We start from the raw sequence: 72,089 nt of genomic DNA on the forward strand, positions 1-72,089 counted from the left end.
ATTTCTGAGCCCGAGTATGCTGCTCATGGATTTGCATTATTCAAAAATCAGATATATAAATTAATTCATGTGAGTATATTGCAAACAATGCTCTATTGTGCAAAATGCAAAATCTAAAACCATAATGTGAAATACAATTGTACACATAAATGTACTAATCTCGAAGGGCATAAGTGAGTAAATGAGTAAATGAGTAAAGTTTTATTTTTGTTACGGTACTCTTACGAGGACCACAAATAAAATATACATTTATACATTCCGTATTAATACATTTTCAATGAGATTTTCAAAAACTTAAAAATTCTGTAACAAACGAATTCATTAGGGGGGCTTTTACATAGTGATAAAAAGTCTTGTGAGCTAGTGATCCTGCAGGACCGGTAGATGGGCATAAGACATGTTGACCTTGCATTTACAATTTCTGCATTAGGGCATATAAAAAATAAGTGTTCCAAATTTTGGTTGCCTCCTTGACAAAGGGTACAAAGGGCAGAGCTGTCAGGCCTCCAAGAGGAAGTGAAGGTTTGTACAGGAAGTGTTCCAAGGCGCAACATCATGATTGCACGCCTTGCGCCATGTTGAAGAGTATACTCTAGGTAAGGCTGACGTTGTTTGTATTCCTGCGAGGCTACATAAAATTTATATGACGATAGACTATTACAATGAAAGTGATCAATCTCGCAGCTCAATTTGGGAGTGAAGTTTTTTAGAAAAAGTTTGAGTTGAGCTGGTGACCACGTAGACAAAATTTCCACATTGACTTTTGCAAGCTGTAGAGCCTCTCGCATATTTTTAATAAAGGTAGTATGAGTAGAGCTACTCTCGAATGTTTCTACTTTTAGCAATCTTCTTAAAGTACCTTCTTTTGAAAGAAGAAGATTATGGGCCCACCTTATGATGCTCGCTATAGCAGTAGCATATGCGCTCGTGATGGTGCATTCCAGTCTCAATGCCTGTACTGGGGTAGATGTTGAAATCTTCAGTAGTTTTTTCAATATTCTTCCTTCTGTTAAATCCATATATGACCATTGATTTAGAGGAATATATTCCGATGCATAGGACAGGACCGGTGTGATTTTAGCTCGATAGACTTGAATCAGTGCAGAGAAATGTCTATGTCCAGTGGCCGAATATAAGCGTGACAAGGCCCCAGCATGCAGATCACTTTTTCTTTTCAGGTGGTTGATTTGATTGATGTTACTCATGTTTTGTGAGAAAATTCTACCCAGATATGTATACTCCTTTACTTGTTCTAGTTTCTCACCTCCCAGCTTCCATTCGTACCGTACCCTTTTCTTCTGCTTTGAAAAGGCAACCACTTTTGTTTTGTTCGTATTTGGAATTAAGTAATTTTTCCTTGAGTACTTATATAAAATATCTAAAAGATTTTGTAATCCGAAAGGTGTTAGGTCAAACATGACTATGTCGTCTGCATACAGCAGGGAATGGATATATTCAGTGGCTATCTTAGGAGGAGTACATATCCCTTGCTGCAGTTGGGAAGGTAGGTCACTTAAATACAGTGAGAATAAAATTGGAGCCAAGAGGCACCCTTGTTTCAGGCCATTTAATGTTCGTATTACCTTCGATAGGCCCTTGTCACTTCCCATTTGGACGCGGCACCAGGTGTCACTGTGTAGATTCACTATCAGGTGTAATAGCTGCTCCGGGATCCCCATTATTCTCAATTTTAACCACAGGGTCGGTCTATCCACTCGATCGAAGGCTGTCGAGTAATCAATGAACGCTGCGTAAATAGTTTGTTTTTTCCCTGTTGCGTACTTATCTAAAATAGTTTGGAAGATTGCTACATTGTCAGTAACAGAATGGTGTGGGCGAAATCCGGACTGAAATTTAGGAATTAGACCTAATGAAAAAGCCCAATTTTTCAGCCTATCCAGGATTTCTGCTGCAAAAATCTTCCCAGCAGCGTCCATGAGGGCAATTTGCCTATAATTTCCCGGTGTGTTTCTTTTTCCTTTTTTGAAGATCGGGATTATGATACTTCCTTTCCAGGAATTTGGCATTTGACCACTGTCAAATACATAGTTAAATAGCGGCGAGAGCACCGTTCCCCACTCTTTATGGTCAATTTGGTAGACCTTGACAGGTATCTGATCGGGGCCAGATGCACCTGTGCTCCTTGCCTTCCTAATATTCATAGAGACTGACACTGCCGACGTTTTATTGATCTTAATATCTTTAGTTTCCATGTTTTCTCCTCCCACTTCTTCATTTTTAATATATTGATTCTGTTTGTATAGCTCGTGTAGGTATATGTCCCAGTTTTCTTCTGATACAGGTGTAGCCTCCAGCTTTTTTTTGGATCCTGTCATTGTTGCGATCAGTGACCAATATTTACGCTGGTTATTATGTTTAACTGCTAGCTGAATTTCAGTCCAATTAAAGTCCTGCTTCAGTTTTTTTTCTTTAGTTTTTTCTCGTCGTATTTGATTCTTTAATCTATTGATTTCCTTTTTGTTTACTGACGAGAATTCCAGATACTGGGCACGTATCAGTCTATTGATTTGTTTTACGACTGGTTGATTCCAGTTTTTATTCTTGTTTTTCCATTTTCTTTTTGCTGGTCTGTGGTATTCTAGCTTACTTTGCAGAGCTTGTTTGAGATTATTCGTTAGATGTTCAAAGTTCTTTACAGGGTCATCTGAATATATGTTGGTCAATATATTGGTTTCAGTAATTAGTTGGCGCAGATATTCCAGATTTTCTGTCCCCCAGTAAATGCGACGCCTAGTTGTGTTTACTTCCGTTTTTTCTGTAAGAAATAATGGCAGGTTATAAAAAGAGGACGGTGCAATCCAGTGGGTTGAAAGGTTTAAAAAAGCGTGATCACTTTCTGCAGTGAATATTATCGAAAGTTGACTCATTTGTTCTTTTCCTTCTGTTCCGCATATAAAGTAATCAATAGTTGAAGGAGATCCATTTCCTTGCCGTGTGTATGTTGCTGGTATATCACCATTGATGTTACCATTTAATATAATCCCATTAATGCCAGAGAGAAAAGCTAGTAGTGCGCGTCCCCTCTTATCAGATTTAGTTCCTTTTGGGAATTCAGGGAGTGATGGTTCCAGAGATTCCTCTTTGAGGAGACGAGCCCATTTCTTTATCTCGCAGTTAGAAATTTTAGCATTCAAGTCCCCCATTATGAGGTATGGCAAGTGAGATTGATCATCAATTATATGGGTGATAATTTCCATTAGGCGGTCAAACAGCAAATCATTATTATTACTGCTGGGAGGTGCGTAAATATTGAAGAGTAATATTTTTTCTAGTTTGGCTGAAGCATGGGTTCTAAGGGATACTTTTAAACATTGTAGATTGTCTGTGTTTGTGTTAATTATTTCCTGTGACCAAGAGTGATCTTCTTTTAATAATATTGCCAGACCACCCTTGGCGTGTCCCCTTCTTGATCTTTTTGCCAATGTTTCGTATACATAGTATCCTCTTTGAGTAAAGGTATTGATTAACCATGTTTCCTGGAGGGCGATGATATCAGGGGAATTTTTTATTGCATGTTTCATTTTTATATCAGTTTTCCCTGCCAGGTTCCAGGTCAATAGCGTCAGACCTTTGCTAAACTTCGCGTTGTTGTGAATTTACCATTTTTTTGCTGTTTAAGGTTTCTGATAACCATGCCCATGATTTTATTGAGTTCTCATTGTTACTAAAGGTGGAATTCCGAGACCAGACTGACCTCTCTCCTTGAATTACTTGTATTTTAAGTAGATCTTTCCTCATAGTACTTGATGCTAGGTCTCCCCGATTAAAACTGTTGTTTTCTTTTCTTCTGTGGGTTTGTCCTAATATACCATTATTTGAGTTGTTGGTTTTAAAATCTTCCACCGAGATTACATCATAGCCATTTTTGTGAAGAATTTCCTTCTCTCTGATTATTATTCCAGGCAAAACCGGTGAATAAAAGGATACCTGTACTAGTTTGTTATTTTCTTTTATTGGAAACAGAACTAAGTCAATTTCATTGCTGGTCAGAGATTTCAAGGATGGAATTTCATGTAATAGATTAATGATTTTACCGCGATTAAACGGCTCCTTATCTGAAGGAAATAGCTCTTCAATAGTTATGTGTTTGGATGGATTTATTTCCCATGATTGGAAATTATTGTCATATGATTCTTTTATGACCATGTTATTTTGCGATGTAGGTCTATTTTCTATCGGAGGACAAAATTCATCTGCTTCAGGATTTAAGGGTTTTTCTACTGATGTTTTTTGAATTACTGGAGTGTTCACCAGATTTACAGGATTAAATTTTTGGAATTTGAGCCTATTCCCTTTTTTCCTCTGTATTCTCCTCATAGGTTGTCTCTTCTTCTTCCCCCTTACTTTTTCCCTAGTATTACTTTTTTCAGACTGTTCTCTTTGGTTGAAATCCTGTTCAGCAGTAACTCCTGTTAGCTCAGTTTTATTTTTTCCGATAATCTGATCGCGATTGTTATCGGATACTTTATTCGAAAAAATCGGATAGTGTTTGGTATTGTTCTCAGCTTTGATTTCCAGTTCTTCTTTGAACAGTTTTTTAAGTGAATATGTGATAGGTGATTTTTCTTTGTTTTTTGATCCGTTAGTTTTATTGTTGATTATTAGTACGTCGTTCGTTTGTGTGCTTGCTTCCTGTTGTTTTGGGGCGGCACTTCCATTTTTATGAAATTCATCTGTTTGTTGTGATTCGACTTCTCCAGTTTGTTTTGATGAGACTTTAGTTAGATCTTTTTTCTTTTTTTCTTCAACCAGGAATTTAAGTATTCCTATTTGTACGTCTAAAGTATCATCTGAGTTAGCTAAAATGTGTCCAAGATGTGTTAGTACTGAATCCAGAATTTCTTGCAATGAGAAGAGTGCTTTTGATATGGGAGAGACAGTATTTCCAGAGTTTAGGTTTATAAAATTTGGGTTTATAAAATTTGGGTCTGATAGATTGGTCAGATTAGAAAAAAGGTTAGGTGATTTTTCTGGCGAACTGGTTTGGGGATGTCTTTGACTTAGTAATATTTCTTTATTTTCTTCTTCAGTCTTTGAGTTATGATTTGCGGATACGTCGAAAAATAAGTCATTGTCCTGATTTTTTATAGGTGTTATAGTTGTTATTTGAGACACAACCAGACGAGATTTTTGACATTCTTCCGAAGGAGAGTAATTTGCCAAATTACTCTCTATTGTTATTTGACCTTGTTTGTTGGATTTCTGGTCAGAAAAATGTAACGAATCAGGTTCAACCAACTTATTTTGATCATCATTAGAATTTGGGGAAAAAAACTTTTTCTTGGAGAGGGTAGAGAAGTATTCACTTATAGCAGGAGTGCTTGATATTTGTCCTGGTTTTAGTGACTTGTCTACAGAATTTCTTACAGCTGCGTCCGTCCCCATTCGCCTCATGTAGATTGTCCGTGAGCGTAGTTTTTTTAGCGCCCTCATACTTGGGGACAGAAATCTATTTTATAGATGTAATGTATAGTATTAATTATATGCTGTGGCTTGTCTTAATCACACTATCTCAGTTGATCAGTTAAGGAATGAGGGTTTTTTACACGTATGAATCAAAAGTTTAGTTGAAGAGTTTCCTCTTATAGTGAGCGTTAGTGGGGTGGCCCGTCCCGTCCTCGGTCGTCCCCGGACGGCCACAGACGGCCCGCCCTTTTGCCCGGGCTTATCCCCGCGCTTAGTCCCGCGCGCGTCCCGCGTCGCGGGATGCGAGATGTTATCTATATACGTTTCGTTGGGGGCGTGTCCGTGGGCGGTTCGCCTGGGGGAAGAGGAACCAGGTGGTCTCCGCTAAGGATTCTGGTCCTCGCAGTCCCCCAGGCTAGGTGCTCTCGCTGTTTGCACCCTGGCCTCAACCCCTCTGACTCCAGCTGGGAGCGACAGGCAGAGCGTGCCGAGTGCAGCTCACGCTCACACCAGCGAGTCAGGGGGAGGCAGCGCCACGACACAGTGAGGAATCAGCGTCAGCTTCAGACAGCCAGCACAGGCTGCAGACGGTAGAACGAGTTCTCTTGCTCAGCTGAAGTAGAAACAGTAGATCAGCAACAGTGTTTAGCTCCTGCGAGTGGCTCCCGCGAAGCGGGTGTCACGAATCTTTAACCAGGTCGTTGGGGGCGTGTCCGTGGGCGGTTCGCCTGGGGGAAGAGGAACCAGGTGGTCTCCGCTAAGGATTCTGGTCCTCGCAGTCCCCCAGGCTAGGTGCTCTCGCTGTTTGCACCCTGGCCTCAACCCCTCTGACTCCAGCTGGGAGCGACAGGCAGAGCGTGCCGAGTGCAGCTCACGCTCACACCAGCGAGTCAGGGGGAGGCAGCGCCACGACACAGTGAGGAATCAGCGTCAGCTTCAGACAGCCAGCACAGGCTGCAGACGGTAGAACGAGTTCTCTTGCTCAGCTGAAGTAGAAACAGTAGATCAGCAACAGTGTTTAGCTCCTGTGAGTGGGCAATAGCAGTATTCCAAAGTTCAAAGTGTTTCATCTCACTCCCATCACTGTATGAAAATGTATCATGTATTAATTTATCACGTATTCATTTATATATTCACATTATATAATTTATTCATTTATTTATAGAGTTTTATATAGCACGAACATGACCCAATAGGGTATCAGAACCCTAAACATACGGTCAAGGAGGAAGAAAACAGGTAACAAACAACAACAATCACGAGAGCAGTACATGATGTGGCAGTTCCCAAGGAGGGGGTTGAAGAATCATCTCAGGACTAAAAAACAGATCAGCAAAACAAGGCCATAATGTCAAGAGATTAAAGCAGGTGTATTCACGGCGCCTTATCGAGGCCCGAAGAGTAGAGATCTTGAGAGCTAGAGCAGAAATGTGTTCATCAATAGCACTTTCACTTCTTTTTTGAATAATGCAGTTGAAGGGTTCACTTGGATTTCATGAGGAGGGAATTCCAAATTCTGTGGACAATACCAGAGAAGACTTGATTGTAAGTTTTTTTTTCAATCACATTTCTGTGGTTTCAACAGTAAGGATGTGGTGCTTCTTGAGCTTCTGCTACCAACAGACAGCTCCTGTTTTTGAGAAATGAACCTCGAGGAGTTGGAGGGTGTGTCTTTGTGGGTCATGCAAGCAACTTTTATTTGAATCCTTGTCTCATACGGAAGCCAGTTCAGAAATTTCAGATCAGGTATGATGTGGTTATTTCATTTAGATCCTGTGATGAGCCTTGCAGCAGAATTAAGGGAAGCCCTTGGAGGAGTCAACTTTGATATAGGAAGGCCACAAAGGGTTACACTTCCATAGTCCAACCTGGTAATCAACGGGGCTTGAACAGCTGACTTAAAGTCATCGAGGGGGAGGAATGGTTTCATTTTCCTCAGGTGCTCATTTGGAAGTTTGCTCATTTGGTAGCTCCTGCATGTTCAGGTTCTTGTCTAGGGTTATTCCCAGCGATCTTGTGGAATCTGTTAAATGTTTCACCCATCAGCGATATCTGGTGAATGTTTGGATGGGAGAATTAGAAGGAATTCCATTTTGATGGCATTTAGTTTGAGGTGGTTGCAGGTCAGCCAGTTTTGGTTTGTTTGTAGTGTAATGTTGAGAGACCTAATATCTTCAGGGTAGGAGAGTTTCAGGTACACTTGCGTGTCATTGGCATACGTGTGATAAGTGATGTTAGATGATTTCAGAATTTTGGTTAAAGGCTCCATGAAAAGGTTGAAGAGAGTGGGTGCGAGTGTGGAACCTTGTGGTACCCCTACTATGACAAGTGTGGAATTGGACAGGGACTGATTAACCTTGATCCTTTGGGTTCTGTTGTGGAGGAAGGAAGCAAAAAAGTCTAGGACGGAACCTAAATGCTCCATCCTGCATTACACTAAGTCTAGGAGGCTATCACATTTGACCGTATTGAATGCTGGCGAGAGGTCAAGGAGGACTATTAGGCAGGATTCATTTGGATCTAGGATTTTTAGTGCGTCATCAACTATGTGTGTTATGGAGGATTCAGTGCTAATGGAAGCCAGATTGCTATTGGTCTAAAAGTTGGGATTGTTCAATGTGATTGTATAATTGGGCATGGACACATTTCTAAAGGACCTTCGATAGAGTCGGAATGTTGGCGATAGAGTGTAAGATATTCTGGTCTGTATGGTCCACCATGGGCTTTTTTTTAAATTAGGGTTACCTGCCCGGACTCAAGGCAGTCTGATATCATGCCTTGAAATAATGAAGAATGCACTATCTTGATCCAGAGTGGAAGTATAGAGGTTTTAATCTAACTGAAGAGATTCAGGTAGCTGAAGTGGTTTGAGGGTTTTAGTGCTTGCTGTTAGAATTTTTAAAATGGTGATTTCATCAAAGGTTTTGAATGAGTTCAGCAATCACGAGTTGGGGGGCTGATGTGTAATATAACCGGAAGGTGCTCCAATGCTGTCCGTAAGTCATATTCAATCTTTTCCGTCTTTCTCAGGAAGAAGGCAGCAAGTGTTTTGCATTTAGGCTGTGGACTAGACTCAAGTAGAGGGTTGGGTTACATATTGGATTGAAGTTTGACAAGTCCAAACAGTTTTTTAGGCCTATTTCTGGCTTAATCAACTTGGTTTACAAAGCATTTTGCTTTAGAGCTACATATGTGTTTTTTTTAAATAAATGTTCCTCAGAGATATCAGGTGCTTGAGGTGTTCGAGGGATGGAGAGAATCTCCATGATCGTTCATCTCTTCTAAGATTGTGTCTTTCTGCATTTGGGCTATTATTGTACCAAGGTTTGGCGTCTTTGATGGACAATCTTTTTAGTTGAAACAGCGCCACTGAGTCGAGAATATTCGCCATGGAATTGTTGTAGTGATCAGTAAGGTCGTGGACATCTGACATGTACTCAGGAGTCAGGAGGGGGCGGGATGTAATTGCTAAGAGATGTCAGTGCATTTAGGTTTATGTTTCGTATGCTCCTTTCCCAGTGTCTGTGTTTTTTTTAAAAATATGAGCCTTTTTTTAGGTCACTGATTCTGGGATGAGGAAGGTGATGCAGTGGTGGTCTGTCCAGTCGCAATGGACAATAGATTCAAGTTGAACAGAATTCACTGTAGCAATTATTAGAGTGGAGGTTACAATCACCAAGGAAGATCTGGACGCAGTGTTGTCCTGAGTTGGTTGTGATTATTTCCATAATTTGTTTGATGAATGGGAGGTTATCTCCTGGAGGATGGTAGAATGCGTGCAAATTTCATAGAGGCCTGTCTTTACTCACAATATCAATACATAGGTATTTGCAGGAGGATAGAGTGACGTTTTGTGCCTGTTTCAATGAGAGACAGTTGTGGTGTATGTAGGTGATACCTCCACCTGGTCTATTAGATTAATCTAATCTAAGGATGTCATAGCTAGGTGATGCTAGTATGTCAAGGATTGGTGCGGAGGACTAATTTAGCCATGTTTCAGTCGGGGCTAAGAGGTCAAGTTCATGTGCAAGGATGAGGTTGGCAATGTCCATTGCATGTTTAGATGCCGATCTGCAATTGAGTAGGATACATTTCAAGTACGGTATGGTGGCAACTGAGATAGCCTGTGTGATGGTAATTTGCTTAAGTTTGGAATTGTGTACTGCTCTGGAATTGATCCTTGGTTCTCAGTGTGAGTTCGCAGGACTTGTTTGGAATTTACCCAAGTTGTCTGGGATAGCGTAGTTTATAGTATTATATGAAAGGAGGAGGGAGTGAATGTCCATGTCAGGTAGTGGATCTTTCAGCCTCATGGGCCAGGTGGAGGCGTTGGGGTAGGGCATGGTTCTCAATTCAATAGAGGATATGCCAGGGTTGCTGATATCCCATTGGATGGGGGGAGGGAGGGGGGGTGATGCCCGCCTAATGTGGTAGTAATTGAATTGGGAGTGTCTATTCTTCCCCGGACTTCTGATGGACCACCAATACTTCGTTAACTCGAGGTGATGGTTATTAACTTTGTAGGTCTGCCTTGAGTTGTTGTAGGTCAATAGTAATCTCACTAAGATTGGATTCTAGTGGGATGTGGAAACAGGTGGTTGTGGTTTGGATCAGGGGGCCATGAGGTGAGCGGGTACTCTGGCCTGTGGTGTTAGATTGCTGCTGAGCTGGGAAAACCGGGGAGGAGGGTGGATTGGAGATGGAGTTGGTTTGAGGGAAGGAGGAGCAAAGCTAGTAAACTGTCTGATAAGGAGTGCTGGGAATGCATAAGCCATGTTGCTAGTCATTTTTGGAAGTTTAGACTTTGCAAGTATCTTGGTTTGGTCCATGAGGAGTGTCAAAGGAGCACTAGTAGTGTTAACGGGGTGTGTTCGGAGGTTGAGGGTAGAATTTGGGTGAAGGAGTTAATTTCAAAGCTATATGTCTCAGTAATTGCTACTCTAGAATTTTAGAGTGGGCTCAGTCTATTACGGCAACCCAAGTATCGGGACTTAGGCTCCCCGGGTAGTGGGGGAGAGTTGATGTTGTGTAAGCTGAGGATGGGGAAGGGGAAAAAAAGGTGGAGCACTTAATGTGGTGGGGAAAGGGAGGACACAACTTGAGGTTCCTGTGGGCTGAAGAACTAGGATGAGCTTGGAGCGGGGAGGATTCCTTACTAGTCTCAAAGTTTTTGATGAGAGAGAAACTTTCATTCAGTATTTCTAGGTTATGGTCAGATATTTGGATGAGGATAATCCCATTGTTATATAGGGAGATGTTTGCCTCTGCAAGCGAGGTGTTCATGTAGGGTTTTCATGGATGTAGTGAACCGGAGCAGTTGTGTTTTTAATTTCTACAGGCATTGTGACAGTGCAAATGGCTGCGATGGAGGAACTCGAGGAATTCAAAAGAGCTAAGATACCTTATTTTATTTGCCCAATGGTGCGGAAATGTATGTTCTTTAACTTGCCAATAATGCCTTTGTCTTGATTTGAATATAGAACAGTGGCACAAAGTTGTTATTTTTGGCACAAGTTGTATGCCCACTGGGGCAGTCAATAATGGTGTCTGGTTGCATGCCATCAGTATGCAATAAATGGAGCATATATATATATATAAACATATATATATATAAATATATATATATACATATAGATAGATAGATAGATAGATAGATAGATAGATAGATAGATAGATAGATAGATAGATAGATAGATAGATAGATAGATAGATAGATAGATAGATAGATAGATAGATAGATAGATAGATAGATAGATAGATAGATAGATAGATATGTGTGTGTGTGTGTACAGATATATAAATTTGCGGCACCCGCCATCAGAGTTCGGCGAAACCTGTACATGATGGGATTGGAGCCTGGATTACATGCAGGAGTCAGAACCGTCTCTGCATGATGAAGCTGTCGACCGGAGGTTGTGAACAATTCAATTCAAGGTTTGCAGTAATTCTGTTGCCGCCTGCAGACTCATCGTGAGTTAAACCAGAGGCTTGGCGAGGGGACTGAGTTGCACGATGATATTGTGGTGGTTGCCTATGCTTGTGGGAAATACCAAACCCACCCATTTCTGAAAAGTAGACACCCAGGGGCTTTCAAGGAGGTATGGCTTATGTGGATTCCCCAACGTTCCATTACCAAGATCCCTTGCAAACCTCAATTTTAGCTGAAAAAAGCAGTTTTTTCACACATTTTTGTGTGGGAAAGTGTGGCATCACCGGGCTCACACAAATTTCCTACCACCAAACGTTCCCCCAGGTCTCCCGATAAAAATGGTGCCTCACTTGTGTTGGAGGTCCAAGTACCTGCGACAGGCAAGTGCCCAAAACGTAGTGGGGTGACGTCAAAATTGCCTATGTCAAAACCACCTGCTTTGGCAAGGGAGTCCCCTGGGTTTTTGAACCCGTGCTCAATGGCCATCTAGGGAAACCTAGTAAACCCAACTCATTTCTGAAAAGTAGACACCCGGGGGCTTCCAAGGAGGAATGGCTTACATGGAGCCCCCAACTTTCCCTTACCCAGAATCCCTTGCAAACCTCAAAAGAATCAGTTTTTTCACACATTTTTGTGTGGAAAAGCGTGGCATCACTGGGCTCACACAAATTTCCTACCACCCAGTGTTACCCCAGGTCTCCCAATAAAAATGCTGCCTCACTTGTGTGGGAGGCCCAAGTACCCCTGACAGGCAAGGGCCCAAAACGTAGTGAGGCAACTTCAAAATTGCCTATGTCAAAACCACCTGCTTTTGCAAGGGGGGTCACCTGGGTTTTTGGCCCCGTGCTCGATGGCCATCTAGGGAAACCTAGCAAACCCACACATTTCTGAAAAGTAGACACCCGGGGGCTTCCAAGGAGGTATGGCTTGCGTTGAACCCCCAATGTTCCCTTACCCAGAATCCCTTGCAAACCTCAATTTTAGCTGAAAAAATCAGTTTTTTCACACATTTTTGTGTGGGAAAGCGTAGCATCACTGGGCTCACACGAATTTCCTACCACCCAGCATTCCCCCAGGTCTCCCAATAAAAATGGTGCCTCACTTGTGTGGGAGGCCCAAGTACCAGTGACAGGCAAGGGCCCAAAATGTAGTGAGGCAACTTCAAAATTGCCTATGTCAAAACCACCTGCTTTTGCAAGGGGGGTCACCTGTGTTTTTGGCCCCGTGCTCGATGGCCATCTAGGGAAACCTAGCAAACCCACACATTTCTGAAAAGTAGACACCCGGGTGCTTCCAAGGAGGTATGGCTTGCGTGGAATCCCCAACGGTCCCTTACCCAGAATCTCTTGCAAACCTCAATTTTTGCTGATAAAAATTAAAAAAAATTCACACATTTTTGTGTGGGAAAGCGTGGCATCACTGGTCTCACACAAATTTCCTATCACCCAGCGTTCCCCCAGGTCTCCCTATAAAAATTATGCCTCACTTGTGTGGAAGGCCCAAGTACCCGCGACAGACACAGAGCACGGGGCCAAAAACACAGGTGACCCCCCCTTGCAAAAGCAGGTGGTTTTGACATATGCAATTTTGAAGTCGCCTCACTACGTTTTGGGCCCTTGCCTGTTGCGGGTACTTGAGCCTCCCACACAAGTGAGGCACCATTTTTATTGGGAGAGGATAGCGGATGTGACGCTATGCAGACACATTAATTCAAACGTGATGTGGGTGTTTGACTAAGGTTAATTCCTATAAAGGAAGCTTGAGCTACCACTGTTGCTAAGGGACAGTCCTCTAACGAGACCTAGTCGACTCGTCCCGCTTTAGTTTCCAATGGGGTGGAAGTGTTCGCACGCGGAGGGCGCTGTATTGGAATCGGCTGCTGTGCCACTGTTCCTGTCAACCCTGACTCAGGCTGCAGGTCTCTGCTTATGCGCGTCCGGCACCATTTGTGTGCGTCTCTGTGCTGTATGTGCAATCATGGAGGAGTGGTAGCGGCACCAACTAGCCAAAGTGTTGCCAGTGTCGCATGATGGGCTGAGTCAGCAGGAAGGAGACTTTGGGTTCAGGCAAGTGTTGTTTTTGTTAAATGTGTAAGAGGAAAGAGAATGTAGGTTACATTTGGTGATTCTAAGCTGCCTACATAGTGATTTGGAGTTCCATGGGGTGTACTTCACACTCATTCTGAAACATGTTTGATCAGCAACAATGACCATTGGAGAGGTTTAGGTGTGGTAGCCATCGATCCATTGCAGTATTCTACCAAAACATTTTATACTCACTCTCTACTATACACTCTCTATTACTCTCTACTAACTACTACTCTCTACTACTCACTCTCTACTGCTCTCTACTACTCTCTACTACTCTCTACTCTATACTACTCACTCTCCACTACTCTCTCTCTACTACTCTCTCTCTACTACTCACTCTTTACTACTCTCTACTACTCACTCACTACTCTCACCTATTCTCTCTCTACTACTCACTCTCTACTACTCTCTACTACTCACTCACTGCTTCTCTCTACTACTCACTCTCTACTACTCTCTCCTACTCTCTACTCTCTACTACACACTCTACTACTCTCTACTACTTACTCTCTACTACTCACTCTACTACTCTCTACTCACTACTACTCTCTCTCTACTACTCACTCACTACTCTCTACTACTCTCTCTCTACTACTCTCTCTCTACTACTCACTCTCTACTACTCTCTACTACTGACTCTCTACTACTCTCTCTACTATTCACTCTCTACTACTCACTCTCTACTACTCTCTTCTACTCACTCTACTACTCACTCCCTACTACTCATTCACTACTCTCTACTACTCACTCTCTACTACTCAATCTCTACTACTCTGTACTACTTTGTACTACTTACTCTGTACTACTCACTCTCTACTACTCTCTACTACTCACTCTTTACTATTCTCTACTACTCTCTACTACTCACTCTCTCCTACTCTCTCTCTACTACTCTATACTACTCACTCTCTACTACTCTCTCTCTACTACTCTCTACTACTCACTCTCTACTACTCACTCTCTAGTCTCTACCTCTCTACACCTCTCTCTCTACCTCTCTCTCTGCCTCTCTCTACTACTCTCTACCTCTACCTCTCTACCTCTCTACCTCTCTCTACCGAAACACACACACACACACACACACACACACACACATATATATATAAATATATATATATGTATATATATATATGCATATGCATTTATATATATATGTATATGTATATATATGTATATATACATACATATATAAACATACATCTGCATATCTATATAAATAAATATATAAATGCATGCATACATATACATATATGCATACACATGCATGTTATGTACATGAACGTTTGAAAAACACTAACAAAACCAAAGCTAAAAAGCCACCTAATTACAAACAGAATTGCTTTAACTTAAACGAGGGCGAAAACTATTGCATTTTCAATGCTTGTTCATGTTGGTTCTTTGGCCTCAGTTCCGACGCTGGATAGATTTAGTATGGGAGTGTTGAGGATATGGTTGATATTTCAGTCCATGCTGGCAGCAGTTACAATCTGCTCTGATTTGTTGTGAACTATTTGCCTCCTTTTATCGATGGATTTCATTTGGTATTCAGGTATGTCATTCTTGCAGGACTGCTGGAATAATTGGTATAGGATGTCAGGCATGCCAGTGCCCAATTGCCCCCCATAATGCAAATAGTGGCTACATGGTGAACATTAAAAGAAGACTTAATTCCCCACATTATAGTAGTATGGCAGCATGTTTGCCATCTTGGAATAGTTCATTACTGGTAAGTCTGACTGAAATAACTCCCAATCATGATCAAATCACTATTTCAAATCAAAGTATATTAATTAATGAGAAAGAAAATAAACAATATACCAATATATAACCATATGTGTCAAAGAAATGTTGCCAGCATTCAACATGAAATATTTCATAGTGCACGCATTTCCATATAAACATGGATAGATACCTAGGCCATGCCGATACTAAAAGCGCACAGTATGTTATGAGTGCGATAATACATGTTTTTCAATTTTGTATGTCACTCATTATTTCTTGAAACATGTTCCCACTAACTATCCTTTTTCCTTTGCAGCTTATCAAAAATGCCAGCTATTCAAATGCAGTTAAAGATTTCTGGTTTACAGCCCGAGTATGCTGCTCATGGATTTGCATTATTCAAAAATCAGATATATAAATTAATTCATGTGAGTATATTGCAAACAATGCTCTATTGTGCAAAATGCAAAATCTAAAACCATAATGTGAAATACAATTGTACACATAAATGTACTAATCTCGAAGGGCAATAGCAGTATTCCAAAGTTCAAAGTGTTTCATCTCACTCCCATCACTGTATGAAAATGTATCATGTATTAATTTATCACGTATTCATTTATATATTCACATTATATAATTTATTCATTTATTTATAGAGTTTTATATAGCACGAACATGACCCAATAGGGTATCAGAACCCTAAACATACGGTCAAGGAGGAAGAAAACAGGTAACAAACAACAACAATCAGGAGAGCAGTACATGATGTGGCAGTTCCCAAGGAGGGGGTTGAAGAATCATCTCAGGATTAAAAAACAGATCAGCAAAACAAGGCCATAATGTCAAGAGATTAAAGCAGGTGTATTCACGGCGCCTTATCGAGGCCCGAAGAGTAGAGATCTTGAGAGCTAGAGCAGAAATGTGTTCATCAATAGCACTTTCACTTCTTTTTTGAATAATGCAGTTGAAGGGTTCACTTGGATTTCATGAGGAGGGAATTCCAAATTCTCTGGACAATACCAGAGAAGACTTGATTGTAAGTTTTTTTTTCAATCACATTTCTGTGGTTTCAACAGTAAGGATGTGGTGCTTCTTGAGCTTCTGCTACCAACAGACAGCTCCTGTTTTTGAGAAATGAACCTCGAGGAGTTGGAGGGTGTGTCTTTGTGGGTCATGCAAGCAACTTTTATTTGAATCCTTGTCTCATACGGAAGCCAGTTCAGAAATTTCAGATCAGGTATGATGTGGTTATTTCATTTAGATCCTGTGATGAGCCTTGCAGCAGAATTAAGGGAAGCCCTTGGAGGAGTCAACTTTGATATAGGAAGGCCACAAAGGGTTACACTTCCATAGTCCAACCTGGTAATCAACGGGGCTTGAACAGCTGACTTAAAGTCATCGAGGGGGAGGAATGGTTTCATTTTCCTCAGGTGCTCATTTGGAAGTTTGCTCATTTGGTAGCTCCTGCATGTTCAGGTTCTTGTCTAGGGTTATTCCCAGCGATCTTGTGGAATCTGTTAAATGTTTCACCCATCAGCGATATCTGGTGAATGTTTGGATGGGAGAATTAGAAGGAATTCCATTTTGATGGCATTTAGTTTGAGGTGGTTGCAGGTCAGCCAGTTTTGGTTTGTTTGTAGTGTAATGTTGAGAGACCTAATATCTTCAGGGTAGGAGAGTTTCAGGTACACTTGCGTGTCATTGGCATACGTGTGATAAGTGATGTTAGATGATTTCAGAATTTTGGTTAAAGGCTCCATGAAAAGGTTGAAGAGAGTGGGTGCGAGTGTGGAACCTTGTGGTACCCCTACTATGACAAGTGTGGAATTGGACAGGGACTGATTAACCTTGATCCTTTGGGTTCTGTTGTGGAGGAAGGAAGCAAAAAAGTCTAGGACGGAACCTAAATGCTCCATCCTGCATTACACTAAGTCTAGGAGGCTATCACATTTGACCGTATTGAATGCTGGCGAGAGGTCAAGGAGGACTATTAGGCAGGATTCATTTGGATCTAGGATTTTTAGTGCGTCATCAACTATGTGTGTTATGGAGGATTCAGTGCTAATGGAAGCCAGATTGCTATTGGTCTAAAAGTTGGGATTGTTCAATGTGATTGTATAATTGGGCATGGACACATTTCTAAAGGACCTTCGATAGAGTCGGAATGTTGGCGATAGAGTGTAAGATATTCTGGTCTGTATGGTCCACCATGGGCTTTTTTTTAAATTAGGGTTACCTGCCCGGACTCAAGGCAGTCTGATATCATGCCTTGAAATAATGAAGAATGCACTATCTTGATCCAGAGTGGAAGTATAGAGGTTTTAATCTAACTGAAGAGATTCAGGTAGCTGAAGTGGTTTGAGGGTTTTAGTGCTTGCTGTTAGAATTTTTAAAATGGTGATTTCATCAAAGGTTTTGAATGAGTTCAGCAATCACGAGTTGGGGGGCTGATGTGTAATATAACCGGAAGGTGCTCCAATGCTGTCCGTAAGTCATATTCAATCTTTTCCGTCTTTCTCAGGAAGAAGGCAGCAAGTGTTTTGCATTTAGGCTGTGGACTAGACTCAAGTAGAGGGTTGGGTTACATATTGGATTGAAGTTTGACAAGTCCAAACAGTTTTTTAGGCCTATTTCTGGCTTAATCAACTTGGTTTACAAAGCATTTTGCTTTAGAGCTACATATGTGTTTTTTTAAAATAAATGTTCCTCAGAGATATCAGGTGCTTGAGGTGTTCGAGGGATGGAGGGAATCTCCATGATCGTTCATCTCTTCTAAGATTGTGTCTTTCTGCATTTGGGCTATTATTGTACCAAGGTTTGGCGTCTTTGATGGACAATCTTTTTAGTTGAAACAGCGCCACTGAGTCGAGAATATTCGCCATGGAATTGTTGTAGTGATCAGTAAGGTCGTGGACATCTGACATGTACTCAGGAGTCAGGAGGGGGCGGGATGTAATTGCTAAGAGATGTCAGTGCATTTAGGTTTATGTTTCGTATGCTCCTTTCCCAGTGTCTGTGTTTTTTTTAAAAATATGAGCCTTTTTTTAGGTCACTGATTCTGGGATGAGGAAGGTGATGCAGTGGTGGTCTGTCCAGTCGCAATGGACAATAGATTCAAGTTGAACAGAATTCACTGTAGCAATTATTAGAGTGGAGGTTACAATCACCAAGGAAGATCTGGACGCAGTGTTGTCCTGAGTTGGTTGTGATTATTTCCATAATTTGTTTGATGAATGGGAGGTTATCTCCTGGAGGATGGTAGAATGCGTGCAAATTTCATAGAGGCCTGTCTTTACTCACAATATCAATACATAGGTATTTGCAGGAGGATAGAGTGACGTTTTGTGCCTGTTTCAATGAGAGACAGTTGTGGTGTATGTAGGTGATACCTCCACCTGGTCTATTAGATTAATCTAATCTAAGGATGTCATAGCTAAGTGATGCTAGTATGTCAAGGACTGGTGCGGAGGACTAATTTAGCCATGTTTCAGTCGGGGCTAAGAGGTCAAGTTCATGTGCAAGGATGAGGTTGGCAATGTCCATTGCATGTTTAGATGCCGATCTGCAATTGAGTAGGATACATTTCAAGTACGGTATGGTGGCAACTGAGATAGCCTGTGTGATGGTAATTTGCTTAAGTTTGGAATTGTGTACTGCTCTGGAATTGAGCCTTGGTTCTCAGTGTGAGTTCGCAGGACTTGTTTGGAATTTACCCAAGTTGTCTGGGATAGCGTAGTTTATAGTATTATATGAAAGGAGGAGGGAGTGAATGTCCATGTCAGGTAGTGGATCTTTCAGCCTCATGGGCCAGGTGGAGGCGTTGGGGTAGGGCATGGTTCTCAATTCAATAGAGGATATGCCAGGGTTGCTGATATCCCATTGGATGGGGGGAGGGAGGGGGGGGTGATGCCCGCCTAATGTGGTAGTAATTGAATTGGGAGTGTCTATTCTTCCCCGGACTTCTGATGGACCACCAATACTTCGTTAACTCGAGGTGATGGTTATTAACTTTGTAGGTCTGCCTTGAGTTGTTGTAGGTCAAGAGTAATCTCACTAAGATTGGATTCTAGTGGGATGTGGAAACAGGTGGTTGTGGTTTGGATCAGGGGGCCATGAGGTGAGCGGGTACTCTGGCCTGTGGTGTTAGATTGCTGCTGAGCTGGGAAAACCGGGGAGGAGGGTGGATTGGAGATGGAGTTGGTTTGAGGCAAGGAGGAGCAGAGCTAGTAAACTGTCTGATAAGGAGTGCTGGGAATGCATAAGCCATGTTGCTAGTCATTTTTGGAAGTTTAGACTTTGCAAGTATCTTGGTTTGGTCCATGAGGAGTGTCAAAGGAGCACTAGTAGTGTTAACGGGGTGTGTTCGGAGGTTGAGGGTAGAATTTGGGTGAAGGAGTTAATTTCAAAGCTATATGTCTCAGTAATTGCTACTCTAGAATTTTAGAGTGGGCTCAGTCTATTACGGCAACCCAAGTATCGGGACTTAGGCTCCCCGGGTAGTGGGGGAGAGTTGATGTTGTGTAAGCTGAGGATGGGGAAGGGGAAAAAAAGGTGGAGCACTTAATGTGGTGGGGAAAGGGAGGACACAACTTGAGGTTCCTGTGGGCTGAAGAACTAGGATGAGCTTGGAGCGGGGAGGATTCCTTACTAGTCTCAAAGTTTTTGATGAGAGAGAAACTTTCATTCAGTATTTCTAGGTTATGGTCAGATATTTGGATGAGGATAATCCCATTGTTATATAGGGAGATGTTTGCCTCTGCAAGCGAGGTGTTCATGTTGGGTTTTCATGGATGTAGTGAACCGGAGCAGTTGTGTTTTTAATTTCTACAGGCATTGTGACAGTGCAATGGGCTGCGATGGAGGAACTCGAGGAATTCAAAAGAGCTAAGATACCTTATTTTATTTGCCCAATGGTGCGGAAAGGTATGTTCCTTAACTTGCCAATAATGCCTTTGTCTTGATTTGAATATAGAACAGTGGCACAAAGTTGTTATTTTTGGCACAAGTTGTATGCCCACTGGGGCAGTCAATAATGGTGTCTGGTTGCATGCCATCAGTATGCAATAAATGGAGCATATATATATATATAAACATATATATATATATAAATATATATATATATACATATAGATAGATAGATAGATAGATAGATAGATAGATAGATAGATAGATAGATAGATAGATAGATAGATAGATAGATAGATAGATAGATAGATAGATAGATAGATAGATAGATAGATAGATATGTGTGTGTGTGTGTACAGATTTATAAATTTGCGGCACCCGCCATCAGAGTTCGGCGAAACCTGTACATGATGGGATTGGAGCCTGGATTACATGCAGGACTCAGAACCGTCTCTGCATGATGAAGCTGTCGACCGGAGGTTGTGAACTATTCAATTCAAGGTTTGCAGTAATTCTGTTGCCGCCTGCAGACTCATCGTGAGTTAAACCAGAGGCTTGGCGAGGGGACTGAGTTGCACGATGATATTGTGGTGGTTGCCTATGCTTGTGGGAAATATTCAAAGCAGGAATGGACTGAATTTTCCACCAAAGCACGCTGGAATACTAGGACCTCTTTTGAATAATTAAATATTGTTGAAGATAAAAGTCAAAATGGCTAAAGAGACATTAGATCCTACTAATATGGCGGACATAAAAAATGAATATTGATGGAGTCCTTCCTCACTTACCACCACTCAGAAGCGCCAATCAGGCAAGACTATTGCTTATTTTAAATGTACGTTGTGCTTGTGTCACTGCTACACTTTTAAAAGCACTGATGAAAGCTGTTTGCTGAAACGCGTCTGCTATTGATTAAAAGTGGATTGCAGTCCCCGTGAGTGCTTAGGCGTGCTGATTCATCGCATGCGCTTGAGCTTCATATATATATATATATATATATATATATATATATATATGTGAAAGCTCCAAGTTGCCCACGCAATGAGTCGCACACAGAACCAGCGATAAAACAGGGTCTTTAATCAGGTAAAAACATCGCCTGCAGCATGATCCGGTTTGACAGCCTTCCCATCCCTGAATGCCTGACGCGTTTTAAAGGGTGAACCTTCTTCCTCAGAGGCTGGATGGATCCGGTTTGTGCATGCCACACCTCCTTCCAATATAAGCCAATGTCCACGCCCCCAGATGGGCTAGTCCTATGACTGAGTGGGGCATTATGGGAGATGTGGTTTGCTCGCACTTCATTCTGTCCCTGTAAGTTTAGAGCCCACAGATGGGCCTCGTGCGGCAGTGTCTGTTCTGAATCCTTCGCCGGTACTCCACCAAATGGCTCCGTGTATGCAGAACCTGTGGCCCCCCTATTTTCTCGGGGTAGTGCGGTCTCGGCGGCTGGGTCTGCCGCCAGTATATGAAAGCTCCAAGTTGCCCACGCAATGAGTCGCACACAGAACCAGCGATAAAACAGGGTCTTTAATCAGGTAAAAACATCGCCTGCAGCATGATCCGGTTTGACAGCCTTCCCATCCCTGAATGCCTGACGCGTTTCAAAGGGTGAGCCTTCTTCCTCAGAGGCTGGATGGATCCGGTTTGTGCATGCCACACCTCCTTCCAATATAAGCCAATGTCCACGCCCCCAGATGGGCTAGTCCTATGACTGAGTGGGGCATTATGAGAGATGTGGTTTGCTCGCACTTCATTCTGTCCCTGTAAGTTTAGAGCCCACAGATGGGCCTCGTGCGGCAGTGTCCGTTCTGAATCCTTCGCCGGTACTCCACCAAATGGCTCCGTGTATGCAGAACCTGTGGCCCCCCTATTTTCTTGGGGTGGTGCGGTCTCGGCGGCTGGGTCTGCCGTCAGTATATGAAAGCTCCAAGTTGCCCACGCAATGAGTCGCACACAGAACCAGCGATAAAACAGGGTCTTTAATCAGGTAAAAACATCGCCTGCAGCATGATCCGGTTTGACAGCCTTCCCATCCCTGAATGCCTGACGCGTTTCAAAGGGTGAACCTTCTTCCTCAGAGGATGGATGGATCCGGTTTGTGCATGCCACACCTCCTTCCAATATAAGCCAATGTCCACGCCCCCAGATGGGCTAGTCCTATGACTGAGTGGGGCATTATGGGAGATGTAGTTTGCTCGCACTTCATTCTGTCCCTGTAAGTTTAGAGCCCACAGATGGGCCTCGTGCGGCAGTGTCCGTTCTGAATCCTTCGCCGGTACTCCACCAAATGGCTCTGTGTATGCAGAACCTGTGGCCCCCCTATTTTCTCGGGGTGGTGCGGTCTCGGCGGCTGGGTCTGCCGCCAGTATATGAAAGCTCCAAGTTGCCCACGCAATGAGTCGCACACAGAACCAGCGATAAAACAGGGTCTTTAATCAGGTAAAAACATCGCCTGCAGCATGATCCGGTTTGACAGCCTTCCCATCCCTGAATGCCTGACGCGTTTCAAAGGGCGAACCTTCTTCCTCAGAGGCTGGATGGATCCGGTTTGTGCATGCCACACCTCCTTCCAATATAAGCCAATGTCCACGCCCCCAGATGGGCTAGTCCTATGACTGAGTGGGGCATTATGGGAGATGTGGTTTGCTCGCACTTCATTCTGTCCCTGTAAATCTAGAGCCCACAGATGGGCCTCGTGCGGCAGTGTCCGTTCTGAATCCTTCGCCCGTACTCCGAGACCGCACCACCCCGAGAAAATAGGGGGGCCACAGGTTCTGCATACACGGAGCCATTTGGTGGAGTACCGGCGAAGGATTCAGAACGGACACTGCCGCACGAGGCCCATCTGTGGGCTCTAAACTTACAGGGACAGAATGAAGTGCGAGTAAACCACATCTCCCATAATGCCCCACTCAGTCATAGGACTAGCCCATCTGGGGGCGTGGACATTGGCTTATATTGGAAGGAGGTGTGGCATGCACAAACCGGATCCATCCAGTCTCTGAGGAAGAAGGTTCACCCTTTGAAACGCGTCAGGCATTCAGGGATGGGAAGGCTGTCAAACCGGATCATGCTGCAGGCGATGTTTTTACCTGATTAAAGACCCTGTTTTATCGCTGGTTCTGTGTGCGACTCATTGCGTGGGCAACTTGGAGCTTTCATATACTGGCGGCAGACCCAGCCGCCGAGACCGAACCACCCCGAGAAAATAGTGGGGCCACAGGTTCTGCATACATGGAGCCATTTGGTGGAGTACCGGCGAAGGATTCAGAACGGACACTGCCGCACGAGGCCCATCTGTGGGCTCTAAACTTACAGGGACAGAATGAAGTGCGAGTAAACCACATCTCCCATAATGCCCCACTCAGTCATAGGACTAGCCCATCTGGGGGCGTGGACATTGGCTTATATTGGAAGGAGGTGTGGCATGCACAAACCGGATCCATCCAGCCTCTGAGGAAGAAGGTTCACCCTTTGAAACGCGTCAGGCATTCAGGGATGGGAAGGCTGTCAAACCAGATCATGCTGCAAGTGATGTTTTTACCTGATTAAAGACCCTGTTTTATCGCTGGTTCTGTGTGTGACTCATTGCGTGGGCAACTTGGAGCTTTCATATACTGGCGGCAGACCCAGCCGCCGAGACCGCACCACCTCGAGAAAATAGGGGGGCCACAGGTTCTGCATACACGGAGCCATTTGGTGGAGTACCGGCGAAGGATTCAGAACGGACACTGCCGCACGAGGCCCATCTGTGGGCTCTAAACTTACAGGGAGAGAATGAAGTGCGAGTAAACCACATCTCCCGTAATGCCCCACTCAGTCATAGGACTAGCCCATCTGGGGGCGTGGACATTGGCTTATATTGGAAGGAGGTGTGGCATGCACAAACCGGATCCATCCAGCCTCTGAGGAAGAAGGTTCACCCTTTGAAACGCGTCAGGCATTCAGGGATGGGAAGGCTGTCAAACCGGATCATGCTGCAGGCGATGTTTTTACCTGATTAAAGACCCTGTTTTATCGCTGGTTCTGTGTGCGACTCATTGCGTGGGCAATTTGGAGCTTATATAGATATAGATAGATATATATATATACATATATATATTCACTGAAAAAAACATAGGTTTCAGCCACGTTATAGTTAGGAATTAGCATTTAAAAACCTTAGAAATTCACTGAAAAAACCATAGCTTTCCCACATGTAATAGTTAGCTGGACATTTCACTCATACAAAACCATTGAAATTCCCCCGTTATAGTTAGTTCAGCTAACTATAACTTGCGCGCCCGCAATCCACTGCTAATGACATCACATATTACATCACTCATGACATGGTCAGTGACATCACTCATGACATGACTGATGACATCACTGATGACATCATCCAGTGAATGTGTGTCTTTCTGAAAAATATATTTTTTTATATATGTATATCTAAAGGTCAATGGAAGAATAAGTGGGTAAATAAGTGTCTTAATGGATGTTTTATTTTGTAAAATTGATTGTATAACTGACTTATTAAGTGTATCTTAGTAAATACATGTATTAGCGAGTAATGTTTAAATATTTAAATATCTGTATTAGTGTCTCACTTTGTGTATAAGTGGCTGCATGGGTTGGTGAGTAGCTACATGAGTGTGTATATGGGTTATTAGTTGTTTTTATGAGTATCAGTATGAGTGTCTGTATGGTTCGGTGGGGGATATAACTTACTGCATAGATGCATGAATGAGTGACTCACTGTTTGTATGTGTATTGAAGACAGCATGTGTGCAGGACTGTATGGGTAGATGAGTGTGTGTATGGGTGTATTAGTGAGTGAATGACTGTCTCAGTAGTGTCTTTATGAGTATGTACATATGTTTTAAACTAGTATATGTAAGTATTGATGTATATAAGTGAGTATATATGGGAGTGAGAGATTGGAAGAGTTCCTGTATAAATAAGTATGTGTTTCTATAAGTGATTGTTTAAGAGAGTAAGTATGTGTACATTTCTGTAGAAGTAGGTGTAGTGGTGTGTGTGTATGGCTGTATATGCAAGTAAATGGATGTTTGATAGTTTATTTGCATGTGTGAGTATGTGTGTGAGTAACTCTATGTATGAGTGTAGGTGTGTAACAGGATGTATATGTGTATGAGTACATATGATGAGTGACTACATGTATGAGTGACCATATAGAACTGTTGGTGAATGAGTGGATGTGTATGTAGATTTTGGAATTACTGAATAGGTTGTTCTAACTGGTATTGGTATCTCCATAGTTTTGAAAATGTTAGTTTCTATTTATCAATGTGTGTATCAAAGGTTATATTAGGGTGAGAGGAGGTCTGCCACTCTTTCACAACGATCACATCATCAGTGATGTCATCAGTCATGTCATTTGAGATGTCATCAGTGATGTCACGAGTGATGTTACTGATCATGTCATGAGTGATGTTATATGTGACGTCATCAGCAGTGGATTGCGGGGGCGCACAAGTTATAGTTAGCTGAACTAACTATAACGGGGGAATTTCAATGGTTTTGTATGAGTGAAATGTCCAGCTAACTATAACATGTATAAAACCTATGGTTTTTTCAGTGAATTTCTAAGGTTTTTTAAATGCTAATTCCGAACTATAACGTGGCTGAAACCTATGGTTTTTTCAGTGAATTTCATAGGTTTTGTAAATGCCATTTTTTAAATGTATTAATTGTTATATTTATTTTTTTGATACTGATTTACAACATTTTTTATAATAATTGCTTTTAGTTCTTTTAAAAATTATATTACATATTTGTAATGTAAAATATTAAAAAAACAAAATTCAAATATATATATATATATATATATTTGTGTGTTTTCAATATATAAAAAATATTTTTTACATATTATTTTTGCATTTTTTGTGGTAAACGTACCGTACGCGTGCTGTCCTCGCACTATCCTTTGTATCTATAATCGTACTGTATGCGTACATGCTCATACGTTACAAATACGTTTAGACGTTTTTCCGTTGCATCGGCGCTTCTGCGTCACGTCATGTAGGTTTGTACGGCACACCGTACGCTTACTGCGTGAAAGTTTCTTAATGTTTAAAAAGATATATCTATGTATTTAATGTAAATATTAAGGGAAGACATTATGTGAGATAATCATGAAAATAGTATTCATTTGCTTTTAATAAGCGTATATTACTTTTAAAAGCAATTACACAAATCGCAGGGTACGTCGTACATACTCGCATCATAAGTACACCCTACGTGACTTCAAAACAAGAGATTTAATTGGTTCATAATACTTCCTATTCTAACTGTTGAAGGACCCCACCCATTTTAATCATCCTTCTTTGACTTTCACTGAAGAACGATCTCTTTTCTGAAGCTTCTGTGTTTTTGAAGACATCTTTAATATGGCTGCACGTCAGGATGAAGATACATCTGAACACTCTTCAGAAGAAGAATTTGTTGCTGGGGATGCACAGCCAAAAAGGAAAGAAGCCCTGATCTGAAATTTTTTTACAATTCCAGACGGAGAAAAGAAAGTGAATGCAGCCAAGGTCACCTGCAAGGTGTGTGGGACCATGGTTTCTAGAGGTGATCCGAATAAAAAATATTCATTTGGAACCGCTAGCATGGTACGACATGTGAAGACTCTTCATCCCCACAATTGTGCGAGAGTTGCATGCGACAGGCTGCGGGAAGACCCTCCACCAGCTGTAGCCAGCATTTCCACAGCACCATCTAGTCCACATCCGACATCCGTCCCGATTTTGTAGACCTCATTATTTCATGCAGATTTTGCAAAGCCATATTATGTTATGGGGAACAGTCTATTGATTTGCAGGTGCAAACAGCAGCACCTTTGCTCCCTCCAATAATTTTTTTTGTTCATTTGTTTCCATTGCAGACTGTTTTGGTTGCGCAGTTCCTTGTTTTCCTTTGAAAAAAAACAAAAAAAAATAAAAAACTGTTCAAAAAATCCAGAAAAGAATACATAACTACAAAAAAGACGAAAAAAAGTTATTTTAAGAACTAACTTCACTGCTCAAAAAAAGAGCAACATTAATATGATAGTGTGTAAACATTTTTTTTGAATGAATGTGTAGTGTATAAATGAATGAAAGAATACATTAGTAGTGTATGGTGAATGTAAAGTGCAGAACTATAAGGAAGTGCTACCGCATAAGTCTATAAGGTGTTTACTTACAGTATACTGTAGTACTTCTGAAGCACATGAATGTAACAAATGTACATAAATATGTTACAAGTCTATCTTTCCCTCTGCACTGCTGGTGAAACTGCCTGGGTGAATTTGTAAGTGTTAGTGTTTTAATGCAGTGAATGGATTAGTACATACCACTGAATGGGTCACTACAACAGTGCAATACCAGTGACAGAGTGCTTGATGAAAGTGTAAGGATACAGACTGTGGAATTGAAGATGTGAAAGACAAGTGAGCAGGTAGATACAATACTGCAAGCATACTGCATAGGGGTTTGAAGCAGTTCAAGTCCTAAGGCCTACTTTGCTGCATGAGTACTTGGGTACTGACTAAATGATGATAGTTCTGCAAGGAGAGTGTCTGACTGAATTTATAAGTGCTTCAGTTTTAGCACAGTGAATAGATAAGCACATAAGCTGAATGGCTCACTACAATACCGAAACAGCAGTGACAGAGTGTTTGGTGGAAGTGTAAGGATACACACTGGGGAATTGAAGGTATAAAAGACAAGTTTGCAGGTGCATAGAAGACTACATGCATAGTGTATAGGGGTTTGAAGAAGTTCATGTCCTAAGGCCTACTTCGCTGCATGAGTACTTGGGTACTGACTGAATGATCACAGTACTGTAAGGAGAGTGTCTAAGTTAATATATAAGTGCTTGAGTTTTAGTGCAGTAAATGGATTAGTACATACTGCTGAATGGGTCACTACAACAGTGCAACAGCAGTGACAGAGTGTTTGGTGGAAGTGTAAGGATACAGACTGGGGAATTGAATGTATAAAAGACAAGTTTGCAGGTGCATAGAAGACTGCATGTATAGTGTATAAGGGTTTGAAGTAGTCCATGCCCTAAGGCCTACTTTGCTGCATGAGTACTTGGGTACTGACTGAATGATTACAGTTCTGCAAGGAGAGTGCCTGACTGAATTTATAACTGCTTCAGTTTTAGCACAGTGCATAGATAAGCACATACTGCTGAATAGCTCACTACAATACTGAAACAGCAGTGACAGAGTGTTTAGTGGAAGTGTAACGATACAGACTGGGGAATTGAAGGTATAAAAGACAAGTGTGCAGGTATATACAAGACTTGATGCATAGTGCATAGGGATTTCAAGCACTGTATGCCCTGAGACCTACTTTGCATACTTTGAATCAATAGAATATTGTAAAGAGTGTGACATATTTTATGTTGAGCAATTTGGTCTCTTTTAACCCTGAAACTCCCTGGTCTCTACTAGCCAAGCATGTCTTTCTATTCAATACCATACTGGTGCATTGCAGAAAGCTGTTCTGAAGTCATGTCCCATTTTATACATCTCTGAAATAAAACTCGGTGGCACTTTTTCAATATATCTTCAAAGATAGTAGGCCCCCAGGGACACTCAGTATGTATATTAACTTTCTCATATATCTTTAAAAGAAACAAACCATATTTGCACAGATATGTACTCCGTCCATCTCTTGTTTCTTCAGCTGTGTAGAAGCACAGCACATTCACCATTTTTATAGTTATAATAAATAATAAAAAAAGTATATATTGTAAAATTAGCAATCATGGAAGACAAGAAAAAATACAGTTACAATATATATTTTACAACACAGAATAATTTGTAAAACATTTCATATGCCTTTTTTGCTGTTCTCAGAATATATTGAATTTCACTAGAAAGAGTGAGTTCAATTGTACTCATCACATAACAGCGGGCAAAAAAAAGACAATCAATAAGATTATCTTAAAAAAATTCAACATTCAACATTCTCAATAACAATCTAAAAAATAGAAATAAAACATATGTTAAATGTTTTTTTCTAAGAGAAATTTCTTACTTAAATGTGAGACATCTCAAACAATCATAACATAACAAAACATTATTATTAATTTTCATACACTGTAAATAATGTTATTTACAAATATATGCTGACAAAATATACAACAAAAAGTCCTTATTTGTTTTAGATACTTTTCCTCATGGCCAAATAGTATGCATCAAATCCTTTGTTTGAAAGTTGTCCATTAGTAATCCTGAGCGTCAGCCTCCAAGCCTTCTGATCCGAAACCACCGACATCATCTGCGGCGTCCCCCAGGACTCATCCCTCAGCCCGACGCTATTCAACATCTACATGGCCACCCTCACACAAGTGGCCCGCCATCACGACCTCAACATCATCTCCTACGCCGACGACACCCAGCTCATCCTCTCCCTCACCAAGGAGCCACACACCGTCAAAACCAACCTCCATGAGGGAATGAAGGCCGTCGCCGAATGCATAAGGAGCAGCTGTCTGAAGCTGAACTCGGACAAGACGGAGGTACTCATCCTCAGACCCACCCCCTCAGCCTGGGATGACTCCTGGTGGCCGACTACACTGGGAACAGTACCAACACCCACCGACCATGCACACAACCTAGGATTTATCCTCAACTCCTCCCTCTCCATGTGTAAGCAAGTCAACGCCGTCTCCTCCTACTGCTACAACACCCTCCGCAGGATTTACAAGTGGATCCCGACCGAAAGAAGAACAGTGACACAGGCCCTCATCAGCAGCAGACTGGACTATGGCAACACACTCTATGCAGGAATCCCAGCCAAACACCTACAACAACTACAACGAGTCCGAAACACCTCCGCCCGACTGATTGTCAATGTCCCCTGCCGTAGCCACATCACCCCCCACCTGAGAGACCTACACTGGTTCCATGACAACAAGAGGATCACCTTCAAGCTCCTAAACCACGCTCACAAAGCACTCTACAACACCAGACCAGCCTACCTTAACAGCAGTAATCCTGAAAGGCCAAATTTTGTTCCTTAAACTTTGGCTTTAAGAATATTAGGTAAGAATTTGGTAACTCTTTAGGCAAACATTGTTTAAAAACCAATTGACTATCATTACAATGTATCCAAACTTTCTCACATATTAAATAAGCAGTGTAATGTCCAGATGTTGTAGAAGGACCATCATGAAAAATAATTGCTACAGCTACATAAGTTCTTCCTGATATTGATGCTTGAGTAGCTACAACATTTTTAATTAAAGTTTCCAATTTTCTTCCATCAGCTGTACAACGTTGCATCATTGAAATTATATACTGTCCATATCTTTGTATAAATAATCTTGATGACATTTCTGGTTTACATTGGCTACACTCCATGTTTTGACTTGCTCCTCTAACTAGGTTGTTAAAAGAAACTGATTCACAGTCTGGTAAAGTCAAATAAATACATTTTTCAGTGCCTATGTTAGTGCTACATGTAAACATACAATTTTCACAATAATGTTCCCATTTATAAGAAAGGCCAAAAAGATTTTTAATATCTATACCTTCATTTTCTAATAAAACAAGCATATACATTAAAAATTCCTGACAATCTTGCTGAATATTCTGTGTAAATTGAGTACAACCAGAACATATGTCCAATAGATTTCGAATATCAGAAACAGTTTGTATTTCACTTTTATCACTACTACATTTCTCATAAACAGAATACAACAATGAACCAAATCTTTTTTCCTGATTTTCTACAATTTGCTGTTGCAAACTTTCAAGAAAAAAACAACATTAACAACTACATTAGCATAGCAGTTGACACCAGCACTATTTTCAAATTCATAACCAACAATCTCTTCAACAGTATCCTTTTTCTTTTTGCTTGCAATCACAACTTCATCTTGTTTTTTTCTTTCTCTATACCTTCACTACAGATATTCTCATATCTTCTTTTTCGACCTACCACACGCTTTTTAAATACTGGATATTGACCTAAATTGGGAGCATATTCTCTTCTTAACCTATTATAATCTTTCACACAATTTGCATCTGCACTAATTTTTCTCTCATCAAAATCAATCAAGTACAATCCAGAAAAAGTTCTGACCCGAGACAAAGCAACATATGCCATACCCTCTTTAAACATGGTGCTTCCAATATTCACCAAAGCACTATCTACACTTAAACCTTGAGATTTATGAATGGTCACTGCACACGCCAAAGAAACAGGAAACTGTTTTCTGCTAACATATAAATCTTTTACAAGCAAAAACCGAGCTGAACAACGACTGAATTGTTGTACTTCTTCAATTTGATCAAATTTGATTTTAAAAAATTCAATGCCATCTCTATTTGGATAATTAACGAAATCAACAACTTTACCCATTGCTCCATTTACTAAACCTTTTTCCACATTCAAATCATGTCGTAAAATTACCCGACAGTTTATAAATGCATATAGATTCTTTTCTAAACTAGCAGTTTTAGATATCGATTTCTCTGAGGAATCCAATTTTGTCTTCAACTTTTCTATCAAAATAATAGTGATTCCTTCATGCTCTATTTTATCAATAGCTTCCAATTTTATAATTTCTTCATTTTCCAACTTTAAAATTTCTTCATTAAATATAGAACATTCACGTAGTGTTGGCATTAAGCAGATTACAGATTTGTTTTCTGCAATTCTCATATATATTTTCTCAGGAACAATATTTTCATTTGGAAATAAATTTGAAAGTAAGCGTCTCTGTAAAGCTTGTTTGCCATGTTCAGTCACTTTTCCAATTCTTATATCTTGAAGAATAGTTCCATAATCAACATCACTTGCCTCTCGCATATTTGTAATAAGTTTCTTATATTCAAAATATGACCAAATGTTAACATTTCCAATGTTACCCAAAGACTTTCTCGTATCTTCATGTGCAAGTGTTTTAAATACTGGTTGTCCTTTTACAGGAGTAAGTTGTAGTAGATCTCCAAAAACTATGACGTGTTTTCCTCCAAATAACATGTCGTACTCTGTTTTAAGAATTTGCTGCATTCTTAAACGCACAAAGGCAAGCATTAAGTTTGATACCATGCTTACCTCATCAAGGATGAGAAGTTTCATTTTCTTTAAGACTCTTGAAACTTCACAACAAGCTTCTCCAGATAGCTTGTGCTATTCCAATTTGTTTTTATGCTCTACTGGTAGCATTAGTAAATGATAAAAATTTCTTTAAGTTATTTCTCAAGTATTGCAATTTATTTACAACACTAAACACATACAATGGTGAATTTACTTCATATTATTTGTCATTGGATAGAAAGCCCCAGAGGGGGAGAAAGGAAAAAGAAAGGGGTGCTTAAAGATGTGAAGTTTAAAGAAATGGGCACAGTTAGTCAAAAAACAATTGTTGATACCACAGTCAATAAAGAATCAAAACTTTTCAAATACAAAAGGCCGAGATTTGTGGCCACCATTAATGAATTATTAAAGAGAGACAGTCTACGGTCACAACCTATGGATGGAATTGTCAGGGGCTTGTGCCGGATGTCCAAGGGAAAAGGAACCGTCGACGTTTCGACCCCTATCTATAGGTTAGATTAGGTCCTTAGGCGGGGTCTTCATCAGGACAAACAAGGGAAGAGGTTGTGGGGCAATTATATCATGGTCAATAGGCCCCAGAGGGCTCTAATGTCCTCACTGATTTCCTCATTTGAGTATGATGTACTGCTAACATCCTGAAATGGTGAAAACACTTCAACATACTTTTTTAGAAAGACAAGCCAGAGAATGACCTTGCAAACCAGTATTTTCTCTCACTCTGCAAGGTCTAGTCCATGCAACATCTTAATCTTTTGTTTAACACTTTTCTTAGTATAGTCACGTAAGAAATTGCGTAAAGATCCCTGTCGTACACTACAAATACTACTGCAATTCCAAGTGTACACTGGAACTTTAGGACGTCTCCCTAAAGCTTCATCAGCTAACACCTCTTCTGCACTTCTGTGAAAAATGTTCTCTTTCTCAATAGGACAACCATTTCTAACCTCATAAGCTCGACCACTGGTGTCAACTGCATGCAACAAATCATTACTCTGAAGATAACTCTCTTCATTAAAAAAGGCTCAGAACTTGAACTGTCTTTTCATTCACCCAAAAAAACATCAGAGGAATTAGTTCTGTTAATTAGTCTTCTCCACTTACTTTTGGCCTTCATTAAATGGATTGGTTTATCTAGTGATCGAATTCTATTGATTACTAAAATAAATATTTTTTTCTTTAATTCAAAAGCCTTCTCAACAATACTTTCAGTATATTTCTTATTCTTGTACAATGCTGATTTTCATTTACATCTCTTCATATCCTTCATTAAGTTTAAAACAACTTTATTGTAAAACATTCTTTTTCTTATTTCCTGAAATTGATTTTTCCTCCTTTTGCTCTACATTGTTTCTTTAGGACATGATTTCCCATCATTTTTGTTTTTTGTCTTGTTTTTCTTTTTTTTTGCAGATACAGTGTTTTTATTTTTCACATTCTGCACACTACTCCTAGTGTTTGATAATTTAAAAAAAAATCTCTACTTCTCTTACCAGGAGATTTTTTCTTTTTCACCACAGACTGTTGATCAGGTAAATCTTGTGGATGACTTCTCTTGAAATAATAAGCTTTATTATGGTTTTTTCCTCTTTTCACTTTTTCTAGGCATGATGAATTTCTCTTAGTGTTGATAAATAGAATCTGTTTCTAAAAAGTATATATAATGTTATAAAAATAAATCTTTAAAATATACTATTCTATTACTAAACAAATACACATCCTTCCATCCATACATCCATATATCTATCCTTCACCCAACCACCCTTCCATCCATCATTCATCCACCTTTTCACACATCCATCCATCCATCATTCATCCACGCTGCATCTGTCATCTGTAAACTTCCGTATCCAGCATCATCTATTATTCTCAAGCACTTGCTGTCACGAGTTGTAATGTGGCTCCAAAGAAAGATATTTAGACACTGCTAAGAGTGAAAGAAGTAGCTAGGCTATGCTTCAACTGCCGCCAATCGGGCCACTACACCACGGATCTGTAACAACATCAATTAAACACTATACCCAGCAAGGCACATGGGTGCATAGCCCAAAATACTTAGAGATGTAACCCTATACTTGAACAAAAACCTTACGCCAAAGAAAACAAACCAGATTCAGCCAGAAGATGCAGGGTGCTGACGACACATGTAAGTTAGAAACACTATGCCCAACAAAGCACATGGGTGCATAACCAGCCAGAAAATGCAGGATGCTGAATGACCCTTCAACTAGAAAAGTAACTGCACACATTCTACATTTTTTACTACTGCACTTTACTGTACAAAGGTGACTTACCAAACTCATTAACTTTACTTTTATCACAATGGTTATCGAAATGCAGACAAACACAGAATGTCAATCAACACAACTAAACTACACCTTGCAATTTAGAACGATAAATACATTACTCTTATTAAAAAGAAAATGCACCACATACATCCCCTTACAAGTTAACAACTCACCTTTCAAATAATTGATTTGTAGATTAAGAAGAATGTCAATCACACAGCGGATATTCTTACACAAAATCTCTATACTTCACTGTTTTTAAGAAAACCAAAAAATGGCAAGATTTTCCTCTCATACTACTCACATATACATGTGAATAACAAATGACATTTCTTCACACATTAATTCAAAAGCAAACACACATTTCTATTGGTTGAATTTTTTAACACTAACCAACTGACATAACTTTCAACTCTACCCCATTCTGCCTTCTGCCTGTTACCATAGAAACACTTTACTGAGCACACAGGTCAAAAGTTCATCACACAATGTTACTAATCAAAACAGCAAGTATCCTTGACTTTACAACATACCAGCTTATCTTATGTAACGTACCTTTCAATCAGTTTTTGCTACCCAATAAGAAACATGCTTTTAAAAAACAGAAACATGCACCCTAATTTTCAGTATAGAATGTTCTCAAGCAACCAATCATTTCTTATCTTTTCTCAAAACTACATCTTATCCACCATTTTAGAAAAATCTTAGTTTTCAAACTGCTATTTAATTTCCAGAGACCATCTGACTGCATCCAGACCTTTCTTTAACATGCTTAGAGTGTGGATTGTAGGACACAGCTATATTTTCTGGAGCCAAAGGTACGCAGAACAGAAAGGAATTCACAAAGACCTAGGTTTACCAAATGTAGACATTAAGGGCCAGATGTAGGTGGCCAATTACCGGTCGGTAACGGCCGAATTCGGCCGTTACCGACCGGTAATTGGATTTTGAGATGTAGGGCATGCATTTACAGAATCGGTATTTTACCGATTCTGTATTTACCGATTCAGTAAAATTACCGAATCGGTAAATACAGACTCGGTAAAGTACCGATTCTGTAAATGCAGATGTAGCTGGCACATGTCAGAGTGCCACAGGGCTTTAAGAATCGGTATTTTACCACCCAATCCAATTGGGTGGTAAAATACCGAATCCAGGTGTGCATGCACATGTGTGCATGCACACCTGTGCCATGTGGCACACAGACATGCCCTTAGGGCATGTCTGTGTGCCACATGGCGCACATGCCTATTTTTGGGGTGACAGAGGGTGTCAAAGTGACACCCCCTGCAACCTTGCTAAAATTGGTATTTACCGATTCTGTAATTACAGAATCGGTATTGCCCATTGATTCCTATGGGCTGCAAGGCCCATAGGAATCAATGGGCAATACCGAATCGGTATTTACAAAATCGGTAAATACTGAATCTTAACGATTCGGTATTTACCGAATCTGAAATACCTACATCTCCCCCCCTCTATTTTACCACCTCTTAAATACCGATTCGGTATGAATCGGTATTTAAGAGGTGGTAAATTAAAATTACCTACATCTGGCCCTTAATGGATTGGACAGAGAGGGTTAAAATGGCAGCAATTAATGCCATTGGTTAAATCCTTTTTACATCTCCAACACCCTGACCTCATAATTGTGCACTGTGGTGGCAATGACCTAGGCACGTTGACTGGGGTAGGTCTGGAAATGCTTATGAGGGACACCTTTGGAGAATTGATGGCACTTTCCCCCCAAACTGCCTTTGTCTATTCTAATATATGCCAAAGGCAGAAATGGAACTGGTCCAACCAATATTGTCCACAGATTGAGAAAGCTAGAAAACATGTGAATAAATCTGTTTCTGCTTTTCTACAAGACTATAGAATGGGCTCCATTTACCACAACAATCTGCGTTTCAATATGCATGGAGTCCATAGGAGAGATGGTGTACATTTTACAGATGAAGGGAACAGAGTCTTACTCTTGAACTTTAGTCTCTGCATCGGTACTTACTTGTAGGTACTAAAATCTCTCAATAAACACAAGGGCTCTTTTTAGAGCCACCCAACATCTAAACACATAAACTTGATAGATATCTGAAAAATATTTTCCTCTTTGTTGCTACAGAACCCCTTCTAAACCAGGTAGCATACAGGGTACGGTACGCGTACCCAACGCATTCACACCAGAGGTTCCCAGGGCCACCACAAGCCTCCAGGAGGGGAGTCGCGCGGCCTCCCTCCCAACATTTAAAAGCCCAGTGGGGTGGTGGTCCCCGGGTCTGGGGTTCCGTCACGGACTCCCCAATTTAAAAGTGTAGTGCCCCGGAGGGTGGCGGTCACCGGGTCTGCAGGGGGGCCGTGACCCCCTGCATACATAATGTCAAAGCCTCGGGTGTCATGATCTGCCTTGGTTCACATGAAGCGCCTACATAAGATAGTAACTAGAAGTGGAGGATCTATCTAGGTGCTTCCATGAACTACATGTCCCATAACACCTAGCAACAGGGAGGAGCTGGGCAGTCAATTTAGGCGGCCGTTTTCGGGCTGCAAGCTGTACGTGATTTGATACCCGATCTTGAGTCTTGGTTCCGAAGTTGGTTAGACTATCCTGATTTCCGCTCAGCGGCTGCTGAGCGCCTGAATTGCCTGTGAAAAAGATTCGTGCCTCGGATGGGATACGAACAGAGCTGCTTGACATCCATTTGACCTTACGCGCTAGGCGGCTGCCTAGCGTTTTCCTTTGGACTCGCCCGTGTTTCCTCCGTACGCGGGAGAGACTGTGTTTGTTTCTTCTTTTTGGATACTCGCGTGTTTGGCGGCTGCCGAACGCTTATAGTGGAAGCGTGTATTTCTTGGTTGGGCAAAGAAGAAAAGAAGTGGGTTTCAGCTGAGACCTTTTGTGTGAAGAAATCGGAGTACTCCGCATCTTGTTTCTTCTGTGGAAGGATTTCGGGAATTTATGGACATCGTGAGTAACAGCGTTCTCGATTGAGATGCGCTGTTAGTGTTGTTCCTTTATTTCAGGAGAATCAAATCTTATAGTATGAACATGGCTAATATGATATCTGGAACATTTAAAGTGGAACTCGTTTAGGAGTAAAGAGGATAAAGACTTATTTGTTCTTCACCGGATTGGAATAGTTGTGCAGGACTATTGTTAGACTTTTGGATTTCTACCAGAACTATTTTTTTTCCCTTTCTATATTTTGAATGAACATGGGGATTTTTTCCGTTAAATAAGGGAAGGCTGGAAGGTATGCATGGTTCTGTAGAGAGGTGAATGCTTGCTTGTTGTGAGAACTTCAGGTTTGATCATTTCTTTGGTTTATGTATTACAGAATTGGATGCTAGGGTATAGAGACGTTTATCTGATACCTGCCACGAAAGAGGAGGAGAGCAGTCCACAGTTAGATAAAAGTGGTAGGTGGTGCTCTAGCGAGAATTGAATGAGCGTAGTCAGTGATTTCTCGTACTTACCTTTATGTGTATTCTTCTTTTCTCGTTTCAGCCTCCCTTCCCGTTCCAGACGGGAAACAACCATTACAACGCAACTTTTACAACGCACTACCATTATAACGAAACTTTTACAACGCAAAAACCATTACAACGCATGTATTTACAACGCATGTTTTTACAACGCAGGTACCTTTACAACGCATACCATTACAACGTAAGTATTGGTAAGTATATAATTATATTTTAAATTTTATATGTTTGGGTTTTTTTAAGGGGTATTTTTAGGGTTCATGGTCAGTTTTCAGTTTTTGGGTAAAGGGGCATTTTTAGGGTTCAGGGTCAGTTTTCAGTTTTTGGGTAAAGGGGTATTTTTAGGGTTCAGGGTCAGTTTTTAGTTTTTGGGTAAAGGGGTATTTTTAGGGTTCAGGGTCAGTTTTCAGTTTTTGGGTAAAGGGGCATTTTTAGGGTTCAGGGTCAGTTTTCAGTTTTTGGGTAAAGGGGTATTTTTAGGGTTCAGGGTCAGTTTTTAGTTTTTGGGTAAAGGGGTATTTTTAGGGTTCAGGGTCAGTTTTCAGTTTTTGGGTAAAGGGGTATTTTTAGGGTTCAGGGTCAGTTTTCAGTTTTTGGGTAAAGGGGTATTTTTAGGGTTCAGGGTCAGTTTTCAGTTTTTGGGTAAAGGGGTATTTTTAGGGTTCAGGGTCAGTTTTCAGTTTTTGGTTAAAGGGGTATTTTTAGGGTTCAGGGTCAGTTTTCAGTTTTTGGGTGAAGGGGTATTTTTAGGGTTCAGGGTCAGTTTTGGGTTTTTGGGGTACAGGGGTATTTTTAGGGTTCAGGGTCAGTTTTGGGTTTTTGGGTAAAGGGGTATTTTTAGGGTTCAGGGTCAGTTTTGGGTTTTTGGGGTACAGGGGTATTTTTAGGGTTCAGGGTCAGTTATGGGTTTTTGGGGTACAGGGGTATTTTTAGGGTTCAGGGTCAGTTATGGGTTTTTGGGGTACAGGGGTATTTTTAGGGTTCAGGGTCAGTTTTGGGTTTTTGGGGTACAGGGGTATAAGGTAAAAATAAAATAAAATTAAATTTAAATTAAATCAATTAAATAAAATTAAATTAAATTAAATTAAATTAAATTAAATTAAATTAAATTATATTATTTTCAATTATTTTAAATAAAAAAAAAATAATATATACTTACCAATACTTACGTTGTAATGGTATGCGTTGTTAAGGTACCTGCATTGTAAAAACATGCGTTGTAAATACATGCATTGTAAAAGTTTTTGCGTTGTAAAAAATTCGTTGTAATGGCATGCGTTGTAAAAGTATGAGCTGTAACGTCATATATCCTTCCAGACCCTTCCTTACCTTTTCCCTCGCCTGCTTTCCTTTATGCTCTGTGTAATTTGTACAGTCAGAGTATAGGGCGATCTGGAGGTGGACCCCTTTTAAGCATCACCTGATCCTGAGGAAGCTTGGTCGTGACATCGGGGTGGCGGTGCCTGGGACTGGGGGGCCCCTCTACGCCCCCCATTATTATAAAAAAAGAACCCCGGGATTTGGCCCCGCTGTAAGGCTAATTAAGAAGAAAGTGGGCTTCAGGTTTTTTTTCTTTTTCACGGGGTACGCATATATTATGTCATTACTCTACAATAACAGGATGTGCATGCAACTTCGACACTCGAACATTCATTTCCACAATCAAGTTGTACAGTGTACCTGAATGAGAACATACATATATAAATTAGCTGCCCTTCATGTGCCAAAAACTACAACTTAAACCTTTCACAGCCCTATATTACTACAACTACAACACTCCACTGAATGTACAAAAAACATTCATAATCGCAGAAATACATCATGTCACCCAAATCACATGATGTTTCATATAGCTCACAACATGACCATGCCCATAGCTCCGGAATCGTGCTTCAAAGCCTTGTGCAGCACTAGTGTACATCAGGCCAGCCCACTCGGCTTACGCTACCAGGAAATACAACAACACTAAGTTGCCCAGATTTCCATTGTAGTGATTTCTTAGTTCCAGGTCAGTTGTCAGAACGGCACACACACTCCCTCATGGCTGGTATACACCCACACCACACCCATCCAGCACATGCGTCACAACACACGTGACCCTACCTATAAAAAAGACGGGGCGCACGTGCTCTACACCATTTTAGAGTTGCTACCATCCGCACCGCTGTGATGCTCCGTCTTAGTACTTCGAACGCCTCATGTAGGCCCAAACTACCGAACAAGGGGGCCCACTACCACGTGCCTGGTCTATTTGATCACTGAGTTAGTAGTACCCGAAGCACTGAACGGTTGAAGGACCTGCGATGGTGATGATGGGGGCACCGATATCAAGACTCAGCACCATATGTCAGATTTCTTGGTGGCAGATCGGGAGTACATGATGCAGAAGGTGTCCTGTTGATGAAAAGATCAGCAGTGAGGCATGGGTGTGCATCGGAAGGAGTCAAAGGACTATACCAGACTGAATACAAAAAACCGACGCAGCGATTTAGACGAACGTAGTTCTATATAGTGTATCAAATTACATGTAGCTGGAACATTTTTATAATTGCTCAAACAGTGAATTTTAAGTGCAAAATGGTGACAATAGTGAATAGTGATCACGTGGTGAAACAATATGCACAGTGTGGGATCAAATCTGTACACTCAATCTATACATATATACACAGTTCTTTTTAGGGTAGGCCGTGTCCTGGTAGGTGTCTAGAGATTCCTAACATTTCTTTTCGTTTTTCGGAATCCTAGAGGTAATGGGCCTTTGTGGGATGTCGACGTTTCGACCCTTCTGCGCCTGTGAGTGAGGTCGCGGCGGGTCTTTATCAAGACAGGGATGTTTTGCACGACAGTCCACGAATTGCAGGTCGTGTTGAATCGCCTGTGCAGTGGGGGCTCAATGGCCGTAAAATCCCATTACACTGTACATATTGTTTCACCACGTGATCACTATTCACTATTGTCACCATTTTTGCACTTAAAATTCACTTGGACAGTCTCTAGTCTGTATTGTATGCAAAACCAATTGAATGAATTTAATTCAGATAAACAGAAAAAAAGAAAAAAAGCAATGAATAAGACCTCGAGTCATTTATTGTGAGGTTCTTGAATTGTGTTGTCAAAAGAGGTGGTTCCTCCATTTCAGTAATAATAATTTTGAATCACTCATGTTTCTTACCCGACAGAACCACCTACTCATTAATTACCCAGGTTCTGAGGGACACAGGGTCACCCCTTTTCTTTAAAAAACGTGTCTGTAGGGCAGCACTGCCCGCTGGCTAAGGCCTACAGTACGGTCCAGCAGGTCCTGAAAAGGAGACAGACATGTGACTGAAATCATCATTTTTGGGGTACAGGGGTATTTTTAGGGTTCAGGGTCAGTTTTGGGTTTTTGGGTAAAGGGGTATTTTTAGGGTTCAGGGTCAGTTTTGGGTTTTTGGGGTACAGGGGTATTTTTAGGGTTCAGGGTCAGTTATGGGTTTTTGGGGTACAGGGGTATTTTTAAGGTTCAGGGTCAGTTATGGGTTTTTGGGGTACAGGGGTATTTTTAGGGTTCAGGGTCAGTTTTGGGTTTTTGGGGTACAGGGGTATAAGGTAAAAATAAAATAAAATTAAATTTAAATTAAATCAATTAAATAAAATTAAATAAAATAAAATAAAATTAAATTAAATTAAATTAAATTAAATTATATTATTTTCAATTATTTTAAATAAAAAAATAATAATATATACTTACCAATACTTACGTTGTAATGGTATGCGTTGTTAAGGTACCTGCATTGTAAAAACATGCGTTGTAAATACATGCATTGTAAAAGTTTTTGCGTTGTAAAAAATTCGTTGTAATGGCATGCGTTGTAAAAGTATGAGCTGTAACGTCATATATCCTTCCAGACCCTTCCTTACCTTTTCCCTCGCCTGCTTTCCTTTATGCTCTGTGTAATTTGTACAGTCAGAGTATAGGGCGATCTGGAGGTGGACCCCTTTTAAGCATCACCTGATCCTGAGGAAGCTTGGTCGTGACATCGGGGTGGCGGTGCCTGGGACTGGGGGGCCCCTCTACGCCCCCCATTATTATAAAAAAAGAACCCCGGGATTTGGCCCCGCTGTAAGGCTAATTAAGAAGAAAGTGGGCTTCAGGTTTTTTTTCTTTTTCACGGGGTACGCATATATTATGTCATTACTCTACAATAACAGGATGTGCATGCAACTTCGACACTCGAACATTCATTTCCACAATCAAGTTGTACAGTGTACCTGAATGAGAACATACATATATAAATTAGCTGCCCTTCATGTGCCAAAAACTACACTTAAACCTTTCACAGCCCTATATTACTACAACTACAACACTCCACTGAATGTACAAAAAACATTCATAATCGCAGAAATACATCATGTCACCCAAATCACATGATGTTTCATATAGCTCACAACATGACCATGCCCATAGCTCCGGAATCGTGCTTCAAAGCCTTGTGCAGCACTAGTGTACATCAGGCCAGCCCACTCCGCTTACGCTACCAGGAAATACAACAACACTAAGTTGCCCAGATTTCCATTGTAGTGATTTCTTAGTTCCAGGTCAGTTGTCAGAACGGCACACACACTCCCTCATGGCTGGTATACACCCACACCACACCCATCCAGCACATGCGTCACAACACACGTGACCCTACCTATAAAAAAGACGGGGCGCACGTGCTCTACACCAATTTAGAGTTGCTACCATCCGCACCGCTGTGATGCTCCGTCTTAGTACTTCGAACGCCTCATGTAGGCCCAAACTACTGAACAAGGGGGCCCACTACCACGTGCCTGGTCTATTTGATCACTGAGTTAGTAGTACCCGAAGCACTGAACGGTTGAAGGACCTGCGATGGTGATGATGGGGGCACCGATATCAAGACTCAGCACCATATGTCAGATTTCTTGGTGGCAGATCGGGAGTACATGATGCAGAAGGTGTCCTGTTGATGAAAAGATCAGCAGTGAGGCATGGGTGTGCATCGGAAGGAGTCAAAGGACTATACCAGACTGAATACAAAAAACCGACGCAGCGATTTAGACGAACGTAGTTCTATATAGTGTATCAAATTACATGTAGCTGGAACATTTTTATAATTGCTCAAACAGTGAATTTTAAGTGCAAAATGGTGACAATAGTGAATAGTGATCACGTGGTGAAACAATATGCACAGTGTGGGATCAAATCTGTACACTCAATCTATACATATATACACAGTTCTTTTTAGGGTAGGCCGTGTCCTGGTAGGTGTCTAGAGATTCCTAACATTTCTTTTCGTTTTTCGGAATCCTAGAGGTAATGGGCCTTTGTGGGTTGTCGACGTTTCGACCCTTCTGCGCCTGTGAGTGAGGTCGCGGCGGGTCTTTATCAAGACAGGGATGTTTTGCATGACAGTCCACGAATTGCAGGTCGTGTTGAATCGCCTGTGCAGTGGGGGCTCAATGGCCGTAAAATCCCATTACACTGTACATATTGTTTCACCACGTGATCACTATTCACTATTGTCACCATTTTTGCACTTAAAATTCACTTGGACAGTCTCTAGTCTGTATTGTATGCAAAACCAATTGAATGAATTTAATTCAGATAAACAGAAAAAAAGAAAAAAAGCAATGAATAAGACCTCGAGTCATTTATTGTGAGGTTCTTGAATTGTGTTGTCAAAAGAGGTGGTTCCTCCATTTCAGTAATAATAATTTTGAATCACTCATGTTTCTTACCCGACAGAACCACCTTCTCATTAATTACCCAGGTTCTGAGGGACACAGGGTCACCCCTTTTCTTTAAAAAACGTGTCTGTAGGGCAGCACTGCCCGCTGGCTAAGGCCTACAGTACGGTCCAGCAGGTCCTGAAAAGGAGACAGACATGTGACTGAATGAGGTGAGAGATCACATCATCACGCACGGCAACATCGCTTTTTCACACCTGCGCATCCAGGCTGATGCAGCTCACTCCTTCAGCAGCACTGTGCTCAACACATGTCTCAGGGAACTTCGCTTGTTCGCACCTGCACACTCAGGCTGATGCAGCCCCCCCCCCCCCGCAGCACCACGCTCAATTGGAGACGCTGTGCACCCAGGCCCCATAGCTCAGCTGCTGTCATTGTTGTATGCGTAAACACTACGGGCAGCAGTGTTCACAATTCAGTTGTAGTGTTGACACCTCATGGATCCCTTTGGAAACACGACGGGCAGTAGGGTTCACAATCTAGTACCAGTGTTGATTGCCAGGATTGTGTACACCTCATGGATCCCTTTTTTTTATTACGTATTGTAATATGCGAGGTGGATGCAGCCATATCACCTGAGGCCATGTGGCGTCGTTGTTATCCTATTCATACGTACGCAAATTGGGCTGGGCTTGCGTACGCCAGGTCAGCGTAGGGGTGTGAATAATCGTTCCGGGGATCTGGGCATTGTTCAGTTCCTGCCTGGCCAGGAAGTGTAGTTATGTGTGTTTCTTATGCAGTTTTGACGTCGTAGAATGCACAATTTATATTAATGTAGCATGTATCGGGAGGGCGGCAACTATCCCTAACGAGATCCTGTTCAAAAAGATTGAATGGCGAACATTACATGTTGTTGTCAAGGTTGTGGATATGCGCAGACATGCATGTCAATGGTGTGCGGTATTATTGAAAGTGTTGCTATCGCGAAGCTCGGATGGAGGGAGGATCAGCAGTGAGGCTACGTCATACACAGTGATAACGCTCATTACAGTCAAGCAATGTATGTCAAACATGAATCTGAAATTCTCACATATAACACACTACTATATTGGTAAAGCCTGACAACAGAGCGTACAGCAATACAAATCTACACATTACTGTTTACTGTTTGTCACATGTGATCTAGAATGTGCACTCTGCCCGTGGCTGATGATACTCCTTATAGCCACCAATACCCAGGCCGAAAGGCAGCACAATAATGTGCACACACACACACACACCAGGGGCATCGTGTAACACACATTTGTTTTTTAATGTAACGTTTCAGATGCATGGCCATCACACGTGGAAGGCTTAATGTACAGAACATGAATTATTGATCAAGATGATCGTTGCATGTTGTGTGTAGTATAAGACATGTGTACACAGAAAAAAACTTTTCATAAAAACTGGTCACGGTGAAGTGGTGTCTCTCATCAAACACTGTAGAGAAAATGACTAAAATGGGTAGGGTTGTCCAACTGTTACAATAGGAAATGTTATGAAGCAATCAAATGCTTTTTTTAAGGTCACATAGCAATCGCACACCGAGCGTGCAAGGAGGCCGCACCCGACGCGATTTTGAGAAAATATATTTATCATTATATAAGTTTATTACAGTTAGAAATATATAAATGTTTAAAATATTTTAGATTGTCGCTTGCTGTCATATACTGTTTAAAGTTATTTAGATATACTTTTGAGACAACAAAAAAAAGAGGGAATAGCGTACCCGGCGCGACACCATACGTCTGTGATGTAACACAGGGCCTTACAGCGTGCACACATCGCATACGCAATGCGCAGCGGGCGCGACCCCATACGTACATGACGTAACGTGTGGCTTGGTACTGCGTACACGTCGGATACCAAAGTAGCAGCTGGGGCGACTTCATGCGTATATGATGTTCCGCGGGACGCGATGTCACGAACCCGTCGGATACGAAATGCGTTAATTTACGAGTGTAGCAATATGGTGGATCGGATTTGAGTGGTGATGGAGTGGTGATGGAGCTTGGTACGCTACCAGTGTGGGAGTGCAGTTTTCTAAAAAAAAGAGATACATATCTTTGGGGGAAGATATAAAACATTACAACATTTTTAAAGATAAAAAAAGAAGTATAACAAAGTTCCACAATAGTTAAAAATATAATAGAAAAAATATACGTTTTATAAACATGAAAATATGAAATTAACATTTAAAAAACTGTCATTTGAAATGTCATCAGTGATGTCACTGACCATGTCATGAGTGATGTAATATGTGACGTCATCACCAGTGCATTGCAGGCACACGAGTTATAGTTAGCTCAACTAACTATAACAGGCGAATTTCTCTGGTTTTATATGAGTCAAATGTTCAACTAACTATAACGTCCATGAAACCTATGGCTTTATTATGAATTTCTAAGGTTTTTTAAATGCTAATTCCTAACTATTACGTCTGCAAAACCTATGTTTTTTTCAGTTAATTTATATATATATATGCGGGGAACAGCATACTTCATGCTAAGAGTAGTCACCCACCCAGCCTAAAAAACAGCATACCTTACGGTGAAATGTTGAGAATAAAAAGAAACTGCTCACAAGAGGAAGACTTCAGGGTAGCAGCCAATGAAAGTATCCAAAGGTTTCTTGTGAGAGGTTATGATCCAGCTGTCCTTAGCAAAACCCTCAAGAAAGTGACGAGAATTCCTAGACAGGAACTGATGGCCTGCAGTCCAAAGAAACCAACCAATACTGAGAATGCTAATAAATTTAGAATGATCACCAAATTCTCGGAAGGGGCCAATGCTTTGAGAGGGATTCTCTCTAAAAGCTGGCATGTACTGCGCACAGATCCAGTGATTGGGTGTGATATACCAGAGAGACCGCTCATCACATTCCGTAAATCTAGATCCATTAAGGATATGGTAGTCCATAGTCACTTAACACCTGTGAAACCAATCGGACAAAGTACCCTAAAAGATATGGCGGGGTTCTTCCCATGTGGGAAATGTCGCGCTTGTGAGCATAGCAAAAGAGTACTCTCCTATTCCATCCCAGGGGTAGCTTTACCGAAGAAAATCAAGCATTTCATCACATGCACGACAGCGTATGTGGTATACTGTCTGATCTGCCCCTGTGGCTACAAATACGTAGGGAGCACGATTAATGGGGTCAAAATGCGAGTGCTAGAACACCAACGGGCCATAATGAATCGGGATGCTTCTTATCCGGTGGCCCGACATTTTTCCCAAGTCCATCAGAGCAATCGTGATTTACTCCAATTCTTTGGTCTGGACCATGTACCAGCTAACCCCAGGGGTGGAGACAGGCTGTTACGTTTACGTAGACTCGAGTCACGACATATCATAGATATGCAAACAAAACATCCGGGTGGGCTTAACATTGGAGAAGAACTGGGTGTACACCTGGGTAAATGAAAAACTCAACGAAAAACCAAACATGAAGTGGATGTGCACATGCATGTATATGTGTATATATAAATGGCAGACAGAGAATGCTACTAGCAGATCTGATGTATTAAGAGCTGTATTGCTTGTAGAAGATCTGTCTTGAACATAGTTGGAATATGAATGGACATTTGGTGCAGTATTAACTGATTCCTTTCAGGCATTTGCACCATGTTTTCATTTGCTTTGAGACTTTTTCTGCTTGTTTCAAACTTCTTTGAAGATTCTTTCTTTCTTTTCTTTCTTTCTCCAAAAAAGACAAAAACTCATAGTAAATGAAATGGTTGTGTACTTTTCTCCTTTCACCTCCGTTTTCTTATTTTATTCTTTATCCTCTTATTGGCATATCCCTCTCAGTCTGTTTCCCTATCGAATTTGGAATCTAATTATTAATCTTCGGATTGATTAGATGTATAACACATGGCAAACAAAATTTACATCTATCATAATTGTGAAAATTGGTCCATATGGATCTGTGGTTTACGAGCTAAGCCGATACACGGCTTGCGTTTGAATGCATGACTTATAATACTTGGAGTTGAGACATTTAATTAATTTTGCCATTAGTGTCATATTTGGGACACACAGTGTGTTTTTCCTTATTGTTGCATCATTGAATTTAATTGATTTAATTTTTTGATTTGAATAAGGAAAGTCATTGAGTTTGCCAATGTATGGTTTACATGATTAGAGCGTTATCTGCATAAATTGTCTGAGCTACTGTCGGTGACATGCCGATACACGGCGAGATCTTTTAATTTTCACCGACTTGGGTGTGCAAAATGTATAAATTGTAAATATTTGTAAATAGGGCGTTGAAATGCCATGACATGCTGATACACAGCGAGATTGTTTTCATTTTTTCATTTAATGACTTGAAAAGATAGGCATGAGTATAGCTAAGGGTCCTAGCACACTACAATCATGTTCATGTGTGTGAGTATTTATCCACTCAATAATGGCCGCCTTGTTGTAGATATTTACATATTGTCCTTTTTTCCTTTTCATTTCACACTAAACAGGAAGTGCAATGTATATAATGTGCCGGGAAATGTGGTACAGACTAACACTGACGAAGGACTAGAGGTCTGAAACGCGTCTGTTGCTTTTTGTCTGAAGCCGAAATAAATCTTGTGCAAATATACCCCCGTGAGTGCGTTTTCGTCTCGAATGAAGGGTCGAATGGAGCCATTATATATATATATATATATATATATATATATATATATATATATATATATATATATATATATACATATATATATATATACGTACACATATATACACAGGCATACACATAAATATGTATGCATACACATATATACTATTTCTTGGGGCTTTTAGTTGTCTACTTTGGCGTCATTCGTATTTTGCTTCTAACCACCACTGTTAATTCTTCTGTGAGTGACAGCATTGTTCCCAATCACAATTTTGTCATCAACAGAGAAAGTAGCCCCTTTCAATACAAGGGACTTGCTTTTACTGTTTTCGTAAGAAATATTTACAAAACATAGAAAAATACGCTGGCATCCAACATCAGATCCAGTGACTTTGCCAGTGTTCGGTTTCTTTCATAACAAGTAAACTCCTCAGTTATCTGAGGACGTAAATACTCTAAATGCTGGATCTAAAATATGCCCATAGGCCCTGGCCCCATTGATTACAAACAACATGTGTGCAGGGGCACGTCACGATGATCTACAGTATTTCATCTAGTCCGGGTTCTCAATTGGTAGGTTGCATTTCTGTCCAAAACTTGACTATGTGCAGTCTCCTAGCCCTTTATGAGCAGGATGAGCGAAGAAAATAAAAATCACATAAAATGCTGTCTGACAAGATCAGAAAATGATGACGGGAACATTAAACACATTTACCAGTACATTTTACAGGTACCTATGTGGGCTTACTGCAGTATGGGTTCATAGGTGTGATCTACTCTACTGTAGCCAGGAGAGGTAGCTCAGGGAGAGCATTCTCTGCATGTGATCTCTCCCCTATGGACCATCTCTCGCGTCGGTCTATAGTCTGGGGTCATAATCCCAGATCTGGGTATCAAGGGGGTCAGCTCCAATGTTGATTTCATCAGTTCCATCAGTTCCATATGATGAGTTTGTAGAAAACAACGTGGGATGGGACTGAATTGGTAATAGAAAAGCTGTCTTTAGAATGATTCCATCATTGTCTTCAGATATCTGCAGAGAAGTGTCAAGAGGATTTATTATTAAGGCAACTGGAGATCTCCTTGTCACCAAGGATGCAGTGCTCAGCTACTGGGCTAATTGTAATTGGCAAAATGAATTTCGGGAGTTATAGGACTGTTGCACCTCAGATGATAGACATTTAAAATAATGATTTATAACATTGCATTGCATCCTTAGTCACAGTGATTAACCTGGTAACTTTAGTCATTGTGCAGGTTGCCCAGCATTGCTACGACTGCTGACTCCTATAACCACAAGGTACCCATAGACTTAACATCATATCATACACAAACAACACCCAGCTTATCCTCTCTCAATCCGCAGACACATCTACCACAAGGGCCAACTTGATCCTGTGCTTGACCGCCATCGCCCACTGGATAACAGTCTTAGACCTAACACTGACAAAACGGAGGTACTGATCTCTGGGGACTACACCTCCCTGTGGAACACTCCTGGTGACCTGCACAACAGGGACCCTCACCCACTCCAACAGACCACACCAGGATCCTTGGCATCATTTTGGACTGCAAACTCACCATGAAAAACCAGGTAAATGCAGTGTCCCCAGCCTGATTCCTCATGCTCTGCATGCTTTGGAAAATCTTTAAATGGCTTCCAGTCAGCACAAGCGCATCGCTACCGAAGCCCTCGTCACAAGCCGCCTGGACTGCGGTAACACTCTCTATGCAGAAATCACCACACGCCTTCTGAAAAGACTACAGACCATACAAAACGTAGCAGTCAGACTCATCCTTGACCTCTCCAGATGGACCAACATCACCACAGGATCTCAGTACCTTTGTGCAAGTTATCTGATGGCATGATCAGCTACCGCAGCTGCCCCTGGTCACCGCATTCAAGCTTGCTCCAATATAGTGCGGTCAGGTTTCTCTGCAGGCTCGCCACACAATTGGGGGCCCACTGCTCTCCTAGGCCTCTTGCTGCACCTCTGGCTTTGACACCATGCCGTATGGTGTCACCGCAGTCTCCGGAGCTAGGCGAGCCACGCTCGGCCACACTGGCCACTTTCCAAGTGATAACACACCAACAAGCTCACAGATCTCTACTCTCTGCCACAGTGCGGGCCCCGGTCGTGATTGCCTAACGAGCCCCAGGCTGGGTCTCAGCAACCCCTGAGGCACCGAATCCTTTGCACCTGGCAGCCCAGGCCACCTCTTACCTCCTCTAGCAGTGGGCTGCGCCGAACACCAGTTACTCAGTCACGCACCTTCCCGTCCAGGATCAGTTCAGGCCCTTTGGAATGGCCGATCTGCTCTCTCTCGCAGCTTTTTGGGTTCACAAATTGCTGCGGGTTGTGGACAAGTGGTTTTGGCAGTCTCCCACCTATTTTTGCCACCAAGATGATAAAGGATAAAATTATGGCCGAAGGAGCTCGCCTAGATGGGGGCCATCTTCAGGGCTGGCAAGCTCCACTCCATAGGGTTTTAGGGTTCAGGAGAGGGTAGTGTTGAGGGATTGTAAGGGTGCTCTAGGTTTCAGGGATAGATTGCATTAAAAAAGAGCAGTAAATAATTTATTAGTTTCAGGAAAGGGCGGCATTAAGGGGTAGGAAGAGTTTTTTTCAGGACTAAGTGAAGAGACGCATTAAGGAGTATTAAGAGTTTTTGGGTTTAGCTAAGGGTAGAATTATGGGGTAGTTTAGGGTTTTTAGGGTTCAGGGATAGGCAGCATAAAGCGGTGGGAAGGGTTTTTTAGGTTCTTGGAAGGGGAGCCTTAATGGTAATAGGAGTTTTTAGGTTCAGTTAACAGTAGCATTAATTTCACATTGTTGGAATTGACATAGGAAATAATGAATGAAGGGCATGACATTATTACCTCGACAATTTTAAACTCATATTTTAAAAGACGATTTTATTGCAGAGATTCTCAATCACATAAGGCAAACGCGTGTGCCTCTCGCATGCCCTACCCACTGACTATTTATGTGGTTCTGCATGGAGCTTTTGCACACGCTGTTTGCTTTTTATCTTTATTACTACCTTTGCCATGAACGTCATGAAAATAAATGTTGGCATGCAATGCAGTTTAATAATAGACATTACTTTATCAGCGCTGAAAGAGTTTACTGCAGAAATAATATTAGCAAGTCCTGCAGTGAAGGGATTTGCAATGTCAGTCATCCAGAAACATAATGACTATCTTTTGACTTTGACAGAAATTGTACTTCATATAGACTTCCACAACAGAATCTTTGACAGTAATAACTAAGGCAGCAGCAATCATCCCTGCTGGGCTCTCCAGGCTCCTGTGTGACCAGAATAATTGGGCACAGTGGCATACTGCGCCCTGCTATCTTTCACTGTATCAAAGGGGAAAAAGATATCCTGCTCCACAAATCAGCCCAGTTTTCCAAAAATACCATGCATTATAATTTACACGCTGTTATTTAGTGCCGCAAGCTAGTTACCAAGGTGCTGATGACATAGAAAATGTTCATGACAACTGTCCGAAGGAAGAGATTATGTTGTAAGTACATTGTCAACTGGGTGTGAGCACAGTTAGAGGACAATGTTACAGAAGTTCTCATTACTTTTAAAGTAATTTTTAGATTGACATTCAGTGCATGAAACCTATTCCAGACAGGTCGGTTTAAAAAAATATAAAATCCTGCTTTGGCCAACCAGACGGACATTAGCTACCATCAAAGGGTGCACTGCATTTCCTTATTGATGTACTGCTACTATCCCAGGACAAACTCAGAGGTCTATTATCTACATCAATGTTATTAATTTAGCATTTTCTTATAATCTTTTTAATTTACCCATGCAAAAGTGCAGCAAAAAAAATTTGAAAGTGTAAAGCTATGTGAATTGTTAGATCTGGGGTCTCTCGTTGGCAATGGTATTCACCCTTGTCCAAATAGGGACCCTTACTTCTAAGTCAGGATAAGGGGATTACACTCCTTAATAACCCCTGCTCACCCCTTTCGTAGCTTGGCACGAGCAGACAGGCTTATCTCAGAGGCAGTGTGTTAAGCATTTTTGAATATACACAGTAATACAGTGGAAACACTACAGATGGACACAACACAGGTTTTATAAAAATAAGTGTTCTTTATATAGACGTAACACAAGACCACAAGCGACAAAAATCCACAATACTACACTTAAGATTGCTTTAAAGATGATAAAAGTTTATAAGTTAAAGTTGATGATAAATGCGACAAAGTTCTCAACAAAGTACCTCGAGGCGTAACGCAAAGTAAACAAAAGGCTCGCAAAAGGGGAGATGCGCCGGTTCCGAGATCCGGGGGAAATGATGTGTCGTGCCTCAATGCTTGCGTAGAGTACTGGATGCATCGTAATCCTTATCGGTGCAGAGGTGATGCACAGATTCTTGGCTTGCAGGCCCGTTGCGATGCGCAAGATGGCCCCTTGATGGGATGCGATGATCTGGTTGCGAGGAGAGAAGATGGTGCCCTTGATGCGACGATGCGATGACACTGCGATGGTGATGCGTAGGCGCCCTGACAGCCTTGCGACGACTCTGTACTTTGGAGCAGCGACAAGTCCTGCAACACGCTTCTCCGGTGATATGATGGCGATTCTCTCAATGGTGCCATGCTTCTCTGGTGATGCGACAGCAGGCAGCTTCGATGAACACACGCTCCCAGGGAGATGCGGCGAAGGCTCGCTTCTCCGGCGATGCGACGATTTCAGCTGCGGCGGCAACACGCTTCTTCTCGATGCGTCGCGCTTCCAGCCCCCAGCGAGACGCAAATGTATATTGATAGAATTCCCAGCAAGAAAATTTATAGGGGAGCTGGAGGTGAAGTCTTTTGTCCGTGAGACTTCAGCAGGAGGCAAGCACAGTTCAAGTCCTTGGAGAATATTCTATAGATAATGAAAGTCCTTAAAAAGTTCCTTCTCCTTTCCTTGGCAATGAAGCAACCACTGCAGGCCAATCTGGCAAACAGCACACTGGCAGAGGGGCAGTAAAACTCCTGCAGCTTCCTTGGTTCTTCTCCTTGGCAAAAGGTTTCTTGTTCCAGAAGTGATCTAAAGTTCTTGGGATAAGGGTCCCAATATTTATACCCCAAAATTCTTTGTTCTCTGAAGGCAGGGAGGCCTCTGCCTAGTCCAAACCAGTTCCTGAGCACTTTGTTTACATGAATCTCTCCGTCTTTTCACTGTGCAGGACAGAGACATCAGCCGCCCCTTAGGAGGTGGAGCCAGCACACGGAAGGGAAGGCACAGCTCTGGAGCACTTTGTTGACAAGATTCCTTCTTTCCTTTCACAGTGCAGGGCAGAGACATCAGACAAGCCGCAGGAGGTGGACCCAGCATTGTAGAGGGAATGCCCAGCCCTATTCAGGTCCCAGGTGCAACTCCTCCCTCCCATCTAGATGCTGATCTCTCTATTCACCACTGGACTGCCCCAGCCTGTCTTCTGGAATCCCCCAGCCCTGTCACTCACAAACCCAGACAAGGAATACACAACCTAGCAGAGGCAGGCCTGGACAGTTAGGCAAGAAATACATACTTTCTTAAAGTGGTGTTTTCAAACACAGAGTATTAAAACCAACTTTACTAAAATATGTATTTCATCATTCTGAGGTCAGGCATACTAAATTTGAATTTCTACCATGTTTCCTGGGTCAGTTAGGATTACAAGAATGTAATAATCTAACTGCCCATTCTAACCTATGGGGAACAGGTAGCCTTGCAATAGTGAACAACGAAAATGGCTGTAGTTCACTATTAGGACATGCTACACACATCAGAGCATGTCCTACCTTATACTTACAATGCATCCGGCCCTTGGGCCTACCATAGGGGTGTCTAATATGAAGCAAAGGTCTGGCAAGTGGTTGCACTTGGCCAAGTTGGCATGGCAATGCTAGACTACACACAGGCCTTCCAATGGCAGGCCTGAGATACCCTTTACAAACTGCTTCTGTGGGTGGCACAACCAGTGATGCAAGCCCACCAGCAGCATTTGATTTACATGGCCTGGGCACACATGATACACTGTACTAGGGGCTGACAGGTAAATCAAATAACCCAATTATGGAATCACCAATTAGTACATCAATTTAACTTAGGGAGCACTTGCACTGTGGCACTGAATAGCAGTGGCACAGTGCCCAAAGCATATAACCAGCAAAAACATGTCAAAACAGAGGAGGCAATCCGTCAAAATGGAAGGGAGACTCACGCCAATGATGCCAGGTCTAACACGAATGACCAGTTGTGCGATATTTGTACAGGAGGTTCATGGTACTGTTTGTAAGTGTGAGTGCACACTTGAGCACTGAACTATAACCAGTCCTTTGGAGGGCACCCACAGAGACTTATGGACTCCTTTAGAGAATGGACGGCTGGTCCGCTAGACAGGCAGGACAGCGAAGACTAGGGCCTGACTCTCTACATGAGCCCTATTTAGAGAACCCCACCTGCCAGGTGGGGCCCTCAACCCCCCCCCCCACAGCAACTGCCAATGCGGCAGTTACAGGAAAAGCTCCAGACGTTGCCCAGCAGTTGCCATGTTTGTTGTGAAGCTTGTGAAAGTTTTTGTTTTCCAGAAAGGCAGCCCCAAAGCGGTTTGTAGTTGAAAAATTGTGGCACCGTAGGCTCGTCGTGAAATCTTTCATGGACCCACCTCAAAATCTATTGCTTCTTAGTAAATGTTTGTGAACATTACACTAACAAAGGAGGGGGCTCATTTACAAGGAAGTGCTGCCGTGTGGCACTGCAAGCCCTTTGGCTGCTTCACACTGCGGCACTTTCAAAACACAGGGATACATCATATTTACAACAATATGATGCATCCCTGTGTGTTCCCCTGTGCTGGAACACAATTATTCAGAAAAGGGGGTGGTGATGAACAGAGTGCCTGAATTAAGCAGACCACTCTTACCCAGTCCAAAGATCAGGGCTTGATCCATCACCGTTTTTTAGCTCACTGCACCATCCCAGCTCAGAACTTGGCTATATGCAAATTAGTCTGTTCCTGTCCCAGTGCATGATGGGAACAGGGCAAACCAAACTACCAAGCCAATTCTTATACTGGGAAGGAAACAAGCTTCCGGGGACCCGTTTCTGCCATTTCAGGCGTCATCGGCCCGGCTTGCTTGAATCCTGATGGTGCAATGAGCAAGGGACTCACATCTGAGTATACCCTTCCACGCTTATGGTGGACAAAATGATTCAGAAAAGGGGGTGGTGATGAACAGAGTGCCTGAATTAAGCAGACCACTCTTACCCAGTCCAAAGATCAGGGCTTGATCCATCACCGTTTTTTAGCTCACTGCACCATCCCAGCTCAGAACTTTGCTATATGCAAATTAGTCTGTTCCTGTCCCAGTGCATGATGGTAACAGGGCAAACCAAACTACCAAGCCAATTCTTATACTCGGAAGGCAACAAGCTTCCGGGGACCGGTTTCTGCCATTTCAGGCGTCGTCGGCCCGGCTTGCTTGAATCCTGATGGTGCAATGAGCAAGGGACTCACATCTGAGTATACCCTTCCACGCTTATGGTGGACAAAATGATTCAGAAAAGGGGGTGGTGATGAACAGAGTGCCTGAATTAAGCAGACCACTCTTACCCAGTCCAAAGATCAGGGCTAGATCCATCACCGTTTTTTAGCTCACTGCACCATCCCAGCTCAGAACTTGGCTATATGCAAATTAGTCTGTTCCTGTCCCAGTGCATGATGGGAACAGGGCAAACCAAACTACCAAGCCAATTCTTATACTGGGAAGGAAACAAGCTTTCGGGGACCGGTTTCTGCCATTTCAGGCGTCGTCGGCCCGGCTTGCTTGAATCCTGATGGTGCAATGAGCAAGGGACTCACATCTGAGTATACCCTTCCACGCTTATGGTGGACAAAATGATTCAGAAAAGGGGGTGGTGATGAACAGAGTGCCTGAATTAAGCAGACCACTCTTACCCAGTCCAAAGATCAGGGCTTGATCCATCACCGTTTTTTAGCTCACTGCACCATCCCAGCTCAGAACTTGGCTATATGCAAATTAGTCTGTTCCTGTCCCAGTGTATGATGGGAACAGGGCAAACCAAACTACCAAGCCAATTCTTATACTGGGAAGGAAACAAGCTTCCGGGGACCGGTTTCTGCCATTTCAGGCGTCGTCGGCCCGGCTTGCTTGAATCCTGATGGTACAATGAGCAAGGGACTCACATCTGAGTATACCAATTGGCTGCCATTCACCACACAGGCACCCTGTGGTGCCTGCATTGCGTGGAGATTGTTTCTGTGCAGGGGTGATTTCCTCTTCCTATGTGTGCTGCGAAATGCACCCCTGGAAAGAGGAAAAAACAAGGAGAAATGTAAACATGTATCCTCGTTGTGGTTTGCTACTCTACCCCTGGAGTGGCTTAGCATTCAGCCGCATTTTCAGGCTTACAAATTCTCATAAATCTGGAAATGCTGCAGAATACATGGGTTTTGCGTGGGAACACCCACAGCAGCACCCATGTCACTCCCCTTCATGCAAAGTGTTGCGTGAGAAGGGGCCATATTTACAAGAACAGGAAAAGCCATGCAGGGTAGCTTTACGTGTCCTTGCAAATACGGGGCAGGAAGTTGCGCCATCGGGGCGTCAAAACATATTACGCACCGGTGCCGGAAGGGGCTTGTAAATAAGCCCTGAGCTACTTAACTCCACTTTTTACAACATTTCTGAGGATGAATCTGTGAGTAGGTGGCCTGGTATATGCTGTCCACTAGTTAGTGGGCACCCTGTACCAGTCGACACGACCCTTATGATATATGAGGTCAAAGATAACCTTATTGAAAGCTATCCTAGTGGTAGCTATGGAGAGCAGCCTTCCGGCTTAATCTTGAAGGAATGTGAAGTTGCTTGTTTTACCAGAATATCACCTCCTAATTGACCAAATGAAAGGAGAATTAACACAGTAGTTATATAAAAATACTCACTCAGAGAGTAGAGGCTGGAAATCTTTGGTGCAAATACTGCTTGGGATTGGGACTATAATGAGTCTGTGGATGATTCTGTGGACCCTCCTAGTGGAGGGGCAGGACAGAGGGGTGGCGACACTCAAGTCCTTTGTCCAGTTTCGCACCAGAGCAGGAGCCAATGGCTCCCAGAACTGGTTTGGGCTGGTCTATGCAAAGGGACACCAAATGTGCCCCCAGTGCAGACTTTCTGGCACTCAGAGAGTACACCTACCCAACCCCAATACACTAAATCCTATCTGGGAGGTGTGACAGGATGCCGATTGTCATGGCTTCCTCTGAGTGAGCTTGCTCAGGAGCAGGAGGGCAGACCTGAGTCTGTGGCTGGCAGCATCCATTTTGTGCTTCCCAGGTCGAGAAAGCTGTTACCGGGTGGACTAGTGACCCACAGTAGTGGTTCTGGAAGGGTGGAATCTTACCTCCCGCATCAGTTACTGGTGCGGAGGTATGATTCCAAGGTGTTTGACACCAAACACAACATGTTTCCAAGGAGCCATTTTAAAGTTAGCATTTACCGCAAGGTTATAATGCACTTAAACATATGAGTCAAACGCTCCGTCCATCATCCCCTTTTGTATCGCATCACAGTCAACCCCGGAAAATAGACTTCGAAGGCTGCAGAGAGGCTCTGCTCTTCCAGGGACACCCTCTCACATAAAACCCAGCACCCTGCCTTCAGGATTGTTAAGGTCTGCCACAGGGGTGACTGATAGGTATTTTAGTGTAGTGATTTAGATAGATATAGTGAACCTATATCTCAGTAAGTGGTGCAAGCACCATCTTACACAGGCTGCAGTAGCAGGCATGTCATGTCAATTTGGATTGACTCAAAGGGGTGACACAATACATGATGCAGCCCCTGGGAGCCCCTGCGGTACCTATGCCCTGGGTACATGGTGTACCATATACTAGAGACTGTTAAGTGTACCCCAGTATCCAATCTAGAGTGTACCTAAAATACATACATTGCAATTTAAGGCAGATGGCAGATAGACTGGGGTCATGGATAGCAGGATCCCAGTCATACTGGGCCAAAAACAGTGATACATCAGCAAAAGGTGGGGGTAACCATACGAAGAAGATCCTACTTTCCTACAGAATCTGTCAAATCATTAAATGGGAAATGGGAAGTCTTGCTAACTTGCTGCACTCACTCCTGTGGGTGTAACGCAACCCCAAAAATGTAACACCCTGAAATTTGGCCTCCTACAGATTGAACTGCATGTTAAGGCACCTCCCCAAACATAAATCAGCAACTAAAGAGTATAATTACGTAATGGTGCCAAATTGAGTTCTAGTTCCATGGAATAGTCAAAGGGTTTTATAACAAAAAAAAGTGGTACAGAGTCAATGCCATGAAGGCTCTTTGATGCAAAGTTAAATATAGCATGTACAAATCAGGAACAAAATATGCAAAGTCTTCATGAGGAGCAAAATTATAAGAAATAGGAGAGCATCTCATGCAGCATAGGAGAGTCTTCTTAGAAATCTCTCAAAAATCAGGCTCACCCACCATATCAAGGGGTTCTTACACACATTTCTTGCATTAGAAGAATCATCATGGTATGTGCAAAATCATAATTTCTATAGCAAATCAAGACACAAGAATAATACATGTCATTAACACTGTCCCAGTTTTCAGAAAATTATTGCTAAAATCTAAAAAAGCATCATGATTTTTTAATAGACAAGTGCATAGGGCTACATGCATCAAGGAAAAATCCGGCCGCAGACGGGGAGATTCGCAGAGTCGGCCTCTTTGCGACAGGTATTTTTGCATTTGGGATGCATCATCCCAAATGCAAAAATCGCAATTTAAGTAATCGCAATATTTGAGAGAACTTGAGAAATTTGAGAAATTCTGAGAGAACATGGATTCATTCTCAAGAGAAATAAATGCAACTTGTATCGAGATTCAGTGGAATACTTAGGTGACACGTTATCTAAAGAATGTGTAGTACCCAAAAAATCCCTTATTGAAGCTATCCTTAAAGCCCCTGCTCCAGATTCGAAAGATAAAATGGTCTCTTTTTCAGGTCTCTGCGAGTACTACAGTACATTTATAAAGAACTTTGCTTCCAAGATGGAACCTTTGAGAGAACTTACAAGAAGGAATGTATACTTTCTCTTGAAAGAAAGACAGCAACAATCCTTTAAAAGTATCAAGGCTGAGATGGTGACAGCTCCCACTTTAAAACCGTACTGTATCAATAAGATGTGCATAGTTACAGTAGACAAAAGTTTGTATAGTTTGAGAGGGGTGTTGGCACAACAAGCTGAGAAACTAGAGTGGAATGTAGCATTTGCTTCCCTCACCCTAAATGAGACAGAGAGACAATATGCACTTATTGAGAGAGAGTTATTGGCTTGTGTGTGGGTGGTGGAGCATTTCTGTAACTATGTTTGGGGAGATCGTTTTATTTTAAGAACAGACCACAAGCCGCTTGGAACCATTTTGTCTCCTGGGGGTGATCAAAAAGCTACTGCTTGCATAGCAAGGTTAATGTCTCGCTTGCAAGAGTACAATTTCCTGGTAGAGTATGTACCAGGGAAAATTAATGTAACAGCTGATTGTCTTTCCAGGTTTCATTGTAACTTAAATGAAGAACGGGACGATGATGAGATTGTAGCCAGTATTGAGGAAGGGATGTCAGGGAGATTTGCTAATATTTCTGAAGAGATGTAGAGAAATGCTATGGAGAGTGATAATGTGCTTCTTAAAGTTACAGAGTATGTGAGAGAAGGATGGCTTACTAAGAGATTTGTTTCAATTTTGGAAAATCCCAGGTGAACTAGAAATGGAGGGGGAACTTGTATTCAGGCAAGGTAAATACATACCACCCATGTCTCTTCGTGATTGCATTTGTCTCTGGCTCATGAAGGTCTTCTGGGAATGTCCTCCATGAAGAGATTGGTCAGAACTGTGTTTTGGTGGCCTGTTTTAGACAGATTTGTGGACCGAGTACTTAGGGAATGCTCTGATTGTGCTAACAGTGAAAATATGCTTAAGTGTAACCCTGCTCCTTTAATTTCTATGGAGTGGCCTGAGTTTCTGTTGCAAAAAGTAGGTTTGACATTTCAGGATCATTTAATGTTATACCTTGTGAGTGCAGATTTGCTTTGGTGATGATTCATTATCATTCTAAGTAGCCTGAAATCAAACTTTGCCTCAAGTTAATACCTCCAATGTGAATGAGCTTTTCAAAGAAGTTTTTGCCAGAGAGGGATATCCGGAAGTACTAATTACAGATAATGGTGTACAGATGAAATCTCGAGATATGGAAGATTTTCTTAAGTATTTTAACATTTGCCATGTCACTACTGCTTTATATGAACCTCAAGGCAATGGTCAAGTGGAGAGATAATAAAGTCTAGGAACAGGATATTCTGTGGGCACGGAGTTTTGGTGCAGAGTGGAGAGACAAGTTGAGAGAGAAGTAATGACTGTACCACATAACACCTCACACTACCACTGAAGTTAGTCCCTTTAAGTTGTCGAAAGGAAGGGAACCCATTTCCAAGTTGAGCCCATGGTGGTTTAAGAAGAAGAGAAATGTAAGTCCTTGTGGAAAGAGCAAAGAGGATGTGGCCCTGAAAGTGGAAGAGAAACAATTGAGATGTAAACACTATTATGACATTAGAATGAATGTTAATCAACCTCATTTTGTCATTGGAGAATGCATCAGAATACATAAACCAGGTATTTTGGTTAAAGGAGAGGCCAAGTTTGGAAGACATATCAAGGTCATAAAAGTTAATTTGAACAGCATTGTCACACAAGATGGTAAAGTATGAAATGTCAGGAGAGTGGCTAAAAGTGTGGGTGTCTGTTCTTAAATTGTTTGTTAATGAAGGAAAATATGTTACATCACATACTGTTGTCCTTTGTCCCTTTCCCTTTAAGCTCTTGTATATATTTGATTCTGGCACCTGCCAGGTATTTGTAAGTGTTCTAAACAGAACTAGAACCTGGTCATTTCAGGAGCTGCTTGCTGCTTGGATGGTACTGTGCCTCAGAGATTAAACCTCCTTTTTCACTACTTTTGGATTCAGCTTCAATTATTTCAATTGCGATTTTACACAAGGCATGAATATGGGAGCTCAGCTCCCAGGAGTCATTCTCCGAGGAATAGCCTTCCAGGACACAAAATACCAAAGGTGACATTGCAGCTTAGAGTGTAGCAAGTGACACACCTCATGCTATGACTGTCTTTAAGGATCAGTTTTGGTGTATGATACTTAGCTGTTGGAACTGGGTTTAATAAGCGTGTGTGAAAGACTGGGTGGATCTGAAGAATGGCTGGCAATTTTAATTTAAATGCCACTGAGTAGATCTGCTTAAGGTTCTAAAATGAGCCAAAGAACTTTGGATGGAGCAAGCTTTAGTATTTGAAATGTATATTTTTGGTGGACAGCCACATCTTGTCATCTGGATGGTAGATGGGGCCCTTCTTCCAATGACGATATGCCCATTCCTTATAGTCCCACTTGGCCTTTTCAATAGGAACAAAAACCCTTTTCCCGAGTCTTTGGATTGCCTGACTATGGGTTATGAAGTCAGGGAAATGCATGGGTTCATATGATACTGATACAGGCAAAGTATGGTGGTGAAAACCATACAAAGCAGGAAAGAGTGATGTCCCATTAGATCTGTAAGATGTATCGTTATACGCCAACTCAACCTCCAAAGCATAGCTATGGAGGCATTGTTTTAGAGTTTGATTCAATCACTTCATTTGTCTTTTTGATTGAAGATAGAAGCTCTTGGGCAAATCAGCAGAGATCTGCAGAACCTTACCACAAGTTTGCCAGAATCATGCAGTGAACTGAGGCCCCCTGTATGAAAGAACGATGACAGGTAAACATGCCACATTAGATAGTATAAGGTGGACCAACTGACTGGCAGTGAGTAGATTTTTGCACTGGATAAAGTGTTCCAGTTTCGTAAGACTATCTACTACTACTAAAATTGCTAAATTCATCCTGTAGTAGTCCTGTAACAAAATCAATACTTCTGTTCTTTCATGGTCTTGTTAGGGTTGGAAGTGGTTGTAAAAATCCTCAAGCGCATGAATGATCAGTTTTGCTCGAGTACAGGTATCACATTCTTTGACTCCCTTCCGAACATCAGTCTCAAAGGGCTCCCGCCAAAACTGTCTCAACATTAGCTCAATGGATTTGTCAATGCCTGTATTACCAGAAGTGAGTGCTAATGACACCAAAGACAGGACTTTCTTTGCATATTTTTCGTAGGAAAGAATAGTTCGAAACGGTAGTCCCTTCTGAATCTTTCGTCAAGGATCTTAGGTCATCCAAATTGACCAACGAGTAGAAGCATGGGCTGCTTTGAAGGAGTCCAATATGTTGTCAACCTTAACAACCCATTAAATGTTTTACTAAATGAATAAGTGAATAAAAAGGCCTGTCCAAACATGTGCTTTCTGAGTCCTGATGAGATAACGCCTCTGCTTTCCTGTTATTGCATACAGGTCGAAAGGTGACTACAAAACTTGGGGTACTGGCAGTGAGGACATTTACGGACAAAGAGAGTGCCAATCTGTATGAATTTAATGAGATTATTGTAGAAATGATCAACCTCATATTGGATAACAATTTCTTCCTGCATGACAAATGCTGGTTCCAGCAGATACTTGGGACTGCCATGGGCTCCAGGTTTGCTCCCTCTCACGCCTGCCTTTTCATGGGCTGATTTGAGAGGGAGTATGCCTGGAGCCGACGTGCCTCCCCCTGGACAGAAAATATTGTGTACTGGGGAGGTACATAGACGACATTATCTGTCTATGGTCAGGAACCAGTGAACAGCTGCAGTAATACTTTTTGTATTTAAATGCACCCTTGAAGGCCAAGAGTTCTTTCGATGCTACTTTGTATTTAAGCTCTACAGCGGTCAATTTCCTAGACATAAAGGCATGTCGTTAAGACAAAATAGCCTTTATTGAAACATCAGAGGCATCTGCCTCTAACAAAAAAGTTCTTCTGGATTAGGATGAACGAGGACTGGGTAGACGTGAAGGCCCTTTTGAGGAAAATAAACACTTCTTCTGTGTTTGAAGTCCAAGTGAACGTGAGAGTCTTTTGTAGCAAACTTGTACTAGGGGCCATGAAATGAAAAATGGTCAATGACTTGAAAGTAGTAGTTTGCAAAACTTACAAAGTATTGCGCATCCTGAAGAGTTTTAGGAGTAGGGTACTCCTAGACTGCTTTAACATTGTATTTAGCCATTTTCATAGCAGCTGGGTTTATGAGGCTAGCTTAGTATATGGTGAACACTTATTTAAGGGAACACTTATTTAAGTGAAGCACCTTGCACTAATTCGGAAAAACCTTACGGTGATTTTAGTGGTCTTAGACAACCATAGAAAGCTTTCTAAGTGGAAGCTGTGGAGAGCATCCTTTAGGCTTACCCAGACAGAGTGTTAAGCAGCTTGTTTTACCAGATCTAATCATGTAGTGTAGGTTAAACGAAAAAGAACCAGACAGTGTAAACATAAAAATATGTCTACTTATTACACAGCATTCACTTACACATTGGTATATCTCCTATCCAGAGATATCAATACAAATACACAATACTTCAATTGCAAATAGGTAAGGAAGCACAATACACAGTGGTTTCCATGGAGAGACCAAACCATATACTAAAAAAGAGGAATGCAAAGTGCGACCACAGTCGAGACTTGGACCAGGAGACTCAGAGGAGCTGGGGACACAAGGAACCACAGAGTAAGTACCCTGGAAACCCCATGGAGACTGTGTGCAGAGTGGAAACACAGCTGCATACTCAATAGAAGTCAACGGGAATGTCCTGGTTGCAGTTTTGAAGAAGGACACTTCCCAGTGGATCCTGAAGAAACCCTGTGGAAGGCAAAAGATTGGAGAGTCACCCCACCCGTAGATACAACAGGAGCCAGAATACCTACACCAGGGAAGCCGGGTGCATAGGTACGAAGTGACATCGGAAACCGTCGTAGACCACAATGGAGGACTTCTGAAAAGATGCAGCTGGCAAAGACTGTGCAAGAGTCCGGTGGAATCCAAGGGTGGATTTTTGAAGTGGAGAAACTTCAAGGAGAAGAGACAGAGTCTATGTCAATCAGGGGTGACAAGGAAGCATGGAAGAGCAATGCCCACCGATGTCGGAAGATCCAAGAGTGATGACAGTGACCTTGTCAGTGCAGCTGTGAGAACCAGGTGATGCTGAGGAAGACCAGGAGCCATGCACAAGCCGTCCCATGTTGAAAGTCAAGAACCAGGCAGTCGGTGTCTAGCAGGAGCACCAACAAGCCTTGGCAGCTGCAACAGGCGTGGGAGGCAAAGAAGGAGCAAAATTGGGTACGGCGAGGTCAAAGGGACTCACAACAAGCAGGAGAGACAGAGCAGGCCTGAGCAAGCAGGAGAGCCCACTGAAACAGGAGAAGACCCTTGAGAGGTTCCACAGGCTGGAGGCATAGGAGTCGCAAGAGAACCTTGAGCAACTCTCCCAGAAGGAAGAGCCACGATGCCGAGGATGCAGTGAAGACACTGTACTTGGCAGGACAAAATTCTGGAGGCTAAAGCTTCTTGTAGCCAGAAGATCTCTGGCTTGCAGAGTCAACAAGCCTTGGCAATGTCAAGGCAATGCAGTGCACAGGGGTTGGGCCCCAGCAGTTCTAAAAAGGGATCCAGCCTCAAACTTGTAGAGTGGATAGGTCAGGCCTGGATGGAGTTGCAGATTTACCACTTGCATTGCTGTGCCTTTCGAAGTCCGTGGGACGTCAGGAGCAGCAGAGCGGTCAGCATCATTGCGGTTCCTGCAGATGCAGGGGAGTGACTCCTTCACTTCAAGGGAGATTACTTCAGATGTCATTGATGCCCATAGATCTGTTGAAGATCCTTGAAGAAGCACAGACAATAAAGTAGAGTTGCAGAATAGCGAGACCAGGAGCAGCAGGAGTCTTTTGTGATTGAGTCTTGGTTCTAGGCGAAGTCAAGCGAAGTCCAAGTGTCCAGGCGGTCCAAGAGTAGTGTGGTTTCAGGCTTGAGTCTTGTCCCACGATGAATCTGAGGACCCACCCACAGGTAAGCCCTAAAATACCATAGGAAAGGGGTTAGGACGACTCAGGTGTCCCTCCCAGAGGAGGGGCTGGACAGAGGGGAGGATACTCCCATGTCCTTTATCCAGATTTGCACCACAGCAGAAGCCAAGGGCTCCCTGAACTGGTTCAAACCGGAGTATGCAAGGAGGGCACCTAATATGCCCTTCAAAGCAATCTGGTGGTGCTGCCCAGCGCCACCACCCCAGCCCAATACACTAAGTTCTGTCTGGGAGGTTGTCCCACCTCCCTGTGACAGGAAACCTATTGTTCTAACTTCCCCTGCTCAAGCTCAGCTCAGCATCTGGAAGGCAGAATCGTGTCTGGGGTCAGCAGCAGCACTAGCTTGCTGGCGGACCCTGGTTAGCTATTACAGGGTGTACTGGAGGCTTCACGGAGGAACCCCCCATTGCATAGAATCACACCTCCAACACCTGTAACAGTGTTGGAGGTATGATTCCAACATGTTTTATACCAAACATGTCCAGGTTCAGCACAAACCATTATATAGTTAGCCATCGCATAATGACGGATGGCCACTATATGTAACAGAATGGCTGACCGCACTTACATAGCCTGGAGAATTGACTCCGGGGTTTGTAGGGGTGTCCTGCACATGCAGGGGCACCCATACACTTATAGCCCAGCACCCTGCCTTCAGGATTGAAAGGCCTGCCTTAGGGGTGACTTTGAGGTTTTTAGTGCAGTGACCTCAAGATATAAGAAAACCTATATATGTTTAAGTGGTGCTAGCACCAGCTTACACAGACTGCAATGGCAGGCCTGTAGTCACAGCCTGAGTGGTCTCTCATGGGAGGTACAATACATGCTCCAGCCCATGGGAGACCCCTGGTGTACCTATGCACCTGGGTACCTTAGTGCCATATACTAAGGACTTATAGGGGTACATCAGTAGCCAATTGTGGAGGTGCAGAAGTACTTATCATGAACAAATTTAGGGAGGAAGCACAGTGACTGGGGTCCTGATTAGCAGGATCCTAGTCGACAAGTCAAAAGCACACCAACACCAGGCAAAAAGTGGTGGAACCATGCTGGAAAGATCCTACCTTCCTACACTGGGGTTAACATTACTCCTAGGAACTCCACTTCAGTAACATCAAATTCCCATTTACTATCTTTGCAGAACAAATTATTTTCTCTCAAAATCAACAATTATTATTATTATTATTGTTATTGACATTTGTTAAGCGCACGGCTACCCCCGACGGGGGTGTCCCGGCGCTAAGATTGCAAATTTGAGGGAAGAGTTAGCAGTCAGAAAGTAAGAAGGTCTTTAGTTTGCCCCTGAATTGAGATTCGATGTCAATGAGACGGAGGTTAATTAGGGAGAGAGTTCCACAATTTTGATGCAATCACAGCAAAAGCTCTACCACCTTTCCTTACAAGTCGAAATCTAGGAGGGAGTAGGAGACGAAGGTGGTTGGATCTAAGATTGAGAGAAGAGTGGACTGATTTTAGTCTGTGTCTGAGGTATTTGGGGCCTTTTCCATTCAGAGCCCTGAAAACAAGAACCAGGGCCTTGAATTTAACACGAGCAGAGATCGGGAGCCAATGCAATTTCCTCAAGTAGGGTGAGATGGAGTGTTGAAAGGGGACTTTACAGATCAGCCTGGCCGCGGCATTCTGCACGATCTGCAGCCGATGCAGGAGGTAGGCAGGAAGTCCCCCATATAGGCTGTTCGCGTAGTCCAAGTGCGAGGTAATTAAGGCGTGTATCACTGTCTTCAGTGATTCCGTAGGGAGAAAGGGAGCGATTTTTTTAAACATGTGGAGTTTACCAAAACATGCCGAAGTGACTTTCTGGATCTGGGGTTTAAAAGAGAGTTCGTTGTCGAACTGAACTCCAAGATTGCGCGCCACCATGACCGGGGGAGGCGCTGGGTTGAGTTCAGGCGGCCACCAAGTGGCCGGTGACATGGGACTCGTTTGATTGAAAAACAACACCTCAGTTTTGTCCGTGTTAAGTTTTAACGTATTAAGGGTCATCCAGGCTACAATATTAGAAAGACAAGTTCTAAAATTTGTAAAACCAAGGGGCGAGTGATCTCGAAAAGAAAAAATAAGCTGAGTATCATCAGCGTAGGAGATCACTCTCACCCCGGATGACTCAATCAATTTTGCAAGGGGTGCAACGTAAACGTTAAAAAACAGAGGACTGAGGGCAGATCCTTGGGGCACCCCACAACCAAGCGGTTTCTTGTCTTTAGACCAGAATGGTCGACACCATACCTGTTGTGTCCGATCTGTTAAGAAGGAGGTGATCCAGGCTAACGGGGTGTCACAGATCCCCAACTCTCGAAGTCTAGTCAGGAGGATGGCGTGGGAGACCGTGTCGAAAGCCGCGGACAGGTTGAGAAGCACCAGCATGGCTATCTCTCCCCTGTCCACAGTCTCCCGCACGGTCTCCGACACCTCCAAGAGTGCTGTCTCCGTGCTATACCCGGTCCTAAAACCGGATTGCGAGTCGTGAAGGAGATCATTGCTTTCAAAATAGTCGGTGAGTTGTTCTTGAACTATTTTTTCCAAGATTTTAGCTGGCTTAGGTAGCAACGATATCGGGCGGTAATTGCCGAGAACAGCAGGGTCAGCCTCAGGTTTTTTCAGGAGGGGGATAAGGATGGCCTGCTTCCATGTCTCCGGAAACTGGCCTGATAGGAGGGAGGAATTCCAGATTGATAAATAAGGTTGTACAATCGCCGGAGCCACTGCAGAAAAGACTTGAGCGGGCATGGGGTCTAGGGGTGAACCTGATTTACACAGCTTGATTATATTAAGTGCAGTGTCCAGGGTAATAGATTTAAACACATTTAGCCTTATGTCCTTAGAAATGAGATGTAACCTAGATGTAGCCTCTGCGTCAGCTCTATCCGCTGCCTTAAAAGGAGCATAGATAAGATTGATCTTGTCATGGAAGAAATTTGATAATTTATCACAAAGTTCTAGGCAGGGCTCTGGCTTGTGCGTAAGGGCGGCGGGGTCGGTGAAATCTTTCACAATTTGAAAAAGCACCTTAGTTGAGTTATCCGCAGATTTAATTTTACTGGCAAAATACTCCCTCATGGTGCTTTGCTTGATCTTATGACATTTTTTATTGCCGCTCTATAAGTTGTTTTAGCAACTGGGTCATAAGCCCGGCGCCAGAGGCGTTCTAATCTTTTGCATTTACTTTTTTCTTCTCGAAGCAACTGGGAGAACCAGGGTGCAGAGGGTTTGGTTCTAGCCGAGGAAAGAACGGTGAGGGGAGCTAAGCCCTCAATGACCGTGGTGAGATGTTGGTTTAAGTTTGCTACATCCTCATTTATGTTTGGGGAAGGCTGCCAGTTGAGCTTGGCTAAAGCAGGTTCAAACTCTTCCAACGTTACTTTGACATACAGTGGAAACATGCCTGGTATGCAATATGGATGATGGCAATGGAAACTACAGAAACAGTCAGCACCTCTGTTAGGTATAGCAAGTATTTGAAATAACTTGTCTTATTGCATGCTCAATGTTAAGACACTGTGCCATCCACAGTGTCCCCCTGAGCAGAAGCAAGCCTCTAAGCACATACAATCTAATACCGTGAGCAACAGAGCACAGCACCAAAAATAATTTATTTTCTGATCACGTCAGGATCAGCGTGGCACAGTAATCGAGTATTGGGCAATGGATTGAATGTTCCATACATAGGAACTTTGGATGACATTTTTTGTGTGAACTACTTAGGATCGCAAATACTGCTTGGACCCTTTTTAGAATTATAAAAAAAAAATTGACTTAGCCTTGACAAAGACAAAGCACGTTCCGTGACTCCTGAGAATACATTCATATTATTATTACGGAGTTATCTTATTAAGCCTTGAAAAAGTCGTTTTTTTCGAAAAAACACATGTCGGCTGTGGAATTTCAACAACGTTGTGTCAACTTTTTCTCACAAACATTTGCTGCTTAAATTCTTGCTACCTGGATTTGAACATGTCATGTGTATATGGGACATTAAAACTTAAGTCCGACCTGAATTGATCAGAAAATAAATGATTTTTGGTGCTGTGCTCTGTTGCTTATTGTATTAGACATGTCTGATGTGGGCGACTTTATTGGCTGAATAAATGAAGATGTCATCAATGTACACTATGACCAACCGGTCTAAAAACTCTTTTAGGACATCATTGAGGAAAAACTGAATAGCGGCAGGGGTGTTACACAGCCCTGCCGGCATGACACAGTACTCAAACAATTCAAATTGGGTCTTGAATGCCCTTCATTTATCCCCCACCCACATCCTAAAAAAATGGTAAGCTTACCACAAGTCTAGTTTACACCTAAGCCTTTTTTACTTGCTCAAGCAAAACAGGAATGAGGGTCAAAGGTGAGCGATTTTTACTGTGTTCTTATTTAGTACTCTATAATCTATTCAGGTACATAAAGCAACATTAGTCCCAAGAATAAAAAAACAAGGGGCGAAGCAACTGGTGAACGGGAAATTCTAATGAACCCATTGGCTAAGTACTTATCAAGGTATCCCTGGAGATGACTAGTTTTGTGTTCAGATAGGGCCTATATCTAACAACTAGGAAGAGTGGTCCCTGGGATCATATCTATCTGGCAATTGTAAGGCCTGTGAGGTCGGAGGTTCTAGGCCTGTTCTTCTCTAAAAACATTGTTTAGGTGTTGGTACATACTGGGAGAAACTCTCTCTTTCTCTGCTGCAGTAACAATGAAGAAAGTAGAAGCTAGAGACTGCGATGGTTGCACAGTTTGTTGAAACATTTTTCATAACACTCAGAGGAGTGAAAACGAAGGATCTTTTATTTCCAATCAACCAAGGGGTTATGTCTGGACAGTCAAGCCCAAAATGAAACCACACTATGAGGCATCGATTACTTTAAACTGAATTTCCTTTTCATGAACCCCTTGATCAAATGTATGTTCTAGTTTCACGGGAAGAATGGACCCTCTGCTTGCACAGATTCCGGGGGTTTTCTTCTTGAGCTTGGGGAGCCTTCGTTTGTCAGCCACACTATGGTCGACAAAATTTCCAGTGTGCCCCCTGAATCGATTATGGGTACAATCTGATGTTGACTTTTATTAATCTTTAATGTCCATTCTATATTTACAAAGGAGAAAGTTTCCTCTTTAGTGCCAAAATGTAAAGAAGGGGCCCACCAAGAGTTTAAATCTGTTGTTTCTTTCAAATCCGAGTTTGTTTGTTTTCCATTTGATTGAGGGAAGAAGTGCAAACTTCTTTCCTTAGCCTAAGAAGTTTTTACCTCTTGGTTTAGTGTGACACTGACACACAAAATGTCCATTCTTCCAATAATATAAACATTCACCATTTTGCCTAAGGGAGTTCTTTTCTTCTTAGGAAGGTCGGGGCCTTACTAAACCAATTCCCATGGATTCACTGGCATGTCGCTCCTCAAATTAGGGGTCTTATGTCTTTCAAACCAGGGAAAAACCTTTACACCTCATTTCGTGTCGTCCTCTCTATCAGCAAATCAATTATCCAAATGCAAAGTAAGATTTATCAAATTGGTGCAAGCTCGATTTGAGCCAGAACATCCTTGAGGTCATTGTCAGATAGAAATAAAGCCGATCTTTTTTCCTGGGACATGAGGTTTCTGTTACTAATTAATGAAACGTAGTCATGAGCATCACTAAATTTCTTTTGCTTGATGGAGTACTAGAAACTCTCTGTCAGGGCTAAGAGAAGTGGATCTTCTTATGAAAACCTTTTCGAATTCTGTTCAGAACTTCATCGCAATCAGAAAGAATGGGATAATTGTTTCAAAGTAAAGGTTCTGCCCACGTGGCTACATCACCAACAAGATAGGAAATAGCAAAGGCCACAGAGAATGATTGGTTTGGAAAGCAGCAGGGCTGCAGTTTATTAAAATCAGAGGAGGGGCTTCACGTGAGTCCAAGATGGCCGCGTGAGCTCGGGGCTCCCAAGACCCCCGCCGGCACCGGGGATATCCTGTATGAAATCCTGCCACCGGAATACCGGAATTTGTGGGTGAAGGGGAGCGACGTCGATTGCTGCAATCCACAGCTGAATCCGCTGTCGGGACGCCCGAGATAGAACACCTGCGAGTTTGGGGCCTACGGCGTGAGGAGGCCGTGGTCTCGAGTTGGCTGTGACCCCAGCCGGAGTTGATCAACAGCGGGGCCGGAAACCGGAAGTCACAGGTCCGGCCCCACATCCGCCGCAAATCGAGTTCACCCCCTGTGTGCCCACCCCCGCTCACCTGCCCCCCGCCTTACGAGGGGGGAGTCCTGTATGGGCCGCGACTGACACTTTTGCCCAGCAGCGGCGCGGCAGGTTTGGCAAACCCGGCGGTGACCCAGAAGAAGAGCGGCCGGCCGTAGCGTGGGACCCCTGAACTGGCAGGTTGAGAGTGAGGCCCCGAGTGCTCCTGGTTGGCGGTGCTGCCACTGGATGCGGCCCTCTGCGGCAAACACCGCCTTTCTTTTCGATAGCCTTAGATGTGGTGTATCGGCGCGGTGGGCGGAGCAGGCGAGCCCTGAAGCCACACGGGAGTTCGCCGACTCGGCCAGGAGTTGTCCAATGGAACTACTTCAGATGCATGGGAGCCAGGGCCGGGAAGAACGTGTTAACCCCCAATGCCACATGGTAGGGAACTGTAAGGGGAAAAGACAATGCTAGCAGTTCGCTGCATTAGTATTGAGAGATGGTCGGGAGAGAATAGTCCAAGGAGAAGGTGACCAGGA

This window comes from Lissotriton helveticus, chromosome 1_1 (genome assembly GCF_964261635.1).
Source record: "Lissotriton helveticus chromosome 1_1, aLisHel1.1, whole genome shotgun sequence".
Lineage (NCBI taxonomy): Eukaryota > Metazoa > Chordata > Amphibia > Caudata > Salamandridae > Lissotriton > Lissotriton helveticus.